Genomic DNA, 71,177 nt, shown 5'->3' with positions numbered 1-71,177 from the left:
AAATATTTTTAAAAAGTTGTTTTTTTTTTTTCTGATACCATTTAGCCAATTTGAATTAATTTTGCAATTAGCTTTCTTGGAATTTGCTTTCATTTCCCTAGGGTGGTTTTTTTTGGGTTTTTTTTTCTATTTTAATATTATAGAAACAAAAAATATCCTCATGTTTGTAATGTTACTGGTGTCTACTGAATCTAGCTTCTTCCACAAGATGTATCAGTAGATTAGACAGTAAAACAGCAAAAGTAACAAAATATATATATATTAAATTGAATATATATCTATATCTATATCTATATCTATATCTATTCAATTGAATATATATATATATTCAATTTTTGCATAACTATATTTTTGCATTACTTTTATTTTTTCATGACTGTGAATACTGTGGAGGCCAAGCATCAAATGACACCTGAAGAACACAGTAGTTGCCAAGTGCTGAAGTGTTATACATGTCTTTTTGTCGCTTTTCCCTGGGTTTGGCTGCCCTAGGAAAGGGAAATGTATTAGCTATTCAGTGCAAAAATCTGTCAGTCATATGTGATGGAAATAAATGCAGGAAAAGTGGGGGGGGGTTGAATCACGTTCCTCTTGCTCCCTGTTCTCCTGGCACTCACTATTTATACAATATTTATGAATTATTATGCATTGTTTACATTCGTGTCATGCCCAGGAGCTCCAGTTCTGATGAGGATCCCCACTGTGCGAGGTGCTGTGCAGAGCCAGCAACGTCTGCTCAGATTCCAGGGATTCAGAGCCATTACAAAAGGCAAGGTCAATAACAGAACGAGATGTTTAAGGGATGAACATTAGATGATGAGGCATTTTTCATCAGCTTGGAAGGAAGTGGTCTCAGCATTCCAGGATTTTATCATTACCGAGTTGTGATGGAAAATTACTTTATTACTCCATTCAATTAATAAAGTTTTAACACTAAATGTTTATATTATATCATTCTAGTGGACTCCATTCTCTATATTGAGAATAACATGCTTTCAAAATAGCACGTGTACAGCTGCAGCAAAAGCCTATGCAACAAATTAACTTGGGGTCAAGCTCTCCTTTCCTCACCCCAGAAGTTGTTCCAGAGGGAACTTTACAGAGTAAGTTCTGACAGGCTGTGACATTCAGCAGCAATACTGAATGCTGCTAAAGCCAGCTTCAGTAATCCTTTCCTCCTTCCCAGCTGTGTGTTTCTATTCCTGTCCCATGCCTGCGCTGGATAGCCACAAGCATTTGTGCAGCATATTGTCAGCTGGATTTGCAGATGCACAATAACCTATTAAATACTTTTTATGAAACTGGATATCCCAGTAACTGAGGTTAGAACAAACTTACCTGGCCTCACTGAGCAGAAGGAGCCTGATTTTGTGGGGTCAGGACTTACCTTAGTGTCACTCAGCCAGTGCCAGTGTCCCACTGAGCTGAATCAGATGGTGTCTATGGGATGGATACGTTAATGCCAACCGTGCCTACATTAGGAGGCAGTGCCATAAAACTGGAAAGGTTTGGAGAACTAAACAGCTGCTGCTGAGGATCCAGCTTCTGAAATAAGCACACTCCAGGGGCTTTATTTATGATTAGATCTAGTTTTGTCCTACAGACCCCTCAGCAGCTGGAGCCTGTCAGAGGCAGTTCTGCAGTTCTGCAGTTCTACATCTCCTGTTTTCTGTTGCAACTCTTAAGGAACTCAATTCATGTGCTCACACATGGAACAGCAGAGCCCTGGGATGAGCCTCAGAGAATGTCATCCAAAGGAGCTTTTCCAGGGACCATCACCTTTCCCAAATATCATGAGGTGGAACAGTAAGAGTGGTCTTCTGGAAGCCTTGCTGTATCTCAGACAAATTCATCAACACTGGTGAGAGAGGTGGTGGTTGTTTTTAACACTGTAAGTGAAATTACTCTGGCAGAAATTTGGAGCCATCAAAAACCTCGCTGACACACCATGGATCTCCAAGAGAATTCATATTTAGAGAACCTCAGCCTCAACATAATGCTGTATTTACACTGCAGATACACCTCAGTATTTAAGAGGAGTAGGGATGTGTGAAGTTCGGAAAGTGACACTCAACCCTCTCCTCCCAAGAGCAGAATCTCTAGCTGCCAGGCAACAATTTAGGTCAAAAAACACTTAGCAGCTTTTCCTTCATCTGTGGCATGTGGATAAAAAAGTCCTGTGTAGATCTTGCAATCCTCAAGCTCTTGATGCTCACTTAAGTACTGTGCCGGTAATTAGAATTCTTATGATTCTCAAAGGACGAAACCAGAAGATTAAAAGAACTTTATTTTCCTGTGAGATTATATGTTCTATACTTGGGTGTCTGGGAGAGATGATCATTGCTATATACAGGCTAATAGTGTATTGCTGGCTTTGCTTTTCTTGTGCAATGCTATGTAGGTCATTGTCAAACCAAGGGAAAGAAGATAGACGTGAGAGTGAAAAAGAGGACTGAAAATCAGAAAGTGTGAATCCTTGTCCTTGAACACATAGCAGATTCTTTGCATCACACTTTTACATTTATGACTAAAGGTAACATTTGTTCCCTACTATGCAAAAGTCTTATAGTCTGACTGTATTGATATGTGTAAAGTGTTTTACATTGTCATGGTAACAGTTCACATTCATATTTATATGCAGATAAACGAAAGCAAGGTCTATCTTTTATGGTGATAATAATAAAATAGAATTTATGTATGGTCGTACCTCAAACAAATCAGGGAAGTTTTGTGTTTTTGTTGGAGTCAGTCAGGTTCTGCATTTACTGGGGGTACTGCCAGTGAGAAGCAAGATTGGTGTGGAGCAAGGTGGAATAAGAGCCACGTGAAACACTTGGCAATGTGCTTTTCATTTTGATATTTTAATTATATTACAACATCTATCTATCTGAAGAATTTATATACCGTATTTCTGTAATGGGTTTTACTCTGGCTCTATGGCTTTGTGTGATAAATCAGAGGGCTGTAACACTTTGACAGGTATGGAGCTACACAAATGACTCAGCTTCACCTGATGTTTCTGAGATACAGTCAAAGGCATTCCTGAACAAAATTTTAAAATGTCCTAGAAACTGCATATAAATGGCCAATTGCCTCTTTGGAGTACGAGACACATGAGGAATTGCAAGGCACCCTTTCATTTATTAAGGCCATATACACCATTACACCACAGAGGATGTAGGAGGAAGTAGACCTATCCCTGGGTGATTACTGAAGGGAAAATGACAAGCATGTGTTGTTGTTGCAGGAGTTACACTAGGTCATCAGTCCGGTAGGGCCAGGTGGAGACACCATCAGCTTGGAGACGTAAGTGCTGACCTTTCAAAACTGACAGGGGATGAGGCCCCAGAAAGTAGGAAAAGTATTCAGGTTTCTAATTTCCTGTTGTTTTCCAATGTCTGTGAAACCACTGGGCAATTGTAACTTTCTATATATTGAGCAATCTGTGCCACCATCCTGACCTTAATAAAGCAAAAGAAGGAAGAGTCACAGAATTTTAGATCTTTTCTTAAATGAAAAGAAAGAACATAAAAAACCCAAAGTATGTACTTTCAAGTACCTACAAGACAGCGAAGTGTGAACAGTTAAAATAATAAACATGAGATTGAATCAACATCCTTTTTTCTTATGACAACCTAGCAGTCCTGGGCAATAGTTGTGTCTTAATACGACTTTTGATCCCGTTCCTTGTGATTTCCCTGTAACTACCCAAGGAAATATGGTCCACTTCTGGCACCTCCGCAGTCCTAACATTTGGGAATTTTCTCCTGGAGCATGTTACTAACGGTTCACACTCTAGTTTGGTGCTATCCTGTACCTTTGCCAATGGCCCAAATAATGGAATAACAAGTGTACTTAGGAAACTCATCAGGCTAGAAGGGTCAGAAAGCCTGCTGTGTATCAGGGTTCCATTGTGAGGTTATTGTGGCAAGCTGAATAAATTACCTGAAATGAATGAAATGCCTGGCAAAAGGAAAGATTTTCAAGAGTAATAATCATCTGTATAAATACAAGCTCAGGAACAGTTGGTTAATCAGGAGTTTTGGGGTAATCCTAGATCATAAATAGATGGAGGAACCAGTAACAAAAAAGTGAAAAAGAAATCCATTTATACTACAGTGAATACACAGGATCATTATGCATAAGACCTGTGCAGTAATCCTTTTACTCTGCCCTGAGTCAGACCTCAGTGGGAATTCTATATTCAGTTTGATACAACCATTTTAAGAATTATCTATAGAAAACAGGCCAAAGGAAATCAAGGGTAATCTGAACTTTAAAAGCTGTGATTTATTATTTGAAGAACAGGGATTTTTTGGACTGGTTTCTCGTTGGAAACAGGAAAACGGTCTTGAAACACACAAGAATTGCTGGAAAGAGGACAAGAATAACTGGTTTCTTTGCCCAGTGTCACTGAAACATAGAATGGTGGAGGCTGAAAGGTACCTGTCGTTCAAGCCCTCTGCTCACAGCAGGATCAGCTAGGGAAGGTTGTCCAGGTTCATGTCCAGAGGGGTTTGGGTATCTCCAAAGACAGTGACTCCACCCCCACTCTGGGCAATCTGTGCCACTGTTTGACCACCCTCACAGAAAAATAAAAATTGTTAACTCTAAGTGAAATTTCCTGTATTTCAGTTTGCAGCCATTTCCTCTTGTCCCTTCACAGGATATCCATGAGAAGGGTTTAGCCCCAACTTCTTTTCTTCCTCCCCTCAGGCATTTACACACATTGAAAAGGTTCCCCCCTGAGTCTTTTCATTTTGAGGCTAAACAATCCCAAGTCTTATTCCAGAAAATACAAGTACTGAGCATAACCACAGGAAGAATGAGTTAGACAAACAAAGAATGAGTTAGAAACAAAGCATTTGGCTACAGAGGCCTGGGAATAGACTGCTCAGTGACATTATCGGGGCACTATCCGCCACTGGTGTTGTTTAAGAACAGGTTAGGCAAGACAGAAACGTGGTAATGTGATCTCTTCCTATTCACAACCTACAAGGATTTGCTGCACCCTTATTTTTTATGAATTTTATGGTCTCTTTGCCCATTTCCACATTTCTTTAACCTTCTTTTCACCCATTCCATGTCCTTCTCGTCTCATGCATGTATCTGTCAAGCAGCAGCAGAAGTTTCTGCCAATCTGTCAAGCAGCAGCAGAAGTTTCTGCAGCAATCCCACAGAACTGCAAATACTTGCCAGCTGCAAGAAATTGCAACATCCATCCTACTCAACCCTCTTTGCTTTCTGTGCCTCTTCCGGATGGGTTCTGAGCCTTCTGAACAATGGGCTTCATGTCATGTCCTGTGTGCAGCTCTTGTGAGGTCATTGCCTTGTTATAAATATTGTACAAATTGAACTTGGGCATCCAGAGCCACCTGAGAAATTGTCACATTTCAGGCCAGTGGATTCCAGCACTTCCCTAAGGCTGTAGATACTTCACCAGAAGGTTTGGGCCACAGCTTCTCAATTTATTGTTTTAATTGAGAAAAGAAAGCCTCCTTCATAAGAGTTTTCTTTCTTTCTGTGACATTTATCAATGCTTTTTTTTTATTTTTTCCTAGGCAGCTGTTGTAAGCTGTGGAAGGAAAAAGGGAAAATAAGAGAAAAAAGGCTGACATCCTATTTCTCCCCCTTCAGACATACTTACCTCTCCATAGAAAAAGCAGTCCTGAACTGGCCAAAAAACCCACCCCAAAAAATGAGAAAGCAAACATGAGCAAGTCCCCAAATAATTTTCCTGCTCAACTAAACCAGTTTGAAATGAGGTTTCTGAGACCAGCTGGTGCATCACACAAGCAATTGTTCGGTTTGGCTGATTTGATTTGCCTCAAGCTGCAATGTTAATTACAGTGAAAATAATAAACACAAACTCCAGTTAAATTTGCTAACAATCCTAAAAACAGGAGCTCCTCTCCTACTCTTAATCAAACACAGCAGCCAAAAGCAAACACAGTTTAATACTAACAAAACCAACTGTGGTCATAGGATTCATTCTCACTTAGAGTATGTAATTTTAAATACTAGTTCTGTTTAATATACTTGATTCGGTTTAAGAAAGATAAAATGAAAAATTTATGTCCTGCCACAGTTTTATAATGCCTATGGGAAAAGGATTTGGGGAGCAGTGGGAATCGACACCACTGGGTTTTATAACTGACACTCAAATAATTCCCTGTGCTACTTGTAAACTGGAATAATGGGCACATGACCTATGCCCGAGGAGTATTTCATGACTGAATAGCACTTTGGAAGCAGGTAATTAAAAGACTACATAAGTACACACAAGAGCATGCAAAGTTCCCTGAGATGGAAATCAGGTGAAAAACAATCCCCAACAATGTGATAATAGGATTCATTTTTGTGGAGTCTATCACGCAAAGACCAATTTTTGCTCTGTGCTTTACATGTCCTCTTCTTACAGTCCAATTTGTTCAAGGGAATTTGATTTGTCTGTCTCAGCTATCAAATCATAAAAATTGGAGCAATCCTTAGAGTCAGAGGTTTGTGGCTCCTTGGCAGCTTTTATTGGTGACATAAGTCACTCTGAAGGGATATGCAATCACCTCCTCCCAGGGAAAAAGTGGCTTATGTGAATTCTGACCCGCACTGGCTTTGACCAAGAGCACCCTCAACAAAAGAAATATTTACAGAATAGATTGATTGTGATTTTAATATCTTGCCCTTTCAAAATGGGTTTTGCAGAAATCAAAGTGTACCTATACCAATGCTGGTCAGAGGGGACCTCTGCAGATTGTTAGCCCAACCTTTCACTTCAGGCAGCACTTTATTTAAAAGCAGGGCTGCAATTTTATATCTTGCTGCTCTTCGCAGTACATCTCCCAAGTCTGTATAAGGAAAAATAACTGATACAAAGCACTGGAACCACTTAAATCCCACTCTCATTTCGCAGATTTGAGGTTTTGAGGGCTTCAGGCACCTCTAAGAGTCACAGGGATGTTCATGTGCTGATCCAAACACGATGTGCATGTGCCATAAGACGGACACGAGCGTTGCCTTCTCTGTGCAACCCTGCCGAGCTCCGTGCCGGTGCCGGTGCCGAGCTCCGTGCCGGTGCTGGTGCCGGTGCCGGGGCTGGTGCCGAGCTCCGTGCCGGTGCCGGTGCCGGTGCCGGGGCCGGTGCCGGGGCCGAGCTCCGTGCCGGTGCCGGTGCCGGTGCCGAGCTCCGTGCCAGGGCCGGTGCCGGTGCCGAGCTCCGTGCCGGGGCCGGTGCCGGTGCTGGGGCCGGTGCCGAGCTCCGTGCCGGTGCCGAGCTCCGTGCCGGTGCCGGTGCCGGTGCCGAGCTCCGTGCCGGGGCCGGTGCCGGTGCCGGCGCCGGTGCCGGTGCCGGGGCCGGTGCCGAGCTCTGTGCCGGTGCCGGTGCCGGTGCCGAGCTCTGTCCCGGTGCCGGTGCCGGTTGCCGGTGCCGGTGCCGAGCTCTGTCCCGGTGCCGGTGCCGGTGCCGGGGCCGAGCTCCGTGCTGGTGCCGGTTGCCGGTGCCGGTGCCGAGCTCCGTGCCGGTGCCGGTGCCGGGGCCGGTGCCGGTGCCGAGCTCCGTGCCGGTGCCGGTGCCGGTGCTGGGGCCGGTGCCGAGCTCCGTGCCGGTGCCGGTGCCGGTGCCGGTGCCGAGCTCTGTCCCGGTGCCGGTGCCGGTTGCCGGTGCCGGTGCCGAGCTCTGTCCCGGTGCCGGTGCCGGTGCCGAGCTCCGTGCCGGGCCGGTGCCGGTGCCGGTGCCGGTGCCGAGCTCCGTGCCGGTGCCGGTGCCGGTTCCGAGCTCCGTGCCGGCGCCGAGCTCCGTGCCGGTGCCGGTTGCCGGTGCCGAGCTCTGTCCCGGTGCCGGTGCCGGTGCCGGGGCCGGTCCCGGCGGGGCTCTGACGTCACCGCCGTGGTCCCGTCCGTCCGCCGGGTCCGGCTCTGCCGCCATCCGCGGGGCGCTGCCGCCCCCTGCCGGCCGCCGCCCGCGCTGCGCCGCGGGGCTCGGACGCGCGGCTGGGTCGCGGCCGGGCGAGCGCGCCGGGCCCGCACCGGCACCGCGCCCTGGGCCAGGCGTTGTCACCTCGGGGCTCAGTGCTGCTGCAGCTCCACTTTCTTGGTGCACCTGCGTGGAGTCACAGGATCGCCGAATTGTCAGGGTCGGGAGAGACCTTGCAGATCATCACTGTCCCCCGCTAAACCCCAAACCACATCACCCAGCTCCTCTGGAGCACCTCCAGGGATCGTGTCTCCACCGTCTCCGTGGGCAGCCAATTCCCAGTGCCTGAGAACCCGGAGAGTGAAAAAAGTTTCTTCTACTATCCAACCTTAATGTCCCCATCTCAAAATCTGTATGATGAATGTTTAATTACCACTCACCGGCACTGTTAGGTTCTTCCACTGAGTGGATTTTGCCTTTATCAAAGCATCATGTAAGCAAACACGTTAGTTAGGAACAAGCGTCTCAGCTCAAGCCCAAGGAACTTCCGGAGCTCAGATTTTAAATTTGACAGACTCTCGGGGTTTTGTTTTGCCAAGATGTGCCTTCTGCAGACGACCTGCTTGTGTCACACTGGAAATGTCCATTTGAGCTAATACAAAAATTGAGTATTTTCTTGCTCTGTCATTTACATAAATATATTCAGGCTCTGTTCCAACTTCTGGAAGCAAAAAAATGCTTTGCCTGTCCAGTCCTTGAGACAGAAAATCCACCAGGGAGGACAGGGGAAATTGTAAGCACAAAAAGCTCCTTAAGTCTCCTCCCCTGAGAGGAGAGCTATAGGAGAAGAAGCAGCAGGAGGGGATTACTCTGATGGATCAGGCTTCACCAGCAACAACTAGAGACCCATGCAGACTTCCCAGTGGAAAACTGAGGGACAATAAGTTAAAATATCACCATGTGACACTGAGAGAATTTCACCCTCTTGGTGATGTAGCTTGGATGGTACAAAATGTGAATAAATTATAAAGAGAAATGCTTTAAGCTGCTCTGTAAAAATCTGAGAACATATGTTTAATTTTAATGTAATTAAACCAAGAAAGCATCACTTATGGTAATGAAATAACTTTTATCAGATTTATCAGAAGAAAGCACAATACACACTCACAAATAATAAAGATATGTCTTAATTCTATATTCCTCATTTAAGAAAAACCACAAATTCAAGCGAGTGAGTAAAATTTGCAAACTTTTTCTGGGTGAGCATTGATACAGGGCCTGGTTTTGCAGCTGACTGATTCATTCTCTCCTATAGAAAAGCCAGGCCCATCACCCCAGTGCTGACTGCTCACTAATCTCAAAAGCAGGTGTCACTGAGAGCAAGGCATTTGAGACCACACCTTCCCCCAGTGTTTTTTTCCACTTCAATTTACCATCCTTTCCCTCAGTTAGGTTGTGCTCAGTTTCAAGCCTTCCGGAAATTAAGACCTGCTGCTTGTGTTCACTCCAGAAGAGCTGCTGGAAAAACTCCAGGTTTGTTCTTTCTGAATCTGCAGGCTTGTATTTCTTTTGAGATTGATGGATTCAGATTGTTGGTGATTTTGACATTTGGAATGAGGGTTAGAGTTGTGGTTATGGAATAAATAGGTGAAGAAATGAGCCAATGGCTTTCTTTTGGGTTTATAAACTGAAACCAACTCTAATGCCAGTGTTGGGGTAATTATCTTCATGTAGATCCCAGACTGGAAATATTTATTGGTTTTCTGTGAAGATCAAGAGTGTCATGTGCAAGCAGTGCTCTACAAAACCCAGCTTGGAAGCCAAATCTCAAAGTATCCCCTGTTAAAATGCTGGATATGTCCATGTTGTTTGTTAAAACTGGAACTGCAGGACCCCAAGACCTCCAATGCAAACCTGGCACCTTTTATAAGCTTTGAAAAGAAACCCTAGGAATGCAGGCATCCCCCAGAGCCTGCCCACACCGCTGGGGACCATCCTGCCAGCACGGTGGGCACATGCAAGGTGAGAAAATTCTCGTCACTATGGCAGGAAACCATTTCCCATCGCGGTCCTTCTGCTTTCCCAGCACGGCAGGAAGAAATTCCGGCACCTGGGAGGCATGGCGGTGCTGCAGGGAGGCGGCAGTGCCGCCCTGGGACCCCTCCCGGGGACACTCAGGAGGGTTTGGTGACATCAGCAGCATCCCGGGAGGCGAGACTGATGCCTTGTGCAGGCTGCCCTAGAACAGAGGCTGAACAGAGCTACAGAATAAAGCAGGGATTTATTAGGAGGCCTCCATGGGTCCACCTTGGGCAGCACAAGAACCCAGCCAGGGCCACATCCAAGATGAACCCAAATGGTCCCAAAATGCACAACTGGTCACAGGGTCTCTCACTGTGATCAGCTCTGCTCCATTGGCACACTGGAGTTCATTGTCCCATTCCAGCTTTAGCCCATGCAGTCCCATCCTGCTTGTTTTTCTCTCTCCAGTCCAGCATTTCTGCTCCTGGGCTGAGATTTGGATCATTTGTCCTTGCTCCCCAGCTGGAGAAGGAATTGTTTTGTCTCCCTGCTCTGTGCAGAGAGCTCACCATCCCCTGATATGAAGACCAGACCCACACACTAAAGCAGCACAGAATGTGAAAAATAGAAAATCTAAAACCTGAAGCATCAAGACCCGTGCCCTGGCCCGGTTCTCTCATCAAATGACATCCTGAGAGGTGCCTCAGGTTCCTGTGCTGCACTGTGCCACAGCTGGATATATTCAATTCTGACTGCAATCCCAAAACAGGGATGTGCACACAGAGGGGCTGCTGGGTCACACCCTAAATCCCAGGCACGGGAGGAAGCAGAACTCAGCCATGCAGTTTCTCAGCTCTATCAAATCCATCTCCTCTAATTTCACAACCATGTCTGTTTCTTAATGTAGTCAAGCACCAACTATTCAAGGCAGGGATTCCCTCCACAGGTAATTGTATGTTATATAACAAGAGTTACGTGTCTAATTGTCACTGAGAGGGGAAAAAAAGGTATAACAATAATAATTGCTATGATTCCTGCCTTCTCCAGTAGTGCCTATTTTCCTTGAAGTAATCAGGGACTTGTTGCTAGGTAGTTATTATTAAAGGTACCTTAAATATTTTAATGTGTCTATGCCTGCTGTTTCTAGGCAGCAATATTTGTTTATGATATCGTTATCCAACCCTACCTTATATCCTTTATTCAGTGTAATCTAATACATCCATACAGTTAAACTTCAGTCCTGATGCTTTTATTTGCCTCAGAGTAGCATACTGAAGTAACTACTCTTTAGAATGAAAAGATACCTATGATGTACAAGATTTAATCTTTGTCAGGATGCTAGTTAACAGTCTTAGGAACTAAATGAAACAAACAAGGCCATTTAAAATTTGGTAGTGCTTCAGTGCACTTTCAGCACCAGCAGATGCTTCCATCTGCCATAGTGCAAATTTCCAAAGTTTTAAAGCAAATTGGATGATTTCACTCTTAGGTGGAGAGAAGCCCAATTTGGATTGAGTTACCTTGATCCTTGTGTTCATGCTTCCAGGCATGTTCCTTCTAAAAAGCTGGCTTTATACCGGGTATGCAGTCATGCAGAAACTTTGATAAACCTTTGAGATTATTGGCTCAAGGTCAAGATGACCTTTATTTGATGAGAGTGGTTAGAGTTGAACTCTCAGCACTTTTTTTGACCAAACTCTCTAAATTTTTAAGAGAAATCTTCACATGCTCTATCTTGCTCTTTTTTTCTAAGTGATAATAGTCAAAGGAAAGAAACATTTCATGGTTGTGGAAAGGCAGCTGGGGAGAGCAGGAATGGAGATGAGACAGGAGCTCATCATCAATTGTGACACGAGGGAAGGTCCTGGGGACAAAGTACTCACCAGCACCTACTGAAATGCCCAGCTAGGGATGTGTGTTATCATTTCATCAGTCCTTTGGAAGTAAAAATTGCTGCATGTGTGGCTTCTGGCCAAAACTGCTTTAGGTTTTCCTTGCTTTCATCTCATCCGGATTTAAATAAAATAGGAAAGCTCACACTGGGTTAAACATAATGGCTCTTACTAACAGATTTTACAATCAGAGCAGTGCACTTGGAGTGACAAGACAGAGTGCTGACAACTCCTATTCTTTGCCACAGATCAGTATGGGCTGCAGGAAAAAACCACATTATCTGCCTGCCAACCCTGTGGGAAACGCGCAAGGGAATTATTCCAGACACTGCTCATTTCTGCAAATGGAAGGAGTAGAGCTTTCCTGACAAGACAGAAATGGATGAGAACTCAAAGTTCACAAAATGATGAAAAGCAATAAATCAGGGCTTCAAGTAACCCATGTGGATGGTTTTGCAAATCTCATCTGTTCACTGTCAGAGGCTGCAGAAATGCAGTAAAAAACAGTCTAAGTTCCGTAACCCCATTGTTGCTAAATTCAGTGTATTTTTTTTACTGTTTTAAAACTCAGGTAACCCCCTATTTTAAAAATTTACTTTATATTTGTGAAGTCAGATAACAGCAGACATATCATCTATCCACTGAATAGATATAAGCGGTAATACTTCAAAAGTTTGTTACATTTTCTTGCCTGCTCACCTCATTCCTAACATAGGCACCATATTTCATTAGAAGTTAATTATTTTCATCTCTGTTCTATCTCCAGCCTTTTTACCAAGACTTCCAACAAGGTTATCCTTTAGTGCAAACCCTATCAGTGATCTCTGTGTTTGTTGTGGCACACGTCAGAGAACATTGCACAGTCCTTGAATAGATGTCAAAATTCTGAAACATGAAGTGCGTCCTTACAGATCAATGCCCTTTGGAATTTTCTGAAATATGTGTGGCAAATGTGCTTTTTTTCTTACAGTCAGAAATTTAATGTAAGATCTTCCACTTCTGCTTACCCTGCAATTTGCTGGTGTAGGGACATATGGAAGCTAAAGGCTGGCTGGACCTGTTCCTTCCTTTCATGCAAATTTCCAGCTTCTGGAGAGGAAATTCCAGCAGGAACAACTGAACCAGCCTCTTTATTCTTTTTATGTTGCCTATTCATAGATCCTGGAAAGGTGTTTGACTGAGAATTGGTGTGTTCCCCTGCCTTGTAACCAGCCTCTTGCCCATCTTAAAATAACTCCTGCTCTGGATTACAGGGGCTGGCATTCAGTTACATTGGTCTCTAGTGTCGCAGACCATCCAGGGTCCCTTAGTGGTTCACAGGCTCAGGGACTGATCCCCTGCACAATCCTATGGATGTGTTCTTTGGGCAGAGCTCAGCAACCCAAATGATCCAGTCTTAAAGGCTGCTTCTTTGTGCAAACAGGCCAATGGATCTCAGTGTCACCATTTATCTTTAAGGAAAAGATTTATCTTAAGAAAAAAATAGTTTAAACACACTCGTTCATTTGGCTCTCCTGCACCATTGCACATAAATAGGTGAAAGTGCCAGTAAAACCACTGCTTGCTAAATGCTAAAATGATCGTGTTCATATTTTATTAATGGCAGTACTATATCTATCCACAGAAGTTTGGCTTTGGAGTTTTAATATTTACAGTAAGGCCCCAGGAAATGGTATTTTGTATGGTTAACTTCTGGCTTCAATCTGTATTCCACAGCGAGTGCTGAGCTCAGATCAATTTTTCCTGAAGGCCTCCTTTACCCAAGTTGCCCAGAAGGGCTGGATTTGTTTCTGTCAGAAAACTGTTCTACTGCTGTCTTTTGTAACAAACCCGAAATTTTACGATTTTCAACTTTTACAGCACTAAGGTTTGTTTCTAAGACATCTGTATTTTATTTCTTGGACACAACAGAACCAAAAGCACAGAAATTATTGCCCATTACAGTCTAAGCCAATTTTTCCCCATGTTTGTGTACGTTTTATTTAATTTTGTGATATAGTGCCTTCTATTTGATTACCTGAGTATTTAAAAAGATGAAGACATGCACATTTGAGGAATGAAACTGAAAATGTAGCAAATTAAAACCTTCTCATAAGCATACCTTGACTGAGATTTGTCCTCTTCAGCAGCTGCGTGCCAGCCATCAGAAGCTATTTGTTTATTATAATTATTTTTAAAAGAGACATCCTCACTGAGGACAGTGGATCAGGGCTTTCCTCGACTTACCTTGACCTGAGGTGCAGAAGCAGAATCTGCCTCCACACACTGCTGTGCTGCTTTCCTGCCTCCTGGGTGGAGTGTGATTTGTGCCCCTTCCCTTCCCCACCTTGCCTGCAAACACAGCTGAGCCAACATCAAGCTGAAAGCAAAACAGATCCCAGATAAAGGGTTTGTTCCTCCCTCTGGAGAGGAACTGGACACCAATTCCTGTCCCACCCTGCTCCTGGGGGCAATGTAACTGCTGCCCCTTCCTCGGGGCATGGCATGGTTTGGCAGTCTGTAAATAAATAGTCAAAGTGCTATATTTACACGAAACACAATGCCTTGCTGCTGTGAGGGTTTAAATATAGAGAACAGGCCACTACTGGCATTTAAAATAGCACTAGCTGGACAAGATAGTGCAATCAGAAAATAGCCTAAGCTTTTACTGTGGTTCCATGTACAGGCTTTTCATATCCCTCCTGCTACTTCCAAATGAGCTGAATCAGTGCCTTTCACTGACAGGGGATCGTTTGCTTTTGAATAAATTGCATTGCTTGACATTTGTTCAATTTTTTGAAATAGCTACTGCAAATGCACCGTGTATTTGAAAACCTTGCATTCAACAGCACAGCTGCTGTTGTGCACAGCTGTATTTGAGAAGTAATGTAACAATTCTTATGGTTTTAAACTCCTAAGTGCTTTCTACCTGAGTTTCAAAGCCAAGTTTCCAGCTGTCACCCAGGGTCAAAACACAGAGCAGGTACCACCATCCTGCAGAAAGGCAAGAGAAGGAGGAATCCCCTTCCTCTCCTCTGCCAGCTCCACAGATTGTTGGTACCAAGTCAAGGCAGCAAACAGGCTCTGCACAGAGTAGGGCAGGAGCTCACAGGGAATGGGTGGGAATCTTCAGCTGCTTCCTCCTTGGCCACTCCCTCCTCCCAGCCCACATGCAGGATTTGTAGCTGTGCTGATGTGTCCAGACATATAAGCTGGACTGGGCGCAGTTCAGTCTTGAGCAAGAGAGGAAACAAAGAGGGACTATGACTCAGAGCACCAGTCTCCAGCTAGGCAGCTCCAGGGCAGCCAAATGTACTTTCCCTTATTAGGCCACATCATGAAACCTCACTTTGTTTTGAGTTGTACCTAATTCTGCAGTAGTACCACCAACTTTAAGAATCAACTTCAAAAGCAGCACTTGGCAGAGCACAGCTCTACCTCCAGCTTTGCTTCTTAAAAGAACCCCTTCAGTTGTAATTCAATTTGACTCCAGGTACTCTGACCAACACTGAATAATATAACATGAATCAGGCTCCATTAGCAGCAGATGACATGCATTAGAAATCCAGCACCTGTTTAGCTCCCTGTAAAAACTAGATTTTTAAGACTATAATCCTAATTTCCACTGTGCCACCTCAGTTAATGAGGTAGTTTTGATCTGGATTATTTTAGTGGTCTACTAGGAGAAACCATTAAAAGACAGGGCCTTATACCTCCCATAAACTTGGCTTAGAGAGCTCAGATCTAAAAATCCACAGCTGATTTTCCTCAATTTAAGTATTTTTGTTACATGATGTCAGATTTGTGTCCTCAGCTGAAATGTAACCCTGCACGAGCAATGTGCCGCTGAAGTGAGTTCATGCAGGAATTATGCAGGCAGCTGAACTTTCACACCTCTTCTTCTAGAATGCCTCAAATGCTGCTCCCAAAGCTGGAGCAGCCAAAAGGTTACAAGACATTGTGTATTCTCACACAGTGCTGCTGACTATGAAAATGAAACAAAAAGAAGCATCAACCTTCCACCTGCAACTACGTAGACAGTTCACAGCCAAAATGCTACACATATTGCAGTATAATTTACATGCTATACTGTTACTTTAAAAGCAAGAGTGACAGTTCTCAATGACCACTCTCAACCTGCCTCTTAAAAAGAAGAGATTTTCACATGGGCTTAAACCTTTTTTCAAATGCACTCTCATTATTCTAAGTGTAATTCAATTGCCTTGAGCAGATTTGCTTTGGCATTCATAAATTTGGGGTTCTATACTGCAAACATGCTATCAGGTGAAAGAAAATCTGCATTTGTAAAATTAACAAGTGTAACTTCTGGATTTCAGTTAGGACCCCTTCCTCCCCTGTACTGACTGTGCTGCTTTCACTTCACATGGGTGTAGCTGAAAAATGGTTTCTCTCTCTTGTTTAAGTGCAAATTGTTAATCTCTTTGAACAAAGCATTGCTTAAAACTGTTCACAAAGTGAGGAATCCTACTGACTCTGAATATAAAATGTATTTCTAAACATAAAAAAGTGTACTTCTGCATACAAAATTCTGTACTTGTTAATAAAACAATTGTGACTCTGCAGAAAAAGTTAAGATCTGGAAATTTCTGTAAGACAACCACAGATCTCAATGTTATGAACATTTCTGTTAAATGGTGACTTCCAGGGAGAGGGGGCAGAAATGCTCAGCCAAATTCCTTTCTCAATCCATAGATGTGACACAGCAACAACATCAGAAGGGAGGACACAAATAGAGAAAGGCATGTTTTGCCTTGATGAGAAAACAGCTGTCAGACTTCAACTATAATGCTGCACTAACAAATCTCTGTGTTCAGAAGAGTGTGTTTAAAACCAATTACTGCCTTTACAGTTCCAGCTTATAAAATCACAAGACTAAATTAGGCTTCCATATTATTTTATTTCCCTCTTAAAATATAGCATTGAAGTCCTGCACACATATAAATATCCCTACAGTTTCTTGCACACTTTCTATCCATCATTACTTAAAGTGCCCAACTGTGAACATTAAAAGTAAAAACTTTACTGTTAAGAGTGGCTATACTTGCAGGAGGACTGGTATTCTGACAATGCAGGCCACTGATTTTACAAAAATCACCTGCAAAAGAATACACCTTAAACAACACGCATCAATATTAACCCTGAAGTCATTTTTCTTTTCCATTCAGCTTATCTAAAAGCAATTAATGTACAGGGTTTATTTTTGAAACATGTCTTTTACATAGTGTAAGAATAAAGGATAAATGCATCACTTTCTTTCTAGCCCCCTCCTTTCCCCACAAAGTGTTTACTGTGTCCCAAGCTGCTATGTTGATTAAAACCAGTTGAAAAGAGCTCCGGAAATGCATGCAACTTAAAATTCACTTAAACACACTTTAAGTTATAAAGTCTGAGAGATTTTGATTTCAGCACATGGCTACGGTTCAGTTGGGTTATGGGATGTGTTTGTGGTGGTGGCCAGATTGGTAAACACTTCTTCCTTAGTTTCAGGCGGATGTCTTTCCATTTTGGTTTCCTCTTTAGCATTTTTATTACTGGTATCTCCCTTGCTCTTGACTTCCACAGGTTCAATCTCCATGATTTCCTGTGGTGGCTTAAGCTCTGGCAAATTTGGCTGAAGTCCATCAACTTGAACAGGTTCTGGGACATCTTCTGCTTTCTGTTCAAGTTTTTCCAAAATGGTCTGGACCTTCCTTACACCATCTCTCCTGGCCTGGCGCACATCCGCACGACCCTCAGGGTCCACTGAGTCTAGGGCTAGCAACTCTTTGGTCAAATACTCTTCAATCATCAAGTACTTTTTGTCAGTTTTCTTGCCTTCAAAGGAGTTGACTGCCTGCTCAAGCATTTGTACTTTCTCCAGAATTGCTTCCACTTTCAAAACACCAGGATGCTTTTGAGGTTCTCCTGTTTCCATCGTCTTCGGCGGCGCCGCTTCTTCAGGAGGAGGCCTTTCCTGGGGAGGAGCAGCCTTAGCAGGGGAAGAAGCCTTTTTATCAGCTTTCTCTGCCATGGCTGGAGGCTTCTGGGGTTGTGGTTTAGGATCTGGTTCTTGGTGGGTGACCTGGATTGGGATATATGTGGAGGGTGCCTCTGTTTCGGGTGGTGGGGCTGCCTTGTTGTCAGGCTTGACTTCAGGAGGAGGGGCTGGTCTTGGTGGCTCCTGAGCTGGGACTTGTTGCTGAGAAACCTGGTAAGCAAGGCAAGTTTTGTCTTGAGACACAACGCTCCTTATTTCCCTCTAAAGAGCAAGTAACCTAACATCTAATTTTCTGTACTCCTAGCAGTGCAATTTCACACACACAAGATGTTTAATTTTCCCTGAGCATTGCTGAATTTTACTGTTTTAAACTGAAAAATAGCACTGTGCTGAACAGTTATTATAGTCACCAATCAACTCTCTCAAACATTAAATTTCAAGCCACCAAATCCTGCCCATGCTCAATAAAATTAGCCCCATAAGCAGGTTTAAAAGACAGGACCTTTGAGAAAAGCCTTCACCTAGCTTAAGTCAGTGAGATTTCTTGCTGAAGAATGATTTCATCCCCTTTCACTAATTAAGGGCTCATCTTTCTTGAAAAGCCAACTACTTTGCTGAGTTTTAATCACACTTAGGGCTATTCTCATCCTATTCCTGTTTTCAGGACATTCTTTTTTTGGTTAGTGCTTATTTTTAACCTTTAACCTATTTACATGCAGAGGTTACTGTGTCAATCTTATTACACTGTAGTGATTAGAGACTATCCTTGGGATTACTCCACTTTTAAATCACCAAATCAGAAATCTCTTGAGATTAGTTTTGAAATCATAGCAGAAAACTGAAATTTATGAGATCTGCATTTTCCTCCCCCTGATACCCCCTTTACTTACTCTGGCACATAAACAGTTGTTTTGAAAAATACCAAATCCAGCTCTCATGGATTTAAATGGCTGGAGTAAAACACCTGTATTTTATTTAAAACAAGTACATCAATGGCCTACACTGAGAATCTGTTACTGCTTTACCTGGTAAACATAAAATTTGCTTAGGGAGCACAAACTCTCACCCACAAAAATAAATTAGCACTGACCTAGAATATGCCATTAAATCTTGAGTCTTCCTTGCTTTGTCCTAGCCTGGGTTTTCAAAACTATTAACCTAATTCTGCTCCTGTCATTTTTAATGTGAAAAATCTCCAGAGAGGCAATCAAGGCTTGTTTCTGTACATACCCCCTTCCACACACTCACAGTTGTCTAATTCCCAGTAGCCTTTTAATGTAGTTTTAGTAAGAATTCTAACATGGAAAAAATGTTCAATGAGCAGCAGGTTCTATGACCAAGAACATGCTTCAAGTCACAAGAATAAAAAGCTCTGGATTTTGCTTATCCTCTTTCTTCACAGCAAAAATTACTTTGTGCATCTGATGCTATCCCCTAAATGGTTCTGAGACATCAGTGAAGTATATTTACATAGATGTCACAAATCCCACAGACCTGGTTTTCGTCTCATAAACATAATGCAACATCAGTGACCTCAGTGTAATTACACCAAATTATACTCTGACAAGAGAAGATTAAATCGTGTGTTAAATCATGTTTCAGTGATCCACAACAGTCCTGACATGTGGAAAGGCAACTTGCTGCTTATCTCAGGATCTCCCAGTCTGTTTAAATCCAGCAGTGGAGACTGCTTTAGGTGCTCTCATGTATGTGTTAGTACAAGCTCATTTTACAGCTCTAGCCACGCTCAGGTCCCTGGCAGGTAAATCACTTCCCCATTCTACATACCTGGGGTCTGTCTACTACTGTCTGCACTCGGATGGGAGCTGGGGGCTGCATCTGGGTGCTCACTCTGGCCGGGGAACTCTCCCGACTGGAGGAGCCTCTCTGAGCCACTCGGAACGGAGACTGCGCTCGCGCCGCCTTGGGCTCCCGCTCCTCCGGCTGGATTTTGTGGAACACCGGCTGGTGGGCTTGGAACTCGCTCTGCTGGGCAGGGTAGTGGGTCTTCTGTGCCTGGTGGTAGGCTTGTGCTGGCTGACGTGGCATATTTTCATGGATCACGGGGATTGGAATATAACCGCGAGGAAGCTGATGGCTCCCCGCGTTGGGTCTGCCAGAGGTCTGAGGGGAAACTGTTGGAGGGTCAGATGCTCCAGGAGGTTGAGGCTGTCATGAAAACAAAAATCCATTATTAGATGTTAACCATCGTGTGTTCACAATACTTTTCATTTCTAAAGAGAAAAGGGAGCAATCATCATAGAAACCAAACTCAAGTTTCCGGCATGCAAGGACTCCATTTCCCTGGTTTTTTGGCCAAGAGCCTCACTAGACAAACCACGTAAGTTGTGAGAGCATCATTATAACAATCAGGAACCTGAGCTACAGCATTCCCAGCCCTGAAATGAGCAGGGAGTGGATGCTCAGTCAGAATGTTTGCTGCTTTTGCATGGCTGTTCCTGTCTAAACCTGTTAAATTTGAGGTAAACTAAGCAAACAAATTACGTGCTGGAGACAAGCCCAAACCCCTAAGAGCACACAGCGCTGACTTCTGATCCTGGCCACACAAACACATTTTGTATGTTTTGTTGGCGTTTTTTAGAGCATATCATTAATTTGTTGATGCAGATATGGCTAATTCCCCTTTGCCCCCTCTCCTGGAAAAGGCCAGACTGGAGCTGCAAGAGGAGAGTGCAGGCAAGGCAGGAGAGATGGAGAACAAGACCCCTCTTCTGGTGCTGATGAACTGCTCAGCTGCCCACGGAACAGCAGGAACCTTGGAAAAATAAATGGTTTGCATTACAGCACCCATCAGTGGCACTACTGGTGGCACTGCTGATGTCTCCAACACAGGCTCTGGTCACTTGGCAGCCACACTGCACTGCCTGAGCGTGTAACAGCAAGTTCTGAGGCCCTCTCTCCCTGGTTATCTCCATTAAATGGCACAGAAGACACATTCCTAAAGCCACTCTGCAGACAGGGCAAAGCTGTACACAGCTGGGAGAAGGAAAAGCTGAGCTTGTTGTCTTAGACAGGCATGGTTAGTCAAGACAGCTGAGAAACCTGCCAACAGGATTTTAATTACATTCTTCAAACTCCAAATGGGTTTCAGAGAAGATGCCACCACTGTTGAATTACAGACTTGATATGTTTTCAGCTTGGTGAAGGCTGAGTTTCCTGCTCATCTTACTTTGAATAAAAATGAGGCTTATATTTCCATCTACTACTAGAATACCAATTTGCTAATTCTCTACAGAGAGCAGGCCAAAAATCCCATCTTCTGAAACACAAAACAAGCAGGGTGACACTTTTTCAAAGAATTTCATATTCTGAAAATATTTTCACATGCCACTGGACAAAAATATTTTACAACTCACTTCTAAATCTGTATATATGTAAATCCATTTCATACAACTGAAATTTGCAATTAGGAAGCAAAGATCCTCTGAAGTGGCCTGGGCTGCTAGCTGACTGGACACTTGTCTCTCCCACTTTGTTCTCTCAGTTTGACTCACGGTGCAGAACCCAAGAGGCTTGTCTGCATTCTCCACTTGTGGGGGAACGTGTGCAAACCCTAAAAAAGCCCTCCCCTGCCACAGGGCTTGCTCAGCTCTGAGTTCATCTCTGCAGAATCATTCCAGAACAGAAGCGGGTGACGCTAGAAAAAGCCCATACATATTCATGCTGCCGTGACTGTGCACTTTCGGTACCCTGCAAGTGTTGGGAAAAACACAGTCCTGTGGCGAGCTGGGCTTCCTAAGCTCCCCGTGTGACATTCAGGCCATAAGTGCTGCAAAGACCGCTGCAAGCGGAGCCCAGCGCCGCTGACGCTCACCTCGGGTCCGTGCGTGGCCGGCGCCGCCGCAGCTGCCGGTGTCTGTCCACATTGTTTATCGGCCGCCGCGGCCTCCGCCGGCCCCCTCGCCGGCGACTCGGGGCCACCATAGCCCCCCCTGAGGGGTGCCTGAGCCTGGCCCGGGGCGGGCACGGCCTCTGTCTTGTACCTCTGCAGCCCTGGCTGCGGGGAGGAGAAGCAGGGGTGCTGCTGCCGGCCGTCGATGCCCTCGTGGATGACGGGGATGGGGATGTAGCCCGCCCGCAGCTTGGGGTAGCCCACGTGTCCTTCTCGGGCTGCCGGCTGCTTGGGGCTGTCGCGAGATGGGCCATTCGCTGAGGACTGGCCTTCCTGCAAGGGAGAACAGCACAGAAAACAGCTTGTTGGTAGCTCAGTAAGCGTGGTAAGAGAAAGCTGCCCTAAAGGTCTGTCCGAAAAGCAGCATCAGATGTGTATGAGGAGCTCAGAGCCTCTCAGGCCGGTGCAGGGCAGCCAACAGCAGGTGCCAACACTGCAGGAAAGGGGAGGAAGCTAAAAAATCTGCTTATGTGTCGGGCTTCTCAAAAGCATTCACTTCTTTGAAACACCTGCCTAATTCCACCTGGATTTCTTATTTATCATCACTAGCACTTAGCCACCAGCCCAGCCGCTTCAGAGGGAGCTCATCCAATTCAAACAAGTACTGATGGGACCAAAGGCATTTCCTCAGCACCTCTCAGAACACATCTGAAAAGACACTTGCAAAGAAGGCTAATCCCAACAGAGGCACAGATTTTGTTGGTATCATTCTCCCCACTGGCTGTTTGAAGAGATACTGACGCTGCACACTGAAAATGTATTCACTTCCAGCTAAGGACGATCTGGTTCAGCAAATATTGAGGGAGAGAGAAAGGGAAGACAGGGTATCTTAAAGAGGAAAACACTGAAAAGCAAGATTTAAAAATCCCTGTGCTGTCTTGAGAAGACTCACTGGACAATGTCAAAGCTCTGGCAAGGGTGGAAGTGGTTCATACTAAGAGCCCTCACAAGTCCTCTAGTAAGTTCTTCCTGCATCGGTCATTCTATTTTGAGACCCTGTGAGGGCCAAGTTCCAGATGTATCTCTAAGTCAGATCATATAACAAGCACCTCTGTCATTCAGAGGGTAATGTCATTATTCAGTAAGAGGAGAATTTAATAAGGGGACATATGGTGCAAGTGTTGGAAACCCTATTTTTAAAGGGGTGTTTAAGCTGCAAAAATATTTCATGTTGCTCCTGTACACATTAACATACTAATTCAACAGGAATTCACTATTTTACCAACCAGATTATCAGTGTTCTTCCTATACAATAGTATCACCTTAAAAAGTGATTTCTGAGAACTCCTCTGAGCAATAAAACCGCAGAGAATAGAGGCTGTTATTTATGTAAACTAATGAAGACAAAAAACACTGAAAGGAACAAGTTCAAATCTGAGCCCCACTGTTCCATTTCCTTTTACTCATTTAAAAAACAAAAAAAAAAACCTCCACAAAGGAAGGATTCTAGAAGAGGCACAGAGGAGAGCCAGGCCTAGAAAGTTCGCAGAGAGAAGCAGTGTGAAGTTGGCTTTCCCAGCCGCAGAACAAGGATGATCTCATGCCAACGTCTGCACCGGGATCCACGGATGAGTCATTTTAAATTCGCCCTACCAGGAAACCACATTCCTCTGCTGCACACGGGCTGTCAGGGACCTTCAGAACCCCACACGCCAACAACACTCGCTCTTTCACCTTCCACCACCAGCACAACCCTGGCCCCGCAGCTCTGCCGCGATCCGGAGGGACGCGGTGTTACGCCAGCGAACTGCATTTGCCGGAAAATAAAAAAAATAAATCTGAGGTGTGCTCAGCTGACAACAATGTGAGGCCGTGCTGGAGCCAAGCGTGTGTCAGAGCCCGGGCTGGGAGGGGAGCCGATGATTCCCAGCGGGAAGCAGCACCTTGGTGCTGCGCTGACTGCGGGCATTCTGCGAGCGCCAGCTGCTCGCCAGTGTCCCCGCCGCAGTAACCCGAGCAGCCACCCCACCTACAGCCATGGCTCCCACCGCTATAAAAAGGAGATTCCCTCACTTCCAGCGGCTCTGCGGGAAGGGTTTAGGAGCTGGGTGGACCTGCAGCAGCTACAGGTGCTCTGGCATGAGAAGGTGGTGGCAGCCAAAGCTGCTCCGCCCCACCTGAGGAGGGGGAGAACAGAACTGCCCAAAAGGAGTAGCTGTTTTGGGGTCTGCATTGTTGATGGCTCCATTTGGGGAGAAGATCTCCAGTTTTCTGGAGTGCCCCACAATGATTAATCATTCAACATGGACAGTGTCCCACTCCCTCCATGAACCCCCCAAAGAGTCCAGCCATGGGCTTCACCTCCCTTGTCTTCATGTTCAGACCCATGGGGCTGCCCTTGTTTTGAACCTTCTCAGCAATCTGGGAAATCTGCCACTGCAACTTAAGCCCTGCTAGGAAATACAAAAGAGGCAGCCCCAAAACCAAAGCATAAATCAGGTTGGACTGCTTTTTCAAAGCATCCAGTTTATAAGTTAAGTAAAGTTTCTGTCAATACTTAAGGGGTTTTTGTTTCATTTTTTTCTATTTATTTAAATAGACTATCCTCCCATGATTTCTCACATATTCTTACAGCTTCAGACAACCTGTGCTGCTCCTGTGGAAAGTTAGTTAGTATTGCTCCTTTGTTGCAGGCTTTTTTCCGCTGTAGTCAGGTCTAACCACAGAGGCCTCAACTGTGCAGTCATACTGGAACAGCCCTTGGTAAAAAAACAAATGCAGTGTCCTTGTTTTTCCCACCATCAGTGGCTCCGAGGCACAGATCAGGTTTAGGAAAGGTGCTCTTGTCACAACTGGACTTCCTGACCTACACTGTCCCCTTCAACACCTAACTGATACTTAACTCTGCAAACAGTTGCCAACATTTTCCTGTTTGTATCACCGCATCTTGAACATTCTTTCTTCCCTGTTTCTTTTCTTCCCACCGTGGTACAATCACAAACAGGGACAATCCAGGTATTCTGAGAGTCCCATCACAGGGGAATGACATCCCCGGTTTGGGGAGATGCTGCCAGTGGTTTGGGTCTGTATTTAGTGAGAATCTGACACAGCAGCGAGTGCGTGCAGATCCCAATGTCCCTGTCTCCAAACTTCTGGCCAAAGCATTCTGTTCTGCGCAGGAGAGCCTGTGTTTCCAGCCTGGGCAAACAGGTTCTGGAAGAGTTCAGAAAAAGCTCAGGTGTGCCTGGGGACACTGTGCCAATGGGGAGGAATGGAATCAAGCTCTGGAAAAGTCACCTTCACACTACATTAAAGAAATTCACAGATTCCTTCCCTAATGCTTTAATTCCACAGAACAGCCAGCACAACAAAAAGTAGCTCTTTTTTTTGTTTTATTTGCCTTCTATCACATAAGTCATTGCTTGTTACATTTAACAAACCTGTTACCTGAAAGAAGTCCAGTCACATTTAATTCAAATCTGCACAAAGAATGACCAACAAATGAATGACAAGTCTTAGTCCATCATCCTTCCTGGTTTAAATACACAAAACCAGGAACCAAACTCAGGTTTCTGCATTAAAACAAACTAAAGCAAATTTCTCCTGCCCTCATCTAAGGAAATAAGACGTTCCTTAAAATTGAGAATAGCTACAAGTAGCACAGAATCAACTAATTTTCAGTAAGTACCAGGACTATCAGCAATCCCAGCTGTGATCACACACTCAATTTACCTTGAAGGGAGAGAATCCCTCAAAAGGAGGGAGCACAAAAATGCAAAAACTGCTTTGAGCAGCTCAGAAATTTTCACGACAGTTCCAATTGACATTTCAGGTAGCCTGAAATACACACAACTCAAACCTGATCCAGCACTTCAGGAGATGCTGAGGTAAGCCATCACATCCAGGCAAATGAGAGGTTTGGCCCAGCTGCAGGAGGGACAGTGGTGCTGAAGATCTGCTCAGGAGCAGGGACAGTGCTCACAGCTCTCGGGACCAGCGTTTCTGTTGTGAGGCCATCACCAGGATAAATAAAGGTGCAGCCAGCACGAGTTGTGCAACTGGAAAAAACACTTCATCCCCCCACATCCTACTGCTGGCTTCCAGTGGGAAGGGCACTGTCAGGACTGACACTAAAATCCTCCAACTTGCTCCCATTTATAAATGACTTGAAGCCATGAGCCACTGGAATTAGAGAAGTGACAGCAAGAGCAAAAGCACAACCTTGCACCAGGGTTCCCAGCAGAGCTGTACTATCTAGAGTGGACAATGGGTAACTCCTAGTGTGCCCCAAGTCTGCTCAAGTGTTATTCCAGACCCAAACACAGAAACCTGCAGATTCAGTCACTGCTGATGCCAGCAAATTGCCACTGGAGTTTTCCAAGACAGCCCTACTGTTCAAATTAAATTTGTCAAAATATTCTGTATTCACGTAAAATGACTTGAATAGTTGTATCAAATTCAGAATCTCCCTTTTGAGACACCTTACATAATACATTTGTCATTCTTCCAATACTGAAAAAGTCTACAGAATAAAGTCTAAAAACCTCCTTTGCTGCCATTGCACTCCTGCATTTTTCTTAATCTGTACTGATGTTATTTGCAGTACAGTCAAATCAGTCTCTAAAGCACATGTTATTCATACCTGTAGCACCCCTGCAGCTCTTGCAGAGCAGCAGTGCAAGTATTTAAATTGCACCAATTTTGTAAATATTATCTTGCAAGGGGAAAACAAAATTTAACAACACTGCCAAGAGATTAAACAACTTCTCAGTATGCAAACAGATGGTCCACTGACTCCAGTGTCGTTCTGAACTTGTAAGCTGCTGCTACAGAGTACCATGCAAACAATTATTCTGGTTGCTCAAATGACTGAGAAATTACCAGTACCTGACAAAACCTTACTTGAGAACACACCTTTCATAACATTAAGCCCAAATCCCATCTATTGAGGAAGAAGGGAATAGCATGATTCTGTTCTTTCACCATCAAATACAGCAATATAACCAAAATGAGTGACATAGCAAGCAAGTTTCATTCACACACTTGCTCAAACCTGTATTTTACCAGAAATTGCTACAAATAAAAAAAAGCCAGTGGTACCCATTATTCAAATTAAGAATGAAGTAGCTATTCTATTTATTAAAGAAAATACAGCTTATGTCATAGAAAGGCAAAACTTTAACCATTGGAGTTAGATTCCACATCCACTTGTACTTTACTTCTGGCCAGACCTTCTTTTCTTCTTTGTTGCATGAACTACAGAAGTACTAACCAACCTTTGCTACCAATAGAAATCAACATATCCCAAGTATTTCTCAGAAGCTCCTCATGGCTGCTGTGTGTTTGAACACATGGACAGCACAACATCAGCATGAGCTGGGTTTTAGGAACACTTCCCAGAGAACTACACGACTTGCAGGGTACCCAGTGATTTACGCTCAGTGCTGACTCCAAACTTCTTACAGCCCTGCCTCAGCTGCTGCAGACATTTGCATTCTCACCCTTTTACTCACAATTTGTGCTTAAATATATAGACTGAGCACATAGGCATTTGAGCAAGATATCATTAGCTAATGACTGAAGGGAACCATGAATATGCTTAGTTGCATGAGCTGTCTCAGTAGGACTTCGTGTCAGTCGCATCATGTAACCCAATTACAGGCCAAGCTGCTTTTGATGTTCTACTTGCTGAATGCTGAGTTTTATTTCCCAACATACACATGTGTAGGCAAACAGGCCTTTTGTTCTCTCTTGTAATTATCAAATTGTATTATACAAGCATTACATTAACATTTGCTCTAACCGATGCCATTAGAAATAAATAAACACCATTAAAAACTGAAGGAGAAAACTAATCCTAAGCTCTTCAGAACAGGGAGCCTTAATGGAGCAAATATGTTGGCTATCTTGCAGCTCAATCTTGTTCCAGGAACAAAACCTGTCCTCTTTTAATCACTAGGAAAATTCTTTCTTCAGCTGAAATGCCTTGGTGCAGACATGACAACACCTGCCCTGTGTGCCCATGAGTGGAAGTTGGCACTGAAAGCACCCAATGGGCCAAACTGAACATGTCTGAGAAAGAAACAATGAGTGCTCTTAGCTGGGATCACCACCCACCCCACCAGCTTTAGTGGATGGAGTTAGAGAAAAGCCCTTCAGAGTGCGAACGAACATCCTTGCCAAGGGGGGTGAGAATGACACTTTATTCAGTTACTTCTGTTCACTGCCTCATTACCTAAGAAGCAGGTGGTCAAACTGTTGCTTTCCTCTTAGTTATGACCCAGCAACCTGAAATACATCAGAAAGCACAAGCCTCAAAAATTAGCAAAACGATGCCTCATTAAAAAAAAGGAGAATAAGCAGTTCATGGTTGAAGAGTGGACTGTGAATTTCAGTTTATAGTGAGGCTTCACATTTTCATCTAAAATTTAGTTTTGTACACAGCAGTTTTCTGACTTCACTTCCTTAAAGAGCAATTTTCCAACACTATAAAAGCACTTGTACATTGCACCTCTTTTATTAACTATAAGGCTTTGCCATCAGCCATAAAAAGCACACTTTTGTGCTACCCAGCCTACTGGGTAATGTCAGATAAGTCTCTTCTCCACCCCATGCCTGATTTTCATGTCTGTAAAACCAAGAAGGAAAAATAAAAATAATCAAACTAACAGCTTCTGCAACATATTTAAGACACAGCATTTCTTTTTGCCTGTAATTAAGTAATGTGATCTGCGAGAACAAGCCATTTCTTCTAATTTACATTTACCTTTACCTTGGCATGAAGGGAGACCACAGCTTACCTATAGGGTGATACTGTCTGCACACCCCAAGGTATAATGGATTGTTACCTGGCCTTATCATGGTTCAAGTGGGAACAATTCTATTTCTGCCACATAGTCATGGAAAAGTTCTGCCTGTGCATACAAGTGTTAAAAATACAGTTCCTATCTAAGAATGCTGCCACCTGGCACAAGTATTCTTCCTTTGTCCTTTAGGTAAGGGGCACACGGTGCCTCTGTGTAGGAGTTACACAGAACCCTGCAACACCTTCTCTGCTTTTCCTCTTGCATTATCTCCAGTATCATTTCCTCCCGTTCCTGTCTCTTGTTTCCGATTAGCCCCACCCCTTGTTTTCAGGTTAATTGATATGTCAGTAAGTTAACTCCCTGCTCACCATGTTCTGACAGGTGACAGCTTAAATAAACTACACCAAGCAGCTGCGGGGAATCTGGGCAAAGCCAGGACACAACCCTCCAAAAAATCCCCTACTGATAATTTTACCACTCCTACCTATTAAGCCTTTTCTGTACAGTACCTTTTTAATCCAGTAACTAATTTATTGGCCTGACAGAATGCACATCAGCATTAGGAATGTAGAAACACTGCAGGTGGAAGAAACCTTAAATGTTACTAAGCTGACCTCACACTCCCTTCCCCTGAGGAGAATCACTGTGAGAGGTGCAGCTTCAGAGAGGCTGTTCTGACCTCTCAGTGCAATTTCTAATTTGGTCTACCAAGGATTTTTCAGTCAACTTGACCACAAGAAGTCAGTGCTCAAAAATAAGCCCTCTGCTAAAGAGATGTGAATTGAGTGACTTCAGACTTATTTGGGGAAGCAGAGAGAAAAGAGATGCAACAGCCATGAAGGGAGAGGATGGAAACTTAGGTGTAGTCAGTTGTTCCCCAGTGAAGCATCAGCAGCAGGGTGAGATGGCTTCTTCTTCCTTTGTTTAGCCTGTGCAGTCATTGCTGCAGCCAATACTTATCATAGATCACTTTTATGGCTGCTCCCTGACTCGTGCCTGGCTGCTGCAGCTTTTATCTCAAACCCAAGGCACCAGTGAGCTATTGATCACTCCAAAATCCATCAGTGAAGCTCAGCACAGTCAATTCCTTTGATTTATTTTCAGCTGCATTATTTCCCAGGGGGTTTACTGCTTGTGGGAACAAAACATAGAAGGGGCATTGATAACTACCTATACAAACTTTCTTTGTTTTCTTCTTTAAATGCAATCTATTTTTATTGACACTTTGGGGAACACCACCAAGTTAACAATTTAATGTCATGAGACAATCCTGCAGAGCTGTGATATCCTAAGTTAGCACAGAAAAAAACTACAACAAATAAACATAGGAAATGAGTAATTCTATCAAAAAAAGAGGAAAAGTGACACTGCTAAGAAACACATTTTTTACTAGACATAAATACATCTTCACAGTATTGATTGTACCTTACTCCTTAAATATCTTACTGTTAACTAATCAGACCCTTGAAAGAAAATCATTAGTCTACCAAGAAGCTTCATTAATAAATATTTTTCTGTCATTTGCAAAGTCATCCCTTATTTCTCACTGAAACAACATGAGATTTTTCCCTTTTTCTCATGAAGAGCCATCCATCCTTATGCTGCTATGATTTCTTACACATAACAGAAACAAACATGCAGAAGAATACCCATCCTTCATGTCAGTAAAAAAAAAAAGTCAGACTGAATGGGGAAATAACCAAGAGCCATCTGAATTCACAAATGCACCTAAAATACAGAGTTAAATGCAAACTCAAGATCCGGTTTCATTGCTTTCAAATGGCTTTGACATGGGTTACAATTTCAAAAGAGCCACTTCAACTTTTACCCGATTATGTATCTGGCACAGATTCCTGCAGTCAGCATGGCTACACTGATGTTAAGCCTAGGGTAAGTGAGAAGGCCAAGATCAAGCACTTGGGAACAACAGGACTTTGTTATGACACTGTCTCAGCTATATTCTTACCTAGCTAGAAATGCTCAGTTAGCCCTAGATCTGTGCTCCAGTCATTGTCCACTTAGAGTGCAATACCTCATTTCATTGCCTAATCTTTTCAGAAAGGGAACAAACATTCACAGACAGAATATTGGCGGGTATAGTGCAAGACCACCTCAAAGGTGGTAAAAAAAATTCTAATTTCACTGTCCTATTTCAGTGAAAGCAATGCAGTGATGGAGTCAGCACAAGTTTGATCTTTGTATCATCATTCTTGAAAAGGTGCACGAAGTCTGACACATGCAGTCAGCTTTTGTGATTCTCAGATCACTTCTAAAAGCCCCAAGTTCTCATTTGAGCTAGGCTGAGAATAATGAAGGAAATCAGAAAGCTCTCCCCATCAAATCTGGTTTTTTTGCTTTCATCTGCAGTTATGTCCTTCCTACCTGTTTATGTATTAACAGAAGTCTGGCATCTTCAAAAATCCTTGTTGGATTTGAAAGTCAATGTCAATGGGTAATTTGCCTGCCTTGGCATTGCCCAGCTAAGAGAATATTTACAAAAAGACATATTTCCCTTGGGCCTGATTCTAAGATTCTTTTGCTAACTAGTACCTGTCCTTGTGAATACACTGGCACTCAACAAACTGATGATTTCAGCAGCTGTCCACGAATTCCAGCAGACGCATTTAACTCGTGGCTCTGATAAATGGCTGTGTGACAGCAGTTACACAGAACTTCTACCACCACAAACTGGAAGAATTTTTTTAGCTAGGAACTCCCAAAAAACAACAGCTAATCTCTAGAGGCACTTCTGCCTCCCAGTGAACAAACCCAAAGCACACGACCCTGCTTACAGCCAGGAGTAACAGATTTTCCTGTTTGGAAAAGAGTGTGTCCCACAAAAGCTGTTCAAAAGCAAATACAGCTTTTTGTACCTGTGACAGCCCTTGCAATTGGCAGAAGAGGCACTTCTCATCACCACAGATTTCACACGAGATAGGGGTGAAAATTTGTTTTGTTTCAGGCACCCACTCAAGCAGAGGGCTGATCCACCAGACAGCTTCCAACTCTCTTCACACAATTATTGAAAGCAGCTTGAATCTGACTATTCTGTTAAATGGGTTAGTCTCAAGTGGTATTCCTGGAACAAAACCCTTCAGTAAACAGCACACTTTTCTTTTCAAGTACATTCTATGGTTATAAAAACCACACTATTTTTATTTTTACTACCATAACAGCGAGTGTTAGCAGGTGCCTCCAAAAAGGAGAGAAAACACTTTTTCCTATGCTAGTCTCAATATTCTTATTTTCAAATTACATTTTTCTAAGACCTCTGTGTATTATTACTATAAATTATTTATAGACCAAACGAACTAGCACTTAGAGAGCTGCAAAGGGAGTTAATTTGTGATAGAGAAATACGTCCCTTCCTTTCCGAGGCCAGCTGCTCTCACACCGAGCTTTCAGTCACGGTCTGCGCTCGCAAACCGGGCAATTACTATTTTAAGAAACGGTAAGTTCATAAAATAATTAACACTTCTTGTGCGCGCTGCTCCTCACGTTGTACGGGAGGCAAGGGGACAAAAACTTTCAACAGAGGTCCGGCGCATTCCCCGCTGCTGCGCGGACCCAGAGCCCCGAGCCCGCGGCCCCCCGCTCCACCGGGGCCGCCCCGCAGCCCCGAGCCCGCGGCCCCCCGCTCCACCGGGGCCGCCCCGCAGCCCCGAGCCCGCGGCACCCCGCTCCACCGGGGCTCCCGCAGCCCCGAGCCCGCGGCCCCCCGCAGCCCCGAGCCCGCGGCCCCCCGCTCCACCGGGGCCGCCCCGCAGCCCCGAGCCCGCGGCCCCCCCCGCTCCACCGGGGCCGCCCCGCAGCCCCGAGCCCGCGGCCCCCCGCTCCACCGGGGCCGCCCCGCAGCCCCGAGCCCGCGGCCCCCCGCTCCACCGGGGCCGCCCCGCAGCCCCGAGCCCGCGGCCCCCCGCTCCACCGGGGCCGCCCCGCAGCAGCCGCTGCTCCCGGCGCGGCCCTTCCCCGGCGGAGCCGGCCCCGGCCTCCGGTCCAGCCCCGCGGAGCTCCGTGCCCGGGACGTGCCCGAGCCCCCGGCCGGGAGGGACGCCCCCGGAGCGCGGCGGAGCCGGGCAGCCCGGCGCGCCCGGGGTTACGCGATGCTCCGCGCAGAGAAGCGCGCCGAGACCCCGGGGAATCGCTTTCCCACCAGGCAAATCCTGCTTGACTCAAGTTTCCAGCACTTTCTGCCCACAGCCGCCGCGCTGCTGGGTCAGAGGGCTGTATTCCCCCAAGGAACGGGCCGTATTCCCCCAAGGCCGGAGAAGCTGACCCGAAAGGGTCATTCCGCAGGGCCCCGGCCGCTCTCCCCTCCGCGCCTCTCTTCCATGGACATATTTGGACTGAGATGCGGCTTTTCCCCGAGCGTGCTTCGGAACAAAACCGGAGCGGCAGCTGCCGGCGGAGTTTGGGACCAGGGAAAAGAAAACGGGGAAAGAAAAAAGAAGTTGGAACCCGAGCCGGATCTCGCCTTTTTTAAAGGCGTCCAGCGTTCGGACAGCTCACAGCTGAAAAATAAATCAGGTTCGCCTCTCCCCTGGCAGGCCGGGCGGACTTAACCAACTTTAAATAAACACTACAGGGCCGAGGTATCAAATGATTGAATGCACAAAAAAAGGGACTGCAGTGCGTCAGAGACAAAAGGCAGCTCCTGCCCTCACTGCACCGCCACGCGCGGGGGGAGCGCGGCCCCCGGCCCCCCTCGCCCCGCCGGGACACCCGGCCCGGGCACCCCCGCCCGCCCTACCTGCGGCGCTGCCCGCAGGCGCGGGTCGCTCCAGGTCGTGGTGCGGCTGTTGTGATCCACGAAGAAGGGCCAGCCGGTCTGCGGGTCGATCTTGATCTCCCAGCCGGGGGGCAGCGGCTCGGCGCTGCCCTCCATCTGCGGCGGCGGCGGGCTCTGCGCGGCAGCACTCATGGCGGGGCAGTGCCCGGGGGCCGCGCCGGCCGCTTTATCCGCCGCGGGCCGGGGGGCGGGGGCGCGGGGCTGGAACTGTCTGGAAACGCCGGCGCGGGAGGCGCCGGCGGGGGAGGGACGAGGGGCGGGACGCGGAGGAGGAGGGCGGGGGACGGTGGAGGAGCCGCCGGCTGGAAACTTCTGGCTGTGTCCAGCGCGGCTCGGCAGACCCCCGGGCTACCGGGAAGAGCGCGCTGGGAACGCCCCGGGAGCCGCAGGCGTCCCCGGGACGGCGTGGCCGGCTCAGTGTGCAGCGAGGGCAGGGCTGCTCGCCACCGGCACCGCGGGGTGAATGCACCAGCCGAGCTGCCCTCCTGCTCCGGCCGGTCCCTGCCGCGCCCCGAGCCCGTCCTCGGGCAGCCCGCAGCCCTCCGGCACTCTCGCAAGGCAGCTCCGACCTCCTGCCCCGTGCCCTGAGCGAAAGATCAAAGCTCCTCCCCAAAACGCCCCGCCCCGTGACTGATAATTCGAGGTTATGGCAGATAAACAACAAAAATAATGCTTCTTAAGTGAGGGTGTGGGCAGGCGTTGTTCTTCGGATTCAGCTGGCTTGAACTTTCTCAGCACTTTGCAAATGCCTGTCTCAGTTCTCAGTTTCACTTAGAAATACACCCGAAGGCAAAGAGTGTGTCTGTGAGGTTTAAAACAGTGGCTCTCCCATGGGTGCTCTGTCAGCACGTCAGGCACTCAGAGGGTTTGGTTGGAGGTAACTGTGCTTCACAACTACACCACTTGCAGTCATCTGACAGTCACAGGAGCAGCCACAGATGCCTGTTGATAGTTACTCTAAGTAGAAGAGTGAATGCACAGTGTCCCTCAAACGCAGAAGTTACCTTCTGCAAAGCTATTTGCTTAGAGGAATTCAAAGTATGAATCCCTCGGAGGTAGATGCTTATTACTGAAGTATCTCTTATTTCAAAAAGACCCCTGCCTCTTCACACAGCACAGGATCGGGATCTCCTCCTGCTCGAGGCAGGACCAAAGATCTGATACTGCTTGCCACTGATGGTCATTCATCTTTTGACAGGAGGTTTTATCACACTGACAAACCAAATAATTGCTGACACTTGCTCCTTCAGTCCTGCAGCTCTTCCGTCCTGCATGTCCCTTGCTGTCAGAACCACACTGCTCCATCACAGACCCATTTTTCTGTCCCCACTGTTGTGTGCCTTTGACTCCTAAGTATTCTAAATGGATCATTTTTTCACAGAGCATTTACTTTCAGATGTCTATATTGCCATCACCTTTCCTGACTCACCTATTTTCTAAGCAACAAATCCCAGACTTTGCTGATCTCAAAGTCCTGAACTGCGGTGCCTGTCCCTGGCCATGTGTCCTACCTCTACTGCCCCTCGTGCTCTCTGGTATAAAACCTCTGCTCAGCCTCACCAATATCAGCAGTAGCCTCGAATGGACTAATATCAGCGATTTATTCTACTTCCAATGTGCAGAGGAATTTCACTCTCCGTTTTGCAACAGAAAGGCACGCTTAGACCATATGTTCCCTGTGGCATATGCCAGAGTCTCTTCCAAATCAACAAAAGCAGCTGATTCAGACACAGGGGACACAGATGTTAAAAAGGTCCTGCAGGAAAATTACTTTTGTAAGTTGAAGAAGTGATACAGATGGGGTTTGTAGCTGAGGGAATGTAAACAAAGGCACGAAGAATGGGGGGGGGTCTTTTATTTTGCTGCAGCTGGCAGCCAACCATATACTCAGCAGAGCTAATGAATAAGGCCAGCAAGTAGGTGAAAAATTAATGCAAGGAAATTTCAAAGGCATATCTAACTTAAGTTGGATATTTTTGTGCGGGCATACCCTGCTAAGAAACTGAGGGAGCTGCATTTCACAGAAATTTTCATGGGCTAGTGATTCAAAATTCATTTGAGCTGCTGCAGGGTCGACAAGCATCCAGCTGGAAAGAGAACAGTCTGGGCTGACAGGGAAAAGCCTTTTAGTGATTGAATTTAGTTGGCAAGACATCATGCTTTTTCTGTTAATGAAATTGTCTTTCCTGACAGGTAGGATTTAGCCTGGTTTCCTGTGCAGGTGAAAGCACTGCCAGTGAGGCAGGTTACACAGGATATCTGCACAGGGACTCACTGTTTGCTCTCTGGTGCTGGGGTGTCACTGGGCCATAGCTGTGACCCTGAGGCAATGTGGCTTCTAGTTCATATTGTCATTAGCCATCCTTCAGATCAGAATGATTTATGGAAATGTCCATGTAGGGAATACTGCCAAGCAAAAATCTTGGCTTCAGGAAAATCTGTTATTAAGATAAGTGAGTCTCTGTAGTGTCTGGCTGATCTCAGATGAGACTCCAGGCTCAAGGTCTATGTGCTCTATTTCAGAAGGGAAAATACTCAAGAAGGATTTTTCTACTTTTTGTGTTCTTCATGTAAGTGAAAACACAGCACTCCTGACTTGTCCAGGTTCCTATCTGCTCAGTGCTTCACACACCCAGGAGTACCAAACTAAACATTTGTTCCAGGGTCTTCCACTACAACTAGAAACTGTGTAATTGTAGTTACCCAGAGCTGATTTACTCTATAGGGTCTTCTGTGTTTATTTGACTTGCACATGGGCTGCAGAGAGCTCCCTCCCAGCTGCACAGCAGCTCTAGCTCAGGCTGTAGAGCGCAGCACTGTTGTAACAGAATTGTTATTCACTGCATTAATCAAGCAGATATCGCCGGTGTGTCAGGAAACAACGTCTTGCACTGAGATCTAAATCAGCTTTCTACCTCCCGAATACCTGCAGCACTTTCACAGGTCCCCTGAGCAGGAAAGGTTCTGTTAAACAGGACTGGGAGCTCAGGTGTTTGTTCTGGATGAGTATGCAGAGAGCTGTCACTGATGAGCCTGGGTGAGTGACGTGTCTGGCACATGTCAAGTGCTGTGTTGTAAAGCAGGCTCCAGTCCAAGACCTCTGCTGGATGCATTGGAGTCATATAAACACTCCTAATAAATGCAATAAACACAGACTTTCTCAATCCCCAGATTCAAGAGACATGATGAATTTGACCTGCATGATTTCCATCACTTCATGTTTCATGCAGAGTATCACTGAGTAGCCCAGGTCTTCACTGATTGTATTTTGAATATCCTGCTCCAGGTGTATGAACCATTTCAGCTAAAAGCAAAAAGGTCCCACCTGTGAATTACTGTCACCAGAGCCGTACAGATGTTTGGCTTCATGGTTTGTTCAGAATCATGGAGCTGCTTGTTGGACCATTGATACAATTGGGGCCTGCCTTTAAGAAAATTAAAGATGAAAAATGATTGCTAATATTGTACTTATGCTTATGTACTGCCACTTGTGCTACAGACCACTTCAGACTTGATTTCCAGTGTTTGGTAGACAATTTAGAGTAACTGGTGGTGAAGTGGAGAGCAGAAGCAGGCGGATGAAGCCATCCACAAATGGTCTGATCGCACTCTGACTGCTGCATGGTGCAGACATTGCTTGGCTCTTAGAGCTTGATCATGCCATCTGCTTGTTGGAGTCACATTTGATAGATAAATATATTTCCTATGAACTTTAATAGAAAATTCAAAGTATTATTAAGAGATTAGAGTGCTAATTGTAATGTTTAAAGGGTGAAAATCTTTTTAAATGTACATGCTGCAATCACACTGCTACTACACTAAAGCTGGGCATTCACAAAGCATGTACTCCGATTTCAAAATTTCAGATTTTTTGAAAAAGATTGCAGGAGCTAATTCCAGCATAATTTTTACTTTCTTTTCCCTCTTTACTTCCACCTGGAGTGCAATTTGTCATAAACCAGGGAGCGAATCTGGCTGTGAACGCTGCAAAACCAGCTTTAATTTCTGTGACCTGTATGCAGCAAAAGCAAAATTCAGTTCCAAGCATAGGCAGCAGAAGACAACTTGAATGTTTAGAGCTACTCGCTCTCTTAATATGTCATGAGATGGCACATGTAAGGTGAATTAATATTTCCAAAATAGGCATTATTGCCTGCTCATTCCCTGTTCTTCCAGTGTCAGTCAGACAGAAGCCTAAGGAGGCAGCTCTTTGGTTTAGGAGTGTCTGGGTCTAACCAGGGAACAGAACTTTGTCCTCTTTAGACATCAGGAGGATGAAGGAGAGTCAGTCAGAGCCGGTGCTTTAATTGCCACAGTGGCCAGCACCCATTAGAACTGAGAGGCTCCCACCTAGTGGATAATCTGCCCTGCTGTACTCCGGGCTGCCACGGTCCAAACGTGCTTGGGAACATCTGAGTCATTTTTCCAAAGTTTATTGGCAAATCTTGGTCCAAACCAGAATCATTTCCAGACCTGAGGGTGCCCAATAGCAGACACAGTACAGAGTTTGGAAAAAACAACTGAAAAGGGAGTTTAAAAACCCTCTTTCATGAGCAAATTGATCCTTTTATGAGCAGAATGCTGCACATGTAAAAGTATTTCTCCAGTTTCTGTGGGTACTGCATTATATTGGTGCTCTGTCCCTAACCATCCCTTCCAAATATTTTTATTCCCTTGAATCGAAGAAGCAGATGCAGAGCTGATAGCATCTCTGGCTCTCTCCCTGGCACAGTGGAGTCTCAAAGGAGGCAACAGACTGAAATGACGAAACAAATGCATGTCCTTTAGTCTCTGCTCCTTCTGGCTCTCCTTGGAGCAGCGTCTGCCTGGGAACTCAGCTTTGGAAGTGCTAGCATTTCCTAGCCATACAAAGAGCTCTTCGGGTCCGTGCCAGGAATGCAACCCCTGCACTTCTTCGGAGTGTGGTTGGCTGCTCAAGGCTGGCTGGCTGATAAGAGCAGTGACAAGGGTTGGAAGGAGCATTAGTGCCCCCCTCCTTTCTCCTGGAGCTGTTTCCTGCTGAGCTCTCACCCCAGGCCCCCTCCAAAGACATCCCACAGCTGCAGTGCCATAATTACTGTTTGCCTACCTAGGAAATCCATCACACAGGACAGCTGGATCAGCAGGATGGGCAGAGGTGAGAGGAGGGTTTCTGGACAGTGTTACTCCTCAGAGCATCAGCTGTCTTATCCATGGAGGTATTCACCCATCCACTCAATGCAGCAAACCAGTCAGAAAAACTAAAAACTAAAACTAAAACCTGAAAACTTAAACCCTTTGGTGGCACAGAACCCACACATTCCTTTAATGGGGAATATCACTGTGCCTCTGCTGAAATTTGAACCAGCCAAGAAGTCAGCACAAATCTTCACTGGCACAATAACCTTCAGGAGATGGAGTTATAAACCAGACCATGCTCGCAGGTATCCTCATGCAAAAGTGAGTTTTGCCATGGTGAATTTTAATACAGTCTCCAGCAGTAAAGAAATCCAAGTGGAAAATCCTACTCTGCATACTCCTGATAAAAACAAAACAACAGCCAGAGGAGGCATTTATAAAAGACTATTTATTATAATAATTTTCCTCTAATTTCCTTGCTAACAGAGTTGAGTAAAAATCCCATCTCTAGCAGTGGCTCTGTCTGGTGTTTATGTTGGATTGGACGGCTCAGGGGCTCCTGCAGCAGGGCCACAGAGGGAAAACCTGCAGGTCAAACTGGACTGCCACTAACTTCCTTCTTAAATTAGAACTGAAAACTGCAATCTGCAGCTCCTGATCACATTTTATTTTCTGCCATCCTTGCTCGAGGGTCACCTGAGAGGGCAGAGGGGCAGGAAACTGGGGACTCCACTTCTGCTCCAGGGGCTGCTCCAGGGGCTGTCTCATGACTGCATCTCCACAGATTCAGAGGAAGACAAACCTGGATAATGCATAAAACCTGGAGTTCAGAGCAGCTGCAGGGAAATACTTTCCAATTTTAATCAATTTTCTGAAACAGAAGATTAGGTGATGCTTATCTGTGTTTACAGAACTGCAATTTTAGTCTGTAGTACCTATAAGGATTTTTTCAATCTTTGGCTGATTTTACCCTGAACAAAGCTGTTTTCCTTTCCCACTGTTTATATTTCTAAATAGTCCAGGACACTGGAAAACTAGATTTTTATTTCTAAGGGCATATTGCAAATTTTCTCATATCTTTCTAAAGTGTCATATTTTGTTTTTTTTTTTTTTTTTGGCTGAGCATAATCTATGCTGTGGTTTAAATATCAACTCTATTAGGAAAAAAAATATAGATGGTGCAAAACACAAAAACAGTGGATCTGATTTCTAGAGGTTTATACTGGCATGGAAAGATCCTTGCTAAGCTTTGGGACAGCACAGCCCTCCTTGTGCTCCCTGGGAATGTGGCCTGGCAGCTAAATGGAGCAGATCACTTCCACTCTTCAGCACATCCTGAGTTGCCAAAATAGTCTGCCTTGGCAAGGTGAGAGAGCCAGAGCAGTTTGAGAAGCAGCAGAGTGCTGCCCTGGTTTCTTCTTCCATCCAAAGAAAATCTTTGGAGATTTCTTAATTGTCAGTGATCTTCACTGAGAAGGAAAAAGCTTTACTTTTTTTGCCATTGTGTAGAAAAATTTAAATATCATCCCAGAATAATCCCATGCTTAGGGCAGGCACTGGATTGTGGTTCAAGTCTTGTGGCTCTTACCCAGATCACAGCCTTTAACCTTTATTTCTTGCAGCCCGGTTCAGCTCTATACCACAAGATCACTGCATGTGGGTTTTTTTGTCTTTTTCTGAGAATTTTACTGGCTCCATGTCTGTGTTTCCTGAAGCCCATCCTGCATTAGGTGCAATTTTTTGCCTTGAGAATTCTGTTTTAAACCTTTACCCTCTGCTGTTTTAATCAATAGGAGCAGAACCCAGTTCTGGGACTGAAGTCCTCTGCATCTCACCACGGGTTTTTAGCTCCACATCTTCAGTGGGAGCAATGCCAGGTCTGAACATCCAGGAAGAACTTGCAAGAGAGGGAGCTGAGCAGTCTAAAGCAATATCAAGCAGGCAGCAAGACTCAGCAGAGCAATAAACAGATTAAAAGAAAGAATCTTGCATGACTGAGCCCTTGTACTGAGCACACAGTGTGGGATGCTGTGATCTAATAATGTCTAGACAACAATATCCTACATAACTTTCTTTCCTCTCTAACATGAATACAGCCAGAAGTTTCCCAAAAGAAAACACATGAAGAGAATTTCAGGTTTCCAGCCTCACTAGTCAAAGAATCCCAGGTGACTTTTGCACAGAATACCCACCATGTTTTTACAATTTATCTCTGTGCATGGTTCCCCTTTTTGCTTGTTCCAGGGTTAAAGTCTCAGAAACAAAATATTTCTAAGAGGTTGTACAAGGTTGTACATTTGTAATATGGTGCATTTATGTGTCAGTGAATTATGTTTTAATGTACAATCAATGAGAATGTTCCTGTTCACCATTATTTAGCATAATTAAACAAAGATGTTGAGTGATTATGAAGTATGCATAATACACAGAAATACATTTTAAAAACAAATAGGTTTGGAACAACATCTCTTTTGCTTCTGAGCAGTCAAATAAAGACATGTCTTACACAGCTCTGCTTCATGGTTTTGGTATAACAAACTCTTGAGCGGCAAGAATCAAAGTTTGGGGTAATTGTGATAAGCAGATATCTCCTGTAAAGATGTCCAGGGAGTCATGTTCTCTTGGAATATTTTTCTTCAGTTTCACATAAAGAGGCTGTGATGTTTCTGGCTTTTTGAAGCAGCTCCAGTAAAGACAGAGGTCAGCCTTCAAAGTTTCTTTTTGTGAACCTCAGGAAAGCAACACTGCATCAGTTTGTCTGGGTATTTAACTCCCCGATTTTGCCAGACACATTTTCTGTTGCTGGCTCTCTGGGATCCCATCCAATGCTTTTTCAGAGTTTAGACTATGATCAAATAGGAGCAGTGTGACATAACAGAAAGTTTTCTTGTATTTTAGAATACATGTGTCTTTTCTTGCTGCAAACAAGGAAACTGACAGATGACAAATTCTGGATGGCATTTGAACTAAACTTCCAGTAGACTGGCAGCGTCTTTATGTTTATTTTTGGAGGAATGACCTTTCCACGTGTAAAGGCTCTAGATGCTTTCTGATTAAGTTATACTTCCACATGAGAAACTTTCAGCTCAGAAGAATTAGGTGAAATTTTAAGAAAAAGGATGTTCCCTTGAAACATAAATCTGTAATGAAATTTACTTTTTCTTGGTTTGCCTTTTTTTTTTTTTTTTTGTTGCTGTCAATTTTTACAACCAGATTTTTGGAAGAGTTGATGGGTTTGATGAGCTATGAAAAAACAGAAATTACTCTTCTGGTTTTGACCTACAGATAAGATTTCTTCCTCTTAGTAAAAGATAACTGATATCAAAATAAAAGAGTATTTTGATGCGGGAAACTGATCCTTCTTCATGTTTTCTCATTTTCAGAAGTTTTAGTTATTTGACAATTCCTTTTCTGTTTACTTATCAAGTATTATTTAATTATTTTACTTTGCTCAGCTCCCATCCTGTCCTAGGTCTGGTTTCCTACCTGTTTTCTGTGAGGGAAGAGCTTTGGCTGTGTCTGTACTGCAAAATTCAAATACCTCAGACTATTAGCCCTGTCTCCTTGTAAATGTCAACCTCCCAGCTAAATCAGGTAAAACTGAAGACATTCCATTTACATGAAGCATTAGGTTTTGGGGGGAGAATAAATACATAAAATAAATAAACGAAATCAAGGTCAGGAGTGGAAAGCATGTTTTCAGGACATAGTTTAAGTTCAGGCTCCTTTCCTGGTAGCATTCCATAATTCTGTGCTACTTCCCAGTTAGCTCACAGGAATCTGACCAGTCTGACCAAGGGCTGGGTAGCAGTTGTGAGGAGATCTCCAGATTTTGCCCCAGGTATTTCTGTTACACATCTGAAATCGTCCATATTTGAAGAGTTATTTTAAGTCTCACTGCACCTGCTGTTCTTCAGAAGGATAATTTGATCTGTAAAGAAAGAAAAAATCAAAGTAATTAGATTTAAAAGAGGCTGGATATCAAGACTAACCCTCTTGCTATTGAAGTAAAGATGATGAAGAGCAAGAAAATGTATTTAAGTCTAGTTTCCTTCTGGCTGCTTCCCATCAGGGCTCTGACCTCACTGTCCCACATCCTGCAGTGCCTCTGCTGGGTGAGAACAGCTCCTCAAAGATGCTCTCGCAGATCCCCTCCTCCCCATCCCTTCCTCCTCCCTTCTGGGGAAGCAGCAGTGCCAGAGGCAGCACTGGCTCCTGCCCCCCAAGGCATCCTTGTTCCTAATTCCACACTGCTTGTGCCACCTCCCAGGTGGACCTACAGTATCCTGAGGTAATGATTAAAAACTCAAACCTCTCTTGTGTCTTGATTTTCATAAAACTGTAAAATGTGGGTTCTGTAGGAAAAAAAATAAAATTAGAAGTGCTTTGATTTTTAGATCTGAGGTGAAGACCAGCCAGCAAACCACCTCTGCAAGATTTCACTGCCACAGCAGAGCTGCCAGACTTGGAAGTAAGAATAAGGTATGCAGACTAGCAATTCCCAGTAGATTGGCTGCTCTGACAGAGATAAATCAAGAGGCAAGTCCAAAACAATTCCTTTGCTGGAGTCAATGCCGAGTGAAAACTGGAATGTTGTTGTAGAATCTGGGCAACTCTCTGGGCTCAGCCATCCAGCCAGATTTTCACCCACCAAACAGAGCCCCTGCCCAAGCCATGGACAGCCAGTTTCTCCAGGAGGATGCTGTGGAAAATGGTGTTAAACTCTTTCCTAAAGTCCAGACAGACACGTCCACAGCCTTTCCTCCTCCACCATGTGGGTCTCCCTCTCACAGAAGAAGCAGGTTTTGCCTTTTGCTAATCTCATGTTGGCTGGGTCTGATCCTCTCATTAACAAATCTCAAAAAACATACTGGTTAGTGGGAAAACATAGTTGCACAGTAGAGGTTTTTCCCTCCAGAGAATTTCTCCTGAGATCAGTGCTATCCAACACTCTGCAAATCCTAAATTCAGTAGAAAACCTTCACCCTCAGTACACGCTGGAGAAGACTTAGTCAGTGTATTAATTGCTTTATTGGTATAAAGCAATTTATATATTTTTACCCACTTTTTGCAGGGATCTTGAGTATCTCTGAAACTGAAACAAACCTTAGTTTATTTTTTTTTTTCTTATTGCTTCATTAAAAAACCCATTGCCAGGGACTTGGCAGTTCAGGCAGCGCTGCACATCCTGATGCTGGTCAGTGCTGGGTGCCACGACTCCATTCTGTCTCACACCAGTCCTGCTGCATTATCTCCTGGAGCTGGAGGCACTGGAAAATGTCACAATACTCCGAGAATTCCTGGCATTTACTGCCTGTAGACCAAACGTGTGAAATAAACAAAAAAGTCTTTGATGCCTGCTGGACACGGAGATTCCTTACCTGCAGATCTCCGGCTATTTAAAATCCATGGTTAGAGTACTCCACTAATTCCTTACATCTCCAAACTGCTTTGGTTTTAATACATTTTTAAGAGTTATTTAAGCCACTTCTCTGCATCCACGTGCTAGAAAAACTTCTGCCACAAATGTGTGTCTGGCAACAGTCTTGCATGTCTGAATTACCGAGAGGGAAATACTGTGAGAGCAGCAGGCACGAAAATACCGACTTTGATAACTATATGAGCAGTTTTCTCTGTGACATTACTATTTTGGAAGGCGAGGGGGGGGGATTTGAGAGTACTTGAATATTCAGTATGTGTACAAACGGGTTTTTTTCCAGAGTGAGAGTGCTGTGATTATTCTGCAGGAGCTGCATGTGGGGATGCTCATCCCCTGCCTGTGCAGAGCTATCCTGATCCATTTCCCACTGACAATTCCTAAGCTGGCTCTCTCGGTGGGCCCCCTAAGCATCGCCCATCTCTTCATCTTCCCAAGGAACTGAGACGGCGCTCACGCACAGCCGGGCTGTGGTGGCGCACACACACGTATGTGCCACATGAAATGGGAATTCCTGGGAATCGCGGGACCACAGCGCTTTGGGCTGGAAGGGACCTTGAGAAAGCACCTGGTCCCAAGCCGCTGCCGCACGCAGGGCAGCGTGCTCCGAGCGCCAGGCAGCCTGGCCATCGCTCTGCAGAGGCTGAGCGGCCCGCGGCGACACGTCCCGGCGGGAGCCGGCCGCGCCCGCCCGGCGCAGGCCGTGCGGAATGGCCGGGATGAGCCTGGGGGCACAGCGGCTCGCGGCGTTTGTCCTCCGCGCGCGGTGACACCGCGCTCCAGCGCAGCCCTGGCACCCCCGTCCCGCTCCGTGGGCCCGGGGCCGGAGCCGGCACCGGCACCGGGACCGGCACCGGGACGAAGCGAATCTTCCCGGGCTGCCGGCGGCCAATCGCGGCAGCCCGGGCGCGCCCCCGCGGCGCCTCTGCCGCCGGGCATGCCGGGAATTGCAGTTCTCGCCGTGCGGTGCCGCCGTGCTGTGCAGCCAGGCGAACTACAACTCCCAGTAGCCTGCGAGGCCCCGCCGCGCGGTGCCCGGCCGTGCCTACGATCCCCATCGCGCCCCGCGGGGCCTGGAAGGAGAAGCTGGTCCGGGAGCGCGCGGGGCGGCGCCTGCGCAGAGCGCGGCTTCCTGAGCGTCTGGTGGCGGCCGCCATTTTGTGGTGCCGCTTCCCTCTCCCGCTCGGGCTCTGCGGCCGCGGGACCTGGCGCGGGGGCGACGCGGAGCGGGGGGAGCCGGGGCCGCCCGCACCCTCCTCACCTTCCCTTCGCCTCCGTGCGCCGCCGAGCCCCTCCGGCGCTGCCCCCGGGCGCGGCTGCGGAGAGCGGCGCTCGCCCACCATCATGGAAGACGACGGGCAGCCCAGGACCCTGTGAGTGGGGAGGGGGCGGCGGGGTGGGCAGCGGGCCCGGGGCGGAGCGGGGCGGGGGCAGGGATGCGCTCCCGGGGAGCGGGGCCGGGGCCTCGAGGGGTGCCGGGGGAGCGGAGGGGGCTGAGCGGGACAGAGCCGTGTGCGGCAGGGCCGGGAGCGGGGTCCGGGCAGGGGGAGCGGGAGGGGAGCGCGGCGGCCCGCACGGAGACGGCGCTGCACCGATCCAAGGAGAACACGGGCGAGCCGCAGCTGGACCCGGCGTGTAACGGGGTCCATCCCCGGAGCCTCCGGGGCCCGTGCCCGGAGCTTTGAAGGTGCAGGCGGGGGTCCCAAGCCTTCCCCGGGGGGCACAGGCCGCCCCCGGCCCCCCTGCACGGCGGTGTCGGCGCTGGGAAAGTTCTTTGTGCTCTGCCGGCGGTGGGTGGGATGGGGAGCGCCGGGAAAGCGGGAGGGATCGCTTTTCCCTCCAGCGTGTCACGCTGTGGTTCAATAACAGGCTGTCGGGCCCAGCAGAAAGAAATAACTGTGTGCTGGCCGTGTCTCTCCGCGCTGTTTGGTCACTTGGTGGCTGTCATGCGTTTTCTGTTTGAAAATGCAAATTTGAGCATTTTGGGGTTGCTGTTGAGTTCTTTTCATCTTTGCAGATGTGGTTTTGATGGCTTTTCTTTGTCCTGTTGGCTTAAGCGAGGGAGGCTCGCTCTTGTGGTTGGGCACTTGAGAGCGGGGATTTTGTGCTGCTGCTGATTTTAACCAGCTCCCAGATTTGCAGAGCAGCTGCCAGAGGGTGTTTCGGGCTCTGTGAGCGGTGCAGCGTTCGGGCTGTCCCTGGAAGAAAGGCAGGCTCATGCTCGGGCTGCCCAGATGACAAACACAGCTCAGGACAGTGCAAATGAAATCTTTGTCTATTTAGCTTTCAGGACAGTAGCCTTCAGAAAAACTCTCCAAGATAGTCTGGACTGAAAGCCACTGTAAAGAAACTACTGAAACAGAGTAAAATGTCTCATCCTTCTGTTCTCACTACCAAAATGATGACTTGGCATTTAAGGCTTCGCAAGGCAATTTGTTTTTTCTCTTTTCTAGGTCTGCAAAAGTTCTTTAAAGTAGTTTATAGTGTAGTATAAATACTTAGTCCTTGCTCCCTGAGGTGCATAGTTTAAGTAAGCAGATCTGAAATGCTTTTTGTGTTGATTACCCAAATGATCTGAGTTTGCTTGGCCCTCAGAGTGGACCTAGCTTTGAGTGTTGTTTTAGAATAGGAGGAGGGAAAAGAGCAGAGTCACACAGTGTTTAATTCAGTTTTATTTTCAAGGCTTCTTTCTTTATTATTGGCTCTTTTTCTTTCTTTTTTCAGAACTGCTATATTCCCACTAAGTTTTAAGATGCTCTTTTAGTGCTAACAAGTTTGGGTACCACATTGGCCATGGATCCTTCCCAGGAACACATCCATGAAGGGCCTGATTTAACCCACTTACTTACTAATAAGAAAAAAATAAATTTGTACTAAGGTATCTGAACTAGCATCTCTGCAGCTGCCCCAAATGGTTTATTGCACACGTGTGACTGTTTCATTTGTTAAACTAATAAACAGCATGCACATTAATTTCCTAGCAGTTCTGTAGTAACCACAATCACAAAGGGTTACTTTCCTGTAATTATCTGTAGGCTTTTTGCATGGAAGACAAATATTTTGCTGTAGCATTTTTTACATTTTACCTTCTTGTCCCTACTTTTTATCTGAAATATCTTTAAATTTAGAATAGTAAGTCATGTTTTAAAGATTATTATCCTGAGCACTGCTTTTCATATAGAGCAGTTGTGATCTCATGAATAAAACCCACTGTCCCTCAAGAACAACAAATAAAAATACTGTTAGTTGACCTTGTAAGTTTTCATTGTTTGGTTTATTTGGGGAGGGGGAGGGGGGAGAAAGTGAAGAACAAATTGTTTCAGTAGCTATTTGACCATGTGCAAAAGCACTTGACTGATGGTATAAGCAGAACTTTATGAATGTCTCAGTTTTTCATTCCTGAAGGAATAAATTAAATCCAAAATCTGTAAATTAAGAAGGAATTTTCTTTTTTAACAGTTGCAAGTTTTTTTTTTTACTTATAAAAAGCAAAACCTACCTTACCATTGTTCACTCAACATTTATGCCCATCTTAACCAGCTCAGCAATAAGGATTGCTTCAATTTGCAGTACTTCCAGGGCTATTATGTTTATTCCAGTCATGATAGGTCAGTCATAAACCTCTAAGAATTCAGAATATTTTCTGAGGCTTAATATAGAAAACTGACACCGTTTGCATTTTTCTTTCTTATATTTCTTAACTTTATAGAAATGTGGAGAATAACCTTAGATACTTTCTGCCAAAAAACTTTCCAGGAATGAGGGCCTTTCTGCATGATTTGTGACATGTAATTTTTTAGCTGGTCCTAAAATGAGCTGTGAGCTTCTGATTTTTTTTGTTGTTTTTTGTTTTAGTAGAACACTTGAAAGCTCTGTTCTCTGTGAGTACTGCTAGATTTCACAGGCTGTATCAAAGTCCTGCTTTTACTTTAAAGTGAAAACTAAACTATCAGAAACTTGATGTGCTGCTAATGTTACCAGCTCTCACAGGCAGCCAGAAAAATTACAAAGTTGTATATTCTTGTTAAAGTTTTTAGAAATGTTTTGTGTGGTCTGTAGGTGTTCAGTGACTGCTCTGAAGTCACTGCATGCCTATAGCTGTTATTTCATCAGCCTTGCCATGCTGTATTCCAAGTCTGGAATATGGATAAGGTGCAGGAGTAAAGCTTCACCCGGATTCACTTCTCTTGAACTTCCTTTCAGTTCAGGTCTTGTGCAGGAATGTTGTCTCCTGGAGGAGGCTACAGAGTGGATTATTCTTGGTATCATTTTATTTCCAGTAGCTCACAAGCACTAGGCAGAGTCGCTAGAATTTCCATGGGCTCTTGAGCACATCAGTTTTATTTATTTATTTATTTTTTATCATAATTTCCTCTTTTAAATATGGAAACTGCCATTTCTTACGTGTTGCCTGTGTGAGAGAGAAATCAGATTTACTATATTTCCTCCAAAAAAGAGTGTAAAGGAGTTTTGTGTACCTCAGGGTAGTGGCTGTAAATGTCCCTTTCTTACCTCCCTGTCTAGGATGCAACACGAATCTGTTTACCTTCAAAAAGGGAGTTTTGCTGCTTAAGCCAAAGAGTTGAGTTCCAAAACTCATTATGGACTGATGCGTGCCTCTTGTGTTCTTTAGACAGTTCTACAACATCTCTGAATTTCAAGTAGTTTGTTATTCTTTGTGTTGTCAGCAGCATTCAGGAGTGTAGTAGATGAAAATGGATGTCAGGACATCTATCTGCCTATGGGTTGTTGGGTTTTTTTGTAGCGGCCTATTAATTGGTGTTTAAGTGCTTCAGGCTTGCAGAAGGGAGCAAACACTATTGCCTGTGTGCAAAAAGCCACAACTTTTGCTGCCCTGTCACATCATCCAAGACCACCTTATAAGAGTTTAGTAAGTGCTTCTGCCTTGCTGGGTTTTATAATTTTTAAAAAGTTTGCATAATATATCCTCTAGAATGTATCACTCCAAAAAGGTTGAAATACAGTGCAATAGCATGCTAGGAGTCTTCTGGTCTCTTGAGGTGTGGTTGTGATAATTTTGATTTCATGAAGTAGAGTAGAAGCTGCTGTTGTGTTACATCACATGGAAATGGAGCTAGAAAGGGGAAAGCTGACCATAGGCTGGCCATGAGTAGTGATTAGCATCAGCTGAGCCAAGTTTTGTGTTTCCAGAAAGGTAAGGTGTCTGCTCCTAATGTGGTGAATATATTGATTTCTTTAGTTCTGTAGTATTCAGACATTGACACTGAAGATGTTTGCTTGTATGTTTTTATTCAAGTCCTCTCTAACTGTACTGGAGGAGGTGATGTTCCTGCAGTCTGCTAAAGACATGAAAGTAACCATCAAGTCTTACTATTTAGCATATCGTTTCAAATTTGTAGAGATTTGTATTTCCATATTTTACATTTAGTTTGAGACATTTGGGTCTCTCTGAGTGTTGTCCTTGCTACATGAACCTTTACTGTGCAGTATTCTCAGTGTGTACATACTGAAGTTTGAGTTTTAGCAAGTTGGGAAGGGTGGGAGTGCCTCTGACTAATGGTAATATTGTGCACCAAGGCAGTGTTTATCAGATACATTTTGGGAATTAATGGACCAGTAGGATTTCACATCCCATCTGAATCTAGCAGTCAAGGTGGTCCTGATTTTTATGAAAAGGCAGCTTGTTTCATAGCTAAGGTTTATGATGCAACATTCTCACAGCTATCTTGCTGAAGACATGGTGGTATAAAAAAAACCACTTAGTATATCTTAAATATTCTAGCAGTTAGTGTAATTTTTCTTACCTTAGTTGAATAGATTGCTGAGGAATGGCTTTCCCTGGCCTTTTTTTCTTTTTTAAATTTTTGTCAGGCCAAGAGGAAGTCTCCAGCTTGATTTTCAGACTTGTGTTTTCCAAATACATGTTGATATTATGCAGAAGAGGATGGTACTTGTTTTGGTTTTTGTTAGTGTTAATTGTATTCTACTGATTTGCAGTAGAAATAATGTGTTAATTTCATGTCAGTGTTACTGTATCAGTGTGCTGTGAAGGCTCAGTGGAGACCAGTACTAGCAATAAACTGACTCTTTATGTTGGGATTCCTACTGGGATGTACATTTCCCATCTGATTTTAGTAGTATCTTCAAAGGTTAATATTTCCACTGAAAGCTATTAGTGATTTACAATTTATTCTTGGTGAATGATTAACAAAAATTTAGTTAATATTTCAGAAAGAAGGTATGGATAAATGTTTAACCACTAAGTTTTCAGGATAGAACTGAAAAGTCAGTGATGTGGACAATTTGTTCTGCAGTTTTTAACTTCTCTACTGAAAAGCTTCATAACAATACAGGCTTCTGTTAATGACTTGTGTTAATTCATACATATTTAATAAGAAACTAATGAGTACCTGAAGGATTTTAGTGGATGTTCTGTATTCAGGTGGTACTTCAGAAAGTCACTCTGGATCTTGTAGCATTGAAGTCCTGCTGAGAAAGTGCAGAATTGCCTCATAGTTGCTGAAAGAACAACATAAACGAACATCTGTTGATAACATTGTGTGGTGTTCTGATGAAAACAAACAGTGTCCATTTTAATTTTGCTGATCTAGATGAAAGTCCGGCTGTCAAACACAATTTGCTTTTGAAAAATTTTCAAGGGTTGCCTCTCAGAGCAATTTCAGAGCACACCTTTAGTTAATTCAAATTTGTCTGTGAGCAATAAGAAAGGCTTGTTCAGATTTATGTTCACTGTATTAACAGGTCAGGCTGACTTTAGTTTGCAGTTTTATGACGTTCTGTAGCTGACCAGAGGGAAATGGGTAAAATGTATATTGTTTCAACTTCTGAATCACAGAAGGTTCTGCTCATCTTCTTGGTCGCACTTGAATTCTTTATGCCTTGACAGGCTTGTTTGTAAAGGTGATGAATGTCCCTCTGCTGATGGCTTTTGACATCTGTTACTGTGACAAGCCTTGCTCTTAACTGATCACTTTGTTTACAGTTTGATTACAAATTAGTCACATTGTTAAAAAGAATTTAGTTTTGTATTTATGACTTTTCTCAGCCACTATTATGACCTGCTAAATCTAGGACTCTTATCTAAACTTGCTAAGTATTTCAAAACTTGGAATTATTTCTCAAGATTTACAAAGTAACAAAAATCAAGAAGTCTGATTGATATTAAAATAACTCTGCCTGAATTTTGGGAGGTATTACAAAGGTGGGAGCTGTTGAGATAGATGCTCTACAGTGCATTCCTATGGCAGAATGCTGCATAAATTGCCTTGTCTGTTGGTGAGTGGGCTGGCTTTCCAAATGTTCAGGAAAACAGAAAAGTTGAGTTGGTTGATTGCAAGGCAGCACAACTTGTCCGAGAGCTGCTCCCAAGCTCATGGGACTTAAATGTGTGTTTCTACCCAAATTCAGAAGTATTCTTGTTGAGCTACTCAGTGGGAAGTGAAACTTAAAAAAATATCATTGCCCAGTTGGTTGCTTGTTCTGCACAACATTCTTGAGCAATGTTCTTTGTGCTTTTGACATCTCTGTGCCAAGGAAATGATTGGCACGAGGTCTTGGTGTCCAGCGCTGTCTGCATAGAGCTTCACTTCTCAGTTGTGTGGCCAACATTATAATTTAGAAACCACATGAGTACTGCATTAAAACTATGAACTAATTAGTAAATATTGTCTTTAAAATACTTGAGCTGTTTTAAAGGGAGAGTCTTTATAGTTGTTTAAGTTTTTAAAACCATGATTACTTAAAAGATGATAATTTCTGGTTTAAAATCTTGGTTTTTTCTTTCCTTGTGTAGCTATGTAGGAAACCTCTCCAGAGATGTGACTGAGGTTCTCATACTTCAGTTATTCAGCCAGATTGGACCATGCAAAAGCTGTAAAATGATAACAGAGGTAAGGCCTTCCACATCTGGGGGGTAGCAAATGTAATGTAACTTTATCCTAAGTTGTCTAAAACAAATGAAGTTGAGGGCTTCTTTTGACATGACTGGCAGTGGGTTTCTTTGGGTTGATTGTGTTTGGCTTTGGGGATAATTCTTTGCAGGAGATACCTGGTGTGTGCAATCCTGTGCTTTTGCCTGTAGCCCTGACATACCTTTTATCAGCCGGTGATGAGTTTCCACTTTATTTAAAAGATTGTTACCCCCTCTTTGCAGAATCACATTGTTCTGTTGATCAGAAACCTTATTATTTCAAGTGTAATTCATGGCTATTTGGTACATTTTTCACTTTATTTGAACATGAGCCTCAGTAATTCTTGCCCCTCTTGAATAAATGGTTATTTTCTATGGATGAAAAGTGAGAAATCCTTCAAAATAAGTTTGACTCTTCCTCAGCTTTTTCTGCATTAGTTCAAATACCTCTTGTCTGCACCAGTACAAATAGTTCTTGTCGCACCTGGCTGTTCTTAAATTAATTTTTCCTTGAAACAAAGTGACAAAACTTCCATAGTATTCCAGATAAAGTCTTTTGCACAGAGTGTTGGTAAGTATTCATGTTTTCTTATCTCCATTGTAAATACTCTGGTACCTTTACAGTTGGCAGCCATTTCTGTGAGCTTTTTGACACATCCTACTAAACTTCTCTCTCCCTGGTATTTTTCCTTCCTTCTACATTTGTAACTGGTAAGCTTTGAGCAGGCAGGGACTAATCTGAGCTTCTGCCAGGTTTAAGCTTTGGTCCTTCATCTCTAGTTTCTGTATACGATTCATACTTTTTACTACATCTTATGCTTCTTACTAACTTGTAATTACAGATTTCTTAAGGACAGTTACATTAGTTTTTTGTCAAGATTGTTAAGGAAAGTATTAAAAGGCAAGTCTTGTGACCAGACTTCTTTAGGAGTGCTACCAGAAACTCCCCTGTGGGCTTCTTTTCCTTTCAGTGTGTCACACAGCTTGTTTGTTTCTTTGCTTTTAGCTTATCATCAACTTGCTGCTTGTTTAATCACTCTCATCTTTGTCTGGACTAATAATTTCCCATGGGACACTTTTCTCTGCTGGATTTGCTTTAAGTTTATGGGAGAAAAGAAACAGAAGGCTGACAGATCACAGTTGTTAGTTCTTCTCTGAAGAAACACTTTTGATTGTCATGTGCTCTGCAGACATAAGGTGCTGGTACTCCCACCTTTGGCTGGGTGAGAGCTGTTAGCAGCAGTTTGGTTTCTTGAGGAATTAGATGAGAAATTCCAACATTTTAACCTTGGTTAAGACTTTGTAGTTTTAAGATCTTTCTGTAAGTGAGACATCTTCACGAAACAAGTAGATAAACAAAAACTGCTGGCAGCTGTTTTCAGTCACACAGAGGTGACTGCACTGGGTTGACCTCAGCACCTGCCAATAAGCAGTCACAGGAGTACAAGATGGATTCTAGACTGGCACTGGCCTGCAGCTGTCACAGGACCTGTCCATGGTGTCAGTCCTTTTACAGTGTCTGGTAAACCTGTCCTAGGAGCTGTGTCATGGTTAGGTGGTTCTTACCATTGTTAGTACCACCATCACCTTTTAAAAACCTGGGATTTTTCCATTTTAGCCAGGAGTATCAAGTCATTCTTTTTCTTTTGTAGAGTATATGGCATGAACACATTAAGTGTTGAAAAAATTCATGTGTTTCTTTTGGGGGTATATAATACTCAGGCTGCTGGCACAGTATTTGTAGATAGTTTGAACACCTAAAGATCTGAGTATCTGCAAAAGAGATTCTTCTCATGTTCAGACAAGTTCTCAGTGCTAAAGAAGACCTCCCTACCATGTAAAAGTAAGGCTGCACTTCAGCTGAAGCATAAACTGCACCAAATTTCCTAAAGAAGCCTTAAATGGGTTTCCCAAAGTAGTGTGGGAGGAGGGGTGAATTAAGGCTTTCTTTTCTGGGGCGTCTAAGGTGAGTGTGCTTGTAGAGAACTTTGTGACTGAAACTTTTTTTATGATCTCAGGTGCATTTTCTCATCTGTTCATTGTGCATCAGTTAGAGGCCCCAAGTACTGACAGTGTTCAGGAGGATGACCTCAGACTCCATGACCATTGTAGGTGTATAAAGGCCTTATGATCTGTTCAACTGTTGCATCTTCACAGCTTCAGAAGTAGACAGAGCTATGTTTAAGCTGTACAATCCAGTTTTAGGGGGAAGGATTGGAATTGTTCATCAGTGTAAGTGTGTATGGGTTGTCAGAAGTTAAATAGGAATGCTGGAAAAGGCTTCTCTTCACTTGTGTTGCAACTGTGTTCTACCTGCACTGGGGGAGGTTGATAGTGAGAATACTGATGCCAGAACAGTTCCTCTGTGCTAGACCCTTCCCTATCCCTGTGAGAAATAACTTCTTCAGGGTAATATAGTGTTCATCATCTTTTGGTCCATGCACGTGCTGAATGGTTAATGGAAATGTTTTGGTTAGAGTTTTTGTACTCATTACATCTTGGAGGTAGATCAAATCCAGTGTTCACGTTGGCGTTCTCGACATCCTTTTCACTTGATCAGCTTTTCAAAAAACTCTTCTGTTCTTTGCACTTTATACTCTGGTACATGTATTACTTCAGTGACTTCTGTCAGTGAGTATTTTAAAGGTGATTTGATAGGCCATCCTACAAAAACAGGTTGTACTCAAGGTTAACAGAGTTAACAGTCAATTGATTAATATTCTTTTCCCTCAATCAAACTATTTTGAGTTCTTTTAAAAGGTTATTTCCCAGTTGTTTGCTATGGCATTTTTCACTTGAGACTGACACTGTGCAGCTTCCAGGTTGCTGCCTGCTGGTGGTTTTCAGTCAAATAACAGGAAAGACTTCTTAAGTAGGGCAAGAGAAAATTGGTGAAAATGTGTCTGGGGAATAAGCCTTTCTAGCTTTGGGTATATGCATGAGGCAGTTTTGTTCTCTCTGTTCTTCCCCTTTTTCCCCTCCTTTCCATCCAGTTTGCAGATCACTTTTCTGATCAGTTATTTTTAGTTCAGTGAACTTCAGTCCTCGTTCAAAACAAGCTATCCTTCAGAAACTGCTAGACCTTTAATAAAAAAATCCATCTTAAGAATTCTTGCATTTAACTTTAATGTCAAAGGCTATTTCATAAATCTGATGCAAATCATTCTGAAAGTTTCTAGCTGTAAGTAATATATTTTCCTGGATTTTCTTCTCAGCAACCCGATAGCAGAAGGGTCAACTCTTCTGTTGGATTTTCTGTTTTGCAGCATACAAGCAATGACCCTTATTGCTTTGTGGAATTTTATGAACACAGAGATGCAGCTGCTGCATTAGCTGCTATGAATGGGAGAAAAATTTTGGGAAAGGTAAGTTGCTCACGTGGTAATCTTAGATTTAAAGAATATAGATTTGTGTGAAAATAGTAATAAAACTGTTGAAGATGCTTTACCAAGATTAAATATTGATAGAATAATTTTTAAAAGTATTGATGTAAAAAGTAAGTCTTGTTTAGGAAATGTATTATTTGTGATGTTCTATTTATGATGGTGTTTTATATTAAATGATGATTTTTAAGCACTGACAGTTGTAACCCACCCTTGAATGAACTTATAAAATGTAAGAATTTTGTGAATTTATACTAAATCTTATACTTGTTTTCAGGAGGTCAAAGTAAACTGGGCAACAACACCAAGTAGCCAGAAAAAAGATACATCCAGTAAGTAATGTAATGCCACAGTATCACTTCTACACAAATACTTGACAAAGTGGTAATAATTTATCATAAATGCATTTAAACATAACTTCTCTCCTTCCCATCTAGTGTTTAATAGAATTTTGCAAACTAATTCTTCTGTTTCTGCTTTACACCTGGGGAAACCGGAGTGGACAGATTAAATTGCTGCTGCTCTTCACATGGAATCCTGAGCGTTCCTGGTTCCCAGAGCTGTGTGCAGAGCATCACTTTCTCAGGAGTTGAAACTTTAGATAGCAGTTAAATATTTGATTAGTAAATTATTTATTTTCAGATCACTTCCATGTGTTCGTTGGGGATTTAAGTCCAGAAATAACAACAGAAGACATCAAGTCAGCATTTGCTCCTTTTGGTAAAATATCGTAAGTATCATCATAAACATTTCCATTATCAGTCAGAAAATGTGATAGTGAAAATGTGTTTCTAAGTTGAAATGTTATTTCTTATCTGTTGAGATAATTTTTCTGCTGTTCATTTCTTTGTGGTGGGTGGGTAATAAAGAGGGGTTGTATCTCAGTGTGTTTCACAATGTAAATACAATAATGTAATTGTGCTCTGGTTTGCTGAAAGCAATGTGCTTTTAACCTAATTTATATGCTAATGTCCTTCAACCTTTTATTAAAATTTAATTACTGCTCTAAGTGTGATTTTTTGGTGTTGAGAATGTGTACAGAGTAGTGACTTGATAAGTGGTATATATTGTATCCTGGGTTTGTTTTATGTGCATTTTTGCTGCATTTCATAGGCAGTGTGGAAAACTAGGCAATTGAAATATAATTCTATAAAGCAGCTAGTTAATAACTTGGGAATGTTTTGAAAAAGCTAATAATTATGAGAATGAAATCTGGTTTTTTGGATAATAATGGGATGAATTACAATTATCATATCTTAAATGAAAGAATGGTGGCTTTATGATATGTGCACATTTCTGCCAGTTAAGAGAATGTTTCTTTAAACTTCTCTTGGACAATTCAGGTGATACTAAATCACCTGCTGTTCTAATTGAACATATTTAACATTACAAAATCCTTGAGAGTGCTAAAGTATATATGTCCTAAAGAGTACTGCTACAAAAAAAGTCTGTTTATCTTTTATCAGTTTATATTTATAAAAATCAAAGTTGCACATGAACGTTTTTATACTACTTTACAGGAATATATTTCTAAGAACAAAATTCTTATTTTTCTCTTGTTCTGTACGCATATTTTTAAATGAATCATAAATCTTATTTCTTACCTCTGCTGTTTTGTTTACTTTGCTTTTTGTCTCTTAATGTGGTAAGTAGTACTGTTTTAAAAATCAATTTAAAAAGAATAATTCAGGTTTCTGTTTCTCAATCTATATTTATACCTGAGACCTGCAGTTTTTCTAAAGTCCAAGTCACAATTAAAAGTAATAGCATTCTGGTTATTTTGCAGAATTGCTCATAAGAATGGACAGGATCTTGAAGGCTAACTGCAAGGAACTGTGCACACTGGAACTCAGTTGTAGATTTTTTCTCATTTCTATTTATTCTTATTATACATTATTTATATATACATATTTTAGTATTTACATTTTAACATTCTATATTCAGTGCAGTTCTATATTTCCAATCATTTTAACTTACTCACTAAAATTTCTGTGTAAATTTGTTGTTTTCGTACTGGTGTGCTTAGCATTGTTGTTAGTTTTATTCTCCTTTCTTAAATTTCTGAAAATGTCAATTTTTCAAAATTTACAGCTACCCAAACTCCAAAATGATGGTAGAGAATTGACCAAGAAAAATAAAGAAATCTGTTAACAGGCCATGTATGCCTTTTAATTCCTATTTTTTCCTCTTTTTCGATTTTTTTAATATTTCATATATTTTGTATCACTAGGCAGAAGACATTTAACTATTTAGAAAATGCATGGTAAATTAGATAGAATTGTTACAGTAATTTATAGAACAGTAAACCTTAGAGGACCCTAGCCAATAGAATATTAGAAAAGGAAACTTTGTTTCTCTTATACTTCAAATTTGAACATTCTAGTTATAGCCAGTATAGGTTATGTGCATAGGTTGCATGTTTATTACATGTTATTTTTTTTGTCCTACTGCTTTTTTCTAACAGGTAAAGAAGCAATAGGGAGAGTTCAGGAATGAATGTAGTTTTAGGGCTAACTGAATTTATAAGAAAAAAATTATGCTCACAATACAGTGTGTGTGGTTCCTTTTAGTTTTTATTTTGCAGGTTATCAATACTATCCTCATATAGCTGTGCTTCTTTTCACAGGGATGCACGGGTAGTTAAAGATATGGCAACTGGAAAGTCAAAAGGCTATGGTTTTGTATCTTTTTATAACAAACTGGTGAGTAATCACAATGCAGGTTTAAAATAGTTCCTATTTTCCATTTTTAGTTTTGCCTGTTTATGTATTCAGTGTTTATTAGACTTCACCCAGGGAAACAAATTTACATGTACAGGAGCTGTATGTATGTTTAGGACAACATAGGGAAACGGAATCATTTTCCTTAAATATTTTGTATAGGAAAAACTCACGGTTTCAGGATTTGAGGCATATAAAGCCTGTTTGTGTGGTCAGAAGTCCTACATGTCAGATCTCTTTTGATGGTTCTGTAACAGTTACCTGGAGCTGTCATAATCAGAGAAAAAGTTTTCATTTCTTCTGATTTGCCAGTGCCATAAAATACTGCAATTTAATGCCTTAATTTAGTGTGTTTTTCCAGTTACACTTCCTTTGTTCTGTATTTCAGCTGAAAAAGCAAGGAATAGCTGTTATTTCCTTGTACCCCTTTTCCCTCTTTATACAATTGTTTGGGTCCTGTGACCAGAGGGGAACTGTAACAGTCATAGAATTAAAGTTAGTGGATTCTTTTGAGACTGAGCCATAAAAACTCCAATTTGAAATTTCTATTAATTCTACAAAATTAATAGATGAATTCTAAACACAGTACTAAAAAGTACTCTTAAATTTCATGTTCTGATTGCTGTTCATTCCCACAGCAGCTGCACCTGTAGAGTTATGGTGTGACTGTCCTGAGCTGGTCCTTTAAGGCCTGTTTTTCAGAATGTATCATTCTGCTAGATTTGGGGAAGTAAGATGTACTCCCAGACTTCAGGTACTCCAGCCTGAGCTCTTAATGCATAACACAGTTAAGAGAAAATGGAACTCCTGCATTGGACAGGATCAGTTATGGCTTGGGCTCTGTTCCATTTTTGTCTCAGCTGTGATCCTCAAGCAGGACAGCAGCAAGATTCATCAGAGAGTGTTTCCTTTCCTAGTCAGTTCATTATGTGTTCACCGTGTTTTAGGAGCCAAAGGTGCTTGAATCAGTTGGGATGTTTAATTATTTGGTGGTTTGGTTTTATCATTTAGGGTGGATTTTTCTTTTCTTATTGGTTATGTTTTGTAATTTCATTTTTGTATTTATGTGTTTTCAAAATGAGTACTCAATATAATTAAAACCTAGAAAGATCAAGGTCCTGAGTTTGAGAAGAGAATTCTAGCTGGGAGCAGCTCACCTTTAACTTGTCCACATTTTTTGTCCCTTATGCTTGGCAGTTTTTTCCTTAAGCTTTGTTCTTTCCTTAAGCTTTGTGCCCTTGGAAAAGCTTTTCAAACGTGCACTATTTGCCTGTCTTCCTCCAAAGCAATTGGGAGACAGAAGGCTTCTTGCAGCTGTTAGCAAACTTACCCTTTCTTACCAGCTCCTTCTGCTTACACTGTGAACTTAAAGATTGTCTTCAATTTCATGATTGAGATAAAAAGTGGGCCATGGATTCGCATGTGTGTTCATACATTGATTTTACCATGTGCAGAAATTCCAAAGCACCTGTTGCACACCTGCAGGAAGCAAAAGAAACATTTAGTATAGCTGTTTTATTTCAATGATTAGTCATGACATCTGTGTGACCTTCCCACTTTTTTTTTTGGCAGCTTTTGAACATTTCTAATGTAGATGCTTGTATAGTGTATGTGTATATGGTATAAATGTGTGTATACATGTATGGATACAGGTAGTATATATATGATTGCAGTTGGCTTCTGTCCTGTGTAGAAAATGGGTGGGAGGAAGTTTTTACCAAATTACTTCTGAGGGCCTTCTCTGTAACCAGTTGCCTCCATGTTGATTAATGTTTGTCTGCTTGCTATGATTGTTCAGAATTTCATACTCTTCTTAGTACCATTACTGGTTTTGTCAGTGGAATTAACTGATAACCAAGTCTTGGGAGTAGATTTGTACATGGTTTTTGTGGAAGTGCTCCAATCTCTGTTTTAATCTCTTCAGGATGCAGAAAATGCTATTGTACACATGGGAGGCCAGTGGCTGGGAGGCCGCCAGATCAGAACTAACTGGGCAACAAGGAAACCACCAGCCCCTAAGAGTACACAAGAAAGTAAGAGCTTCATGTCATGCTGTGTTGTGTTTGCTGTCTTTTCACTGTTCAGTGGGGGAATAAAACATAAGCCAAAATCATGTCACTTAAATCACGTATTAGCTTGCCTTCCACATCTTGATTAGATTTTTTTGGTATGTTGTATCAACATAGTAATAAAATATTTAATGTTTGTTAATAATGTGTTTGTTAAATGTGAAATTCATGCTTGTGTATGAGGTAAGTGTCTAGGTTACTGTCAGCCCACTCCTGAAAACCAGCCTTCTCTCTTTATAGATAATACAAAACAGTTGAGATTTGAAGATGTAGTAAATCAGTCAAGTCCAAAAAATTGTACTGTGTACTGTGGAGGAATTGCCTCGGGGCTAACAGGTATGAAGTGTTCTCTTATTTTTTTATTATTGAAACTTTTTGGACACCAGGATGATTACTAATTCAAAAATATCTTACATTGTAGATCAGCTTATGAGACAGACTTTTTCACCGTTTGGACAGATTATGGAAATAAGGGTGTTTCCAGAAAAAGGTTACTCATTTGTCAGGTATGGACAGAGAAAGCAAAATCTCTGGGTCTGTGCGTGCAGTAACACTTCATTTCTCTGTAATTTCACTTGATTGAACTTGTCCTGATATGATAAAAGCTGTCACCATATATTCATAGAATAATTTGGAACCTGTAAAAAGGGCCACCAACATTTTTACCTGAGAAGATGAATGTTTGTGAAAGCAGATGTTTTTCTCTGGATTTCCTGTATGTATGGAGTCACTGTTTTTTAAGTAATCAGGTGGAAGAAGAAACATAACATTAGTTTGTTTTTACATTTTTTAGGTTTTCAACACATGAAAGTGCAGCACATGCTATTGTTTCAGTTAATGGAACCACAATTGAAGGACATGTTGTTAAATGTTATTGGGGTAAAGAATCCCCTGATATGACTAAGAACTTCCAACAGGTAACTGTACTTAACCTTTTCTTTCTATTACAAAAGCAATTGTGTTTATACCTGTAATGACTTCCCAGTTATAATGGCTAAATTTTGTGGTGGAGTTCTTATGAAATTCCATGTTCTGTCTCAGTTATGTTCCAGTTCATCAAATTGGGCTAGTGATTTTGATGGAATATCTGTTACTGTCTTCTGGATATGATCCAAGATAGGGAGAAACTTTGAGGTAATTTTAATTCTTGCTGTTTTGCTAACTGCAGACTAGGTGGCTGTCCAACCAAATAGTCTTTGGGGTTTCAAGCACACACAAATATATTTTTCAGTACAAGGATCTAATTAAGGCATAGTGACATCTTATTTTTCAGATCTCATTATTGCTTGTTTTAGCTCTCTGATTGATATAGCCAAAACTTTGCCTTCAGCAGCACAAATGCAATATAAACCATCTCTAGAACCTGAAGTACAATGGATTATTCTTCCTGCAGGTGGATTACAGTCAGTGGGGACAATGGAGCCAAGTATATGGAAATCCACAACAATATGGGCAATATATGGCTAATGGGTGGCAGGTACCGTCGTATGGAATGTATGGCCAAGCATGGAATCAACAGGGTTTTGGAGTAGAGTGAGTAATTATATTTAATTTTTTTTTTAGAATATTGTAAGAATGCTGTAGCTTAAGTTTCAGGCTCATTTGGGTCAAGGATTGCACAAGGTTTCAAAGTTTAGGGGGGCTCCTGTGTGCTTAAATTATGTTCAGTGCTTGCAGATACTGGGGTGAGTCGCTCAGACTTGTACCTCGTGGCACATTTCGTGTGTGATAGAGGCACAAAGACCACCCAGTGTGGACAAGTTTTGGGGGGTGGTCTTGTCTGGTATCTAAATCTATTCTGGGTTCTGACTGGAGGTGGTGAATCTGAGCCAGGAGCCCTGGGTATTTGCCTACAACTACACACGGACACTTTAACTTGTGCAGTTTCAGAGTTTGGGTGGGCTTTTAGTAATGGATCTCTTGAAGACTGAAGTCTTCAAAACAACTCTTTGTTTTAAGATAATTTTGAAATAACTTGCTTGCCTTCATTATCTGGTGCCAGTTAAACATATTAAGCCCTGATAGACCTATCATTGGTGTTCATGCCCATGAGGTATTGGGTATTTCTTGCATTTCTGCATCACTGATGTTGAGTTCCAGCCACCTGTGTGTGTTCATGCCTTGGGAGGCAGATGCCATATCCAACTGGTACCCAAGGTTTGTGGGGTTTTTTTTCTCCTTTGTTCTTAAAAAGCTCATGATATTTTCAGGAATCACATGTTGTAGAGCTTAACCTGAATTATCATTAAAGAGAAGAAGAAGAAATTGTTCTATTTTGATACAAGTAGTTGTGTAGGAAGTATGTTTTTATATTTTTTTTAAGTTGGTTTTCTCCACTTTTTTTAACCATCCTGTTTCTTTTTAAGCCAATCTCCATCTGCTGCCTGGATGGGTGGATTTGGTGCTCAGCCTGCCCAGGGACAAGGTGCTCCTGTAATACCTAACCAAGCTGGATATGGTATGGCAAGCTACCAAACGCAGTGAGCTGGGACTCTGTTCAAAAGTGTGTATTTCATGATAGGCTGCAGTTTCCAGTGACATTCTGAAGACTGGAATGTAGACAATGAAAAAAAAAGAAAATATTTATTTTAAAAATGGAAATGTTTGGAACCTTTAGCACAGCTTTGCTTTGGTGAAGGACACAAATGTCTTCTAGTTCTGCCTTTTTAAGTTTTTGTTCATGATGGATATGAACATGTTTTTCTTTGTGTACAAAAATGAAAAATAAAGTCAATAAAGACAATTCTGACTACAAATTTTGATATAGTAGGAGAAATGGCTAATGAATTTGATCTTGAGGTTACCATTCCTTTTTTTTTTTTTTGTTTTGTCTTCAGTGTTTTATATCATTGTGATTTTAAGAGAAATGACGTTGAAAAACAGGGAGTTGCTTTTAGTTGAACACACATCCTGAAATAAACTGTGGACCAATCACTACAACCTGCGAGACAGTATTGCATTTTCAAGAAACCTATGGACATAGCTCAAAGTGTATGTAGGACTTGGAATAATTTTTTAAAAAATATTTAATTTTTCTACATGCTTACAGAAAACAGCTGATACAATGAATAGTTCAGTCTGAAATAAAAAACAGTACTGTCTGAGAAATTTCACATAACTTTTACTGTCCACATTCAGGCACACGTTGGAGCTTTTCAGAGCTGGTTTGCTTGTTAAAACTCTAGTAGTTTACATTTAATTTTGAGAAGTAAAAGTGTTTTTACAAGTATGTTGTTTGTATTGAAATCAGACAGTCATACTTGGGCTTTTACATAAAGTTTGAAGGCTACACATTGTAAATATTTCATAATTACAGTGTTTCGAAAGCATGCTCAAACATAGAAGTAGCAATGTAATTATTCAAAGTAATACTTAATATACCCTACTGCTTTAAATGCAGTAGATTGACAAGAATGTGCAAGACTGACATTTCCAAAGTTGGCTATTATGTAAAGTTACATAAAGAACTATAACAAAGAGCCTTAATTTTAATTTCATAAATCTTTAATGCATCACCTTTTTGTCATTAGAAATACAAATTTTTTGCTTTACATTATTTGGTATGTAAATACCTTGGTTAACAACCTTGTAAACCTATTTCAAGGTTATTATAAGTTGTATAGTATCTTGAGTGTTTTGAAAAATCTTGATGTTTTTTAAGTCTAGAAATATTTTGCCCAAGAATTTTTTAACAAGATTGTTAAAAACATCTTATTTTAGAGAATATTCAATGTGCCATTTGGTAAATGGAGATGCAGTTGAAACAGTACACTGAGTTGTGACTTATTTTTAATTAAAGTTTTTGTCTTTATGGATGGTTTGCATGTGATGAACTTGTACAGAGGCTGGGTTGTTTGTGTACTGAGTGTGTAAATGGATAAATCATGAAGATGTTTAAATGGTATACTTGGGTTATTTCTGAATTATTTTATGGATACATTGATATAAACTGCCTCAATAAATTTGAAGTTGAAAATGAATGTAAGTTAGATATAAGTAATGTGTCCTCCCTGTGACAGCTAGAGGGTGCAAATGCCTCAGCTGTCATCTGGAATGCTGAGGCAGGCAGGGTTGGAAGGGAAAGAGTAGGATTTGCAGTGGTAGCTCAGTGAAGCAAACTTGTATTTTAAAAGAAACAGAAAATTTGGTTTTTAGAGATGGTAGTTCTAAGTGAGTGTTTGAGAAGCTGTGTATTTTCTCTTTTCTGTTTCTGACCGTGCAGGTGTTGCGAGGTGGAGTAGCCTGTTTTGAAATGGAGATTTGCAGTTGTGTTAAACCCAGCCAGGTTGTGCAAATAACTACACTTATTGCTGTAGCAAATCACATGAGGGTTTTCTTTCCTCCTCTTTTATTGATGTGTGAAGTAGTACCTTGACTTTTAGATCAGGTTGAGAGTGAGATGTACTGGAAGAGCAGTTTAGTCAGTTGGCTCAGCTGCACCAGAGGTACTTGTGACTCTGGGCATCTAATGCATGCAATAATGACTGAAGTTAGTGTGGAACCGCGAGTGCTCGTGCTGGCAGAATTGGCCCTTGATTTCCTTTTCTCCTTTATGGTGTATGTAGTGTCTTTCCACTCAAGATAGGAATCTTGCCTACAGGACTCTTGTTTTTCTATACATTTTGTACATATGTGTATATCTACGCGAGGATCGGCCTATACATTGTAGTTTGGAAAAACCTCACGAGTAAGTCTGTGTTTTTGTTACACTCAGCTGGTTTAAAAAGTCACGAGTCAGTAGAGACACGAATTGTGAGTACCTTTAGGGTTTCTTAGGCTTCACTTGAAATCTGGGGTTTCTACATCCTTCTAGGTGTTTGCCATATGGCTGTTCTGGGTGCATGCTGGAGTGGAGGCAGTTTGTTCTTTAGGCGCTACTGAAGATTTAGATGATGCAAGTACATTGCCACATAAATGCCCGTATAAATGGGTGTGAGATTAAGGCAGTGATCTTTCAGGTCTCAATGTGTAGATCACTTTAAATCTGATTATTTAATATGCCTGCTGTAGAGCTGGGCCATACCTGACCTGTATTTCAGGATGAAAGATAGGTTATACCTTCTGATATAAGTTTTTTGTCATTGATTTTTTTATACAGCTTTTCTGTAATGGTGATATTTCTTCGCAGACTGCTCAAGGTGTGGGGGTCTTCAGTGTCCTTTAATGTCTCTCTAGCACTGCGAGGAGGAGTTGTAAATTAGATTGCTTTTTACTCAGTAGCATTCATAAATGCATCACTGACAATTTTTTGGCACCAAAGAGCCTCTTGCACCATACTGCTTTTATGAGTGACACTTACACTGTTGTAATTTCTCTAACTACAGAAATCGACCACTACCTAACCCTTACCACTAGGATTTGGATTTCAGAAACACTGCTTTATTATGGCTTAAGTTGATGCGTGCAACCTAAACCGAGGTTGTAATCTGCATTTGCAGAAAATGTTCAATAAAAGTGGAACGTGATAAAGGGCTTACCCTGTATTTGTCATCTGTCAAAGCATTGTCCCTCTTTGCTGTAAAACTGACAACAGGCAGACAAGGCTGAACTTGTAAACTATGCACTTGCAATCATGTAAAAGATGTTTTATTTTAGAAATTTTCCTACAAAACCATTTTGTATTTTGCGGAGTTGCAGTAGTAAGGCTGTAAATCTAAGGTTACGTGTAGCTTCTCATCAATCCTGCCTCCTTGTGTATATTTGCTAACAGATTTTAGACATAGCTGCAGAACCTTCTTACTAAGATAACTTCATGAGAAGCAATTCACTGTACTAGAACCATTGCCTTCATTTCACTCAAAAAAGTCTCACAGTGAATAAGGCTTAGTTTTGCAGAAAAATAGTGATTTGTTTTTCTTGTGTTTGTACACAAGGAAGCAGACTTAAACTGTATGGACATGATTAGTGTCTGATACTTCTTAATTATCTGACTGTTTTTGAACAAGGGCACAAGTGTTTGTTTTAATCACGTGAAACTGTTTCCTGGTCAGCAATAAAAGATTTTGTTGCACTGTTCTTACATTGCAAGATACAGGCAATCTTTTGTTCAGTATACTTCCAAAAAATTGATGGGGTTTTGAAGAACTGCCTTGTTCCAGCTTGAATTTTCACATATAGATATAATCTGGGATCTGGATTGTGGCTGTAAGAGCAAAAGAAAGTTCTGAAATTTGAGTGAGAATTTGTTTTTTCTGATCATGTGTGGTGCCTGTCCCACATTGATAAATTTGAGGGTTTCACTATGTAATGAAGTTTCTGTTCATAAAAAGGCAACTGCAAGGCAGTAGCTTCTGGGAAGGTCTTTATCTTGTTTCATTTCAGCTGACTCCTATGAATCCAGTTGATTGTTTTAAAATAAACCTTAAAAGTTGTTGTGCTTTTTCAGTATCACATGGATAAAATCCCATCCTACCGTAATTTCAAATCAAAGAAAACGCTGAAGTGTTTACTGAATGTTTTACTTGAAAAAGAAACAGGACTTCATGTTGACAAGTGAACACTGATTGTGTTGTCCTTCTGAGGCTGTGTGCTGATGTAGATCATGGATGTGTGAATGACATGCTCTGCTCACTGACATTTCAAGGGTAATGACTCAGAACGTTAATTTGACATCAGTAATGATTATTTGAATACAAGTTATTCTTGCTTAAATACACAGCTCCCTATGCTTTGATTAAAGCTGATCTGAATCTTACTGGTTATTAAAGTATTCTTGATATGCTGTGGAAAGAAACATGGCTTTGCCTTCCATCTTAATGTTGAAGCTGTCAGTAAGACACCCGAGTTGCACAGATTGTTTTTTATTTAGAAGAAAAACACTTAATGGAGTTGTTAGGGAATTCAGTGTAAACTGACTTTCCTGTACTGATGGGTGATGGTGTTTGAATGTTTCCCTTCTAAAACAGTGGCTCAGTTACCATTCCTTGCATGGACCTGGCTCTCACAGATCCCAGATTCTCAGCAGCTGTCTTTCCCAGCTGCTGGTGTGGAAGGGAGGAGGAGGAAGGGGAAAGATGATGAGAATAGGTGGTACAGCCCAGTGTGCCTGGGGCAGCAGTGCCAAGGCAGACTGTCAAACACGTTTAACATCACAACAGGTTTATACAGACACTGCAGCAGTACCCCAAGGGTTGTGACCATTCAGACACAAACTTGCTTCATCAGCTTGCTTAAAATAATGTGGCTTTAAAATTACAAAAGTAGAAACCACATAGCCTCTTTGGTTTCTAGAACACTGAAGGTGACTAAACAAAGGAGGAAATTGTGTTAAGCATCTGAATTTGTAGACTTTTTCTTAATGTAGGCCTCTTAGCTTGGCATTCTGTTGCGTGTCTATGTTGACCTTTTTGTTTGTATAATTGAAGTAGTTTCAGATATGCACAGCTGCTTGTTGAACATCTTCCCATGCTTGACAACTTCTGGAACAGTGATGAATAAGAATTGTAAGTCTACCACATGAAACACTGGATAATGCTCACATTTCCTGGATGGAAATTGACTTACTAGAGCCAACTCTGTAAAAGTGTAAATATCACAGGAGATGATGAAAAGCTGCTGTCCTTCATTTGAGTAGCTACTTCTTTGACCTTAATAAATGGGGAATTATTACTGGGCTGCTGTTCCATGAAAAATGCTCTTCATGGGTTTTCGTTCCTTTCCATGGGGCAGATCTTTTAAACTCCACAAATTGTTTCCTTTCATGCTGGGTTGTCAAGCGTGATGGGAAAGACTAATTGATAATATTTATTGCTTATTCTAAATCTTCCAACTCAGGTACTGACTGGGGGGAAAATTACCCTCTTAGTTATTAACAGGACTATTTAATTTTGCAATATACCTTTGTAGAACCATTTCTACTTGAGTTTTACTTGCACCAGAAAGCACACGGAGTCTACACAAATACACCTTGGACTCAACTGCTTCGAGCTGCTGTTCCATCCTACAGCTGCTGCACCAGATCTCGTTGTACAGTCAAAGGCTGGAAATATTTATGCCTTGATCCTTTCTTTGGTAAATTGCAAATCTTGTGTTCTGTACAGAATAAATCTCTTCTGAATATTTGCAAATACTCAGCTGAGGTGCAATGTTTTCTGAACTCTTGCTATCTTGGTGTGAATTGGGGCTTCTTTCATTTACAGGTACATGCTGTGGTTTTGTAGGAGGAATTTGTGTTTTTGACATTAGCTAGAAATGTGGCTCTTTTCAGACTAAGAAAAATAAACTGTGAATGTTTCTAGGATACTATTCCTATGTGAATCTTGCCTCCTACGTGGATTTATGTATTCTATGGAACAAGGGTATGAAGGTCCAAAAACATGTCTCTAATAATTTATAATGGATATTTTCATAAGGGAACAAATCTATATAAACTTGAAGTATGCATATAACAAGACCTTGTTCCAGAAATGTAACAGCTGTTCACATGTATTGCTGATGCATTTTGAAATGGTCAATACCTGAGGTTAGAGGACCAACAGCTATTGCTGAATGTATGCTGCATTTTGAAGACTTAAGGCCAATACACAGGGTGATGCTGTGTTCACCTTGACTTCTGAAAGAGTTCCTTCCAGCACCTTTTTGTTCTGTGGGTTTTTGTGGAAGAGCACAGGAACTGTCCTACAAAATGTATGCATAGAAATTTGCCAAGGTATGTGACATTTTACTTTGAATTCATGTTCCAAGGTCACAGTGTCTAGTGCCAGGTGTCTTGACAAGCTGCATGACGTAGAACTTGATGTTTCCTTGAAATGCTTCTACAGCAAAACCTTACTGAAAACTATTTCTGGAGTCTCTCCTGTCAGTGACTTCTGAGTAAAAGGAAGACAAGATGCAAGATACTTGTTAGAGGGATCCAGGTAGGTCTGAGTTTACTGAGGCTGTAGAAACAGACATTCCTTCATAGTTATTTTCACTGTAGAAAATGCCTATGGCTGCTTGAATTGTGAGTTCTGAGTCAGTTATTGTCAGGACCATGCTTCACTCATTTTCCACACCTTGTTTTGCCGTGTTTCTCACTTTAATTATGTTTCTAGTCAACAGAGCTGTACTTGCTTTTCATGCACCAGGAGACAAGTCTGTTGTATTTCCATCTGGTTCTTAGCAGAAACACACTGACCTCAGGTATCATTTTTAATATTCCCCTTTAATGCAAAAATCTTTGATTTCTGTTGTCTATACCTGTATTAGTATTTATAGATGGGTGTTGAAAGCATGTGTTAAGTATCTTTTTTTTTTTTTTTAATCTTCAGGTCCATACCAGACTGAACATTTCACAAAAGTTGTGTTTTCTTTACTGTACCCCCCAGTCATTTCTACCTGTGTGCAGTCCAGAAGGCCTTAAAATGCTTTTAAGATTTTGATGACAATTTCTTACTTAATTTCTAGTTGAATATATGAATATTTTACCAAGTCAAGATTTTTATTGCTGTGAAATTGCTCATTAAAAACCATATTTCTTCATCTCAAGACTTAATTCATAGTGCTGCTTTATTTTCTGAAAGCTGGGTTTAAGTCCTGTAGGTAAAAAAAATGGCATTTGCCTTTGATATTTAAAGGCAATATAAAAGGAAAATACAATTCTTTCTTCTTTATAGAACAAAGTTGAAGAAAACAAGTAAGAGTGGTTTAGTAGTAAGGCTGTTATCAAACTTAAATACACATTTATTACTAATCTAATGAAACATTTTCTTCCCTGACAGATGCAAAGAGCATAAAACTGTAAAAAATCCCAGTCACACCTAAATTTCAAGGTTTGGAAAATGTGATCTTGTTTTTTAATGAGTGCAATTTATGAAGAGATAAAGGTGTAAGTAATGTAAGTTGGGAGCACTACTGGAGTTACTCAGCCTGTAATTCAGTTTCTGCATGTTTGAATTTGCTGCCAGAGTTTGGCAGTCTGTATTTTGGCACACATAAAGCTACTGGATTGGAGGTACTGAGGAATGTTCCACAAGATTAGGGATAAAAGTTGACCCTGTGAACCTCCTTATACTAGAAAGTATTGCAAAGGAGTGAGTCAGAGCTTTCTGTGAGTTCAAAGTGAGGAGTGCTGGATGAATTCCCCTGATTTATTTAGGTAAGCCTGAAATAGAATATAATTTTCTACAAGAATTCTCAAGGCTGTTTTATGCTGTATGCTTTACAGGAAGGTTATGTTTAGATTTACTCTGTGTGTATGTTACTGTAAGATTAAAACCTTTTATTATCTGTTTTTTCACTCTGGTATCTGTGAATCTTCAGGCAGTAACTGCATTTAGCTAAGACTTACAAACCTTGACTTGAAACTAAAAATGGTTTGTTGATTTAAGGTTAATAAAACTCAAAAGTGATTGTTAGCTTTGAACTGTGAAAAACCACCCCAGATCTTAGCATCCAGTCCCATTACTTCCTCTGAGAGGACCAAGGTTAACCACACTGCTGTGTTCTAGGAGGCAGTCACTCGTTGCTTTGTGGTGAAAATGAAAACGTCTGTGCTGAAGCATTTAGGTAAAAACCCCATAAATGAGTCCCTGCAGGTTCATGATACTCTGTGCATTTCAGCATTGGCTGATGTGAAAGGAAAGGCTTTCAAGCTGTGTTTGCCAGCCCGTCATGAACATCAAGATGTTAAGGTGAACACTGAAGAAGTTTGAAACATGCTTTTATTGAACCTGTGATTCTCTGAACAGTGTATGATTTTTGTGCACAAATTCTTGATGAAAATGCCTCATTTTCTGGTTCAGTTTGCAGTGCAGTATCTAGTCTTATTTTCTACTCTTAACCTTATAAAATCTAAAATTGATTTTAAAGGGCTGGGATTTTTTTGCAGAGAAAAGAGAGTCTCCTACTTTGAAGGCCTCCTTTCTTCATTGTTAACATTTCTAATTTTAAATTCTTATAATCACATAAGTTCCACCTCTACTGAAATCAATTGCATTATGTTGATGTAAATGAAATTAAGTTTAAATCATGAGTTGGGGTTCTCATAGTCTATTGATTAATTTTGAGTCTTTCCATGCAATTTGGCATTGAAATGAGCTGTGCATTTTATGAATTTTCTGTGATGTTATTCATAGCTCAGCATGTTCCAGAATAGATTTTTGCAATGGCAACAGCTAAGCACAACTCATTTCGTTTCTTTTCAAATCCAGCTATTTAAATTAAGTAAAATTACTCTTCAGAATACAAATCAAAATTTAAAATAGAATCTTTGTCTGAAATCACATTATCAAGTGTGTGTCTGCCTTTTTGGGTGTCTTGCACATTCTCTTTCCCCCTACACACACTGACACCTGTTCCTGCTGGTGTCAGT

General features: G+C 42.5%; 2 protein-coding genes across 7 annotated transcripts; one reads left to right on the top strand and one right to left on the bottom strand.

The window, feature by feature from the left end:
• Positions 1 to 16,700: 16,700 nt before the first annotated feature.
• BAG3 (BAG cochaperone 3) lies at positions 16,701 to 33,428 on the bottom strand. The gene is made up of 4 exons (XM_068198207.1): positions 33,210 to 33,428; positions 21,636 to 21,986; positions 19,589 to 19,969; positions 16,701 to 18,010 (listed from the first exon to the last, which is right to left on the bottom strand). Exons 1-4 carry the CDS (start codon positions 33,378 to 33,380, stop codon positions 17,237 to 17,239), a joined length of 1,677 nt encoding a protein of 558 aa, XP_068054308.1. The 5' UTR covers positions 33,381 to 33,428; the 3' UTR covers positions 16,701 to 17,236.
• Positions 33,429 to 44,926: 11,498 nt separating this feature from the next.
• On the top strand, positions 44,927 to 65,902 carry TIAL1 (TIA1 cytotoxic granule associated RNA binding protein like 1). Of its 6 annotated transcripts, none has more exons than XM_068198203.1 (12): positions 44,932 to 45,176; positions 51,599 to 51,695; positions 54,931 to 55,080; positions 55,376 to 55,430; positions 55,741 to 55,828; positions 57,725 to 57,800; positions 59,743 to 59,851; positions 60,128 to 60,223; positions 60,309 to 60,393; positions 60,681 to 60,804; positions 60,929 to 61,021; positions 61,281 to 61,420. In XM_068198203.1, the coding sequence occupies exons 1-11, from the start codon at positions 45,148 to 45,150 to the stop codon at positions 60,995 to 60,997; spliced, it is 978 nt and encodes a 325-aa protein (XP_068054304.1). In that variant the 5' UTR covers positions 44,932 to 45,147; the 3' UTR covers positions 60,998 to 61,021; positions 61,281 to 61,420. The 6 variants fall into 6 exon arrangements, with proteins under 6 accessions (XP_068054307.1, XP_068054304.1, XP_068054302.1 ...); XM_068198201.1 differs by lacking the exon at positions 60,929 to 61,021 and adding an exon at positions 62,254 to 65,902 and having other exon boundaries at positions 44,935 to 45,176; XM_068198202.1 differs by lacking the exon at positions 60,929 to 61,021 and adding an exon at positions 62,254 to 65,902 and having other exon boundaries at positions 44,936 to 45,176; positions 54,982 to 55,080.
• Positions 65,903 to 71,177: the final 5,275 nt, after the last annotated feature.

This window comes from Anomalospiza imberbis, chromosome 8 (genome assembly GCF_031753505.1).
Source record: "Anomalospiza imberbis isolate Cuckoo-Finch-1a 21T00152 chromosome 8, ASM3175350v1, whole genome shotgun sequence".
NCBI classification, from domain to species: domain Eukaryota; kingdom Metazoa; phylum Chordata; class Aves; order Passeriformes; family Viduidae; genus Anomalospiza; species Anomalospiza imberbis.
The sequence above is the reverse complement of the archived record's forward strand: the minus strand, read 5'-3'. Positions and strand labels throughout refer to the sequence as shown.

Excerpts from the sequence above, each read along its gene's own strand:
- BAG3 (XM_068198207.1), bottom strand. The coding sequence starts at position 33,380 with ATGAGTGCTGCCGCGCAGAGCCCGCCGCCGCCGCAGATGGAGGGCAGC. Across the intron at positions 21,987-33,209 it reads GCCTGCGGGCAGCGCCGCAG|GAAGGCCAGTCCTCAGCGAA; the intron begins GTAGGGCGGGCG and ends TCTCCCTTGCAG. Across the intron at positions 19,970-21,635 it reads CGGCCACGCACGGACCCGAG|CCTCAACCTCCTGGAGCATC; the intron begins GTGAGCGTCAGC and ends TTTTCATGACAG.
- TIAL1 (XM_068198201.1), top strand. The coding sequence starts at position 45,148 with ATGGAAGACGACGGGCAGCCCAGGACCCT. Across the intron at positions 59,852-60,127 it reads CCCTAAGAGTACACAAGAAA|ATAATACAAAACAGTTGAGA; the intron begins GTAAGAGCTTCA and ends CTCTCTTTATAG. Across the intron at positions 60,394-60,680 it reads AAAGGTTACTCATTTGTCAG|GTTTTCAACACATGAAAGTG; the intron begins GTATGGACAGAG and ends TACATTTTTTAG.